The sequence below is a fragment of the Abramis brama genome, assembly GCF_963993115.1.
Source record: "Abramis brama genome assembly, chromosome: 4".
In the NCBI taxonomy this organism is placed as follows: domain Eukaryota; kingdom Metazoa; phylum Chordata; class Actinopteri; order Cypriniformes; family Leuciscidae; genus Abramis; species Abramis brama.
Window position 1 is genome coordinate 4,595,434 of NC_139966.1, and position 72,089 is coordinate 4,667,522.

A 72,089-nucleotide genomic window follows, 5' to 3' on the forward strand; every position below is an offset into this window, starting at 1 on the left:
AAGCCGAATCCCAGACATTTTGGGTGATCTAGAAATCCTGGCCGGACGCACTTTTGTAGGTCCAAAAAGAGGACATGTCTGGGGAAAAGAGGACGTATGGTCACCCTAATATACTGTGCACACATGTGTAGACCACATCTTGTAAAGATAATTTATGTTGCATTATGTGTGTGGGTGAACATGGGTTCTGGAGAACAGGAGCATTGCAGTGCATAACTGTTAAAAATTAAGACCGTTTGGAGTTAAATGTCTAGAAAGGTAGAAAATGTCTAGGTTACGACTGTAACCTCTGTTCCCTGAGAACAGTGACAGAAACTTCAGAAATGGCAGTTACACTGAAAATGCCAAGAAACACTCCCCCTTTGGGTCACATACAGGCTGTCAGTGACATTATTCGGTACAGTCACTGCCCAAACTGTCCAAACAAGGAAAAGCCTACCAAGGCCGCTCAAAGGCTTTTTTACTGACCTAGTATTGTCAACAACCTGTCTGTTTCCTAAACAGAGTCTTCAGAAGTTCACTCTACAAAGCACATAGACTTGTTGCACGTTAATGTTTTTTCCTTTTTTGGAAACTCACAGAGAAAAAAAAATGTTTGGTAACCGCTTGCACACCGGTTTAGTTTTTCCTTTGATTTGTCTGCTATTTAGTTTCTTTGCTCCTCTGGATTTGTGGATGTATCCTGACTGATTCTGTTTACCGACCTTTATCGCCCCGTTTTCGACTACGCTCCCCTGTCTGCCATGTACAGAACCCGTTTTCTTTTCATTAAATGTTCTGATCTGCCTTTGCTTTTTGTTTTATTTTATTATTCTTAAAGTAAATTTGTAAATTCGTTTATTTCGGGGTTTTTTTCACAAATGTATGACTTTTTGAAGTGCAAATTGATTGCCATATGCAGTTTTTAATAAAGTTGAATTAACGTAACCTTCTGTCATGTTTACTCTTCTAAGTGTACACTTTCTAAATTTACTGTTAGGCCCATTAAATAATAGAATAGAATAGAATAGAATAGAATAGAATAGAATAGAATAGAATAGAATAAATCTTTATTGTCCACCGAAGTGGAAATTTTTCTTTGGCTCACCAGACTAAAAAGACAAATACAATAGACATGCAAACAACAGCTCGTACAGGAGAGAATATTTCTAAAAAAATAAATGATACAATTAAAAAATCATGCTGAAAATAAATATACTTAAATACATCGTTAACTCTTTTGTTGTTGTCACTTAATTTGATTAAGAATACTAATGGCATTCGGAATGAAGGATTTTTTAAAAGTACCTTTAGCCAGAGGTACTCTGAATCTCCTCCCAGACTTCAAAAGTTTAAACTCACTAGCGAGGGGGTGAGTACTATCTATTGTGATCTTTCTTGCTTTTTTACTCATTCTGTCAATATATATTTGAGTCAATTGTTTTTGTGGTTTTCCTACTATCTTACTAGCCATTAACACTATCCTGTTAAGCTTACAGTTTAAATGGCCAAACCAAGCAGAAAGATATTAATAAGGATATTGTCACGTTTTCATGGACTTTCTGTTGGTTTTCTTTGTCATTAGTATCATCATCATCATTAGTTCAGTTCTGTCACCTGTGTTTAGTTAATTAGTCAATCTTCATCATCACCGTCACCTGTCGTCACCCATTATCATCTGTGTATTTAAGTTCTCCCTTTTTCAATCTTCAGTTGTCGGTCAATGTTGAGTGTTAGTGTTTGTTTGAGCACACGCTCACTGTTTCGAGTTTTCCTTTATAAATAAACTAAGTATTTTTGTATATCGTGGATAATCGTCTTCTTCATCTTTATCTTCAACCCAGAGACGTTACAGATATAATAAGAAATAATAAGGATAAACAATATTTAAAAAGTATAGGCTATAATTATCTAACATATGACTAATTAAAAATTAACCTCAAACATTTTTGGTGTATAAATGGCACGAGAAATAAAATTTGTGGTATAGATACACACTTTCATGAGATCGTGTTTCATAATCTGCTACTGGGCCGGCCCTCTGTCAAATTTTAAAACCCAGTGTGGCCCTTGAGCCAAAAAGTTTGCCCACCCCTGCTCTAAAGGGACCTTAATAAGGGGAGCGCCTCCAGCTCTAGGGCTCTAGAGGCCTTGTGAGAGTCCTTCGACCTTCGGACCAGACTTAGGGAGTTAAGTATTCAAACAGAGTGATCTTCACTTGTATTCGCTATAACAACCGCCTCGCTATACATTATCCCTTACATAATGTCCACATCTGTTAGCCATTAATATGGACTCCAGTGTTCGGCTGGTGAAATCTCCCTATGATATACATTGCAGGCCTGACTGGACTCCGAGGCACAGAAGGATATCTAGCCGGAAACTGACCATTTAAGAGATGCAGAGATAAGGAAGGAGAAAAGTTTGGACCTGTGATCTTTCTTTGCGATCTTTTGTCCAGGGTGCGTTTTATTGCTTTATTGCAGGGTGAGTTTTGTCGTAGCAGGAAAATCAGTTCTTACAAGGACAACGAAGTATCCAGGAAAGATTCTGCTGGAGGGTAAGCATGAATTTGATCAATGTGCCTAGTTGCCAATGGTTGTTATTGTTTCACAAAGAATCTAGGACACACCTAGATTCACTGGTATAGGTTAAACTGTAGTGTGGCCACATAAGGGGAAGTATATTTATAGTAGATCGACTAATAAGAGTGATTGGTTGATCATTTTGTTTTAAATGCTTTCTCCTGTGTCTGTATTTCTCCCAGGTCACCCAAACAGAAACTGTTTTTAAATATATAGGACCGGCATACAGGCGATGGGGAGCGCGCTCATTCATTCACGATACGGACACGATCGTAGTGGATTACCTGTCTTTTTGCCTGGCTGTTTTTTGGAGTGTGGACTGCCGATCTTTTGTGGAGTATATCCTTTTATTGGAGTGTGGATTACTCATCCGGGGGACTTTAAACAGCTGGAGACACACAGATTCTGCTCACGGATTTACCATATTTGCCGGTGAGGCTGATCTGACTTTGCAAATAGTACACGCTGGACTTAGAGACTTGTACACACGCGCACACACACACACACACACACACACACACACACACACACACACACACACAAACATTTATTCACGAGTATGCAGTTGGTTTACTGGGTTTATACTGTTGTCTTATAAATACACTGTGGGGTTTTTTTTGCACAAAAAAAGACCACCTAGCTACTTCGATACTAGGGGTTCTTCAGGAAATGAGATAAATACCAGATCTCACCACACTGATTAAAGACGAAGACCAAAGGCACTTTTTGTTGGACTCTTAATTTCTAACACTAGTTTTGATTTGGTATTGACTTTGAAGTGCTACAAAATGCAATACAATTTCGTCACTCTCTAGCAGTGGGTGGAATAGACAAGAAATGTGCAGTTTTCGCAGAGGCGGACAGAGTACACAGCTTCATTACTTGAGTAAAAGTACAGATACCCCTTACTAAATTTTACTCAAGTACAAGTAAAAGTACTACAGTCAGATGTCTACTTGAGTACATTTTCTAAATATTGCATTACTACTGCCACAGTGCTTACATTTATGTACAGAAACGCCCTACATGGAGTTATGAAAAATGTTAATGTTAATCATTTATTGCACTTTTCTGTAGCTAGAATCTAGCTTAGTTTATTTCAATGTATGTACCTTGACATGCTACCGCAAGTTGGAGGATGAATTTTTGTAGGCGGTGATGAAGTTCTGTTTTGGTAAACACCGCAAACACTTGAAGCGAAAACTATCATTAACTTGTTCAGAAAATTGAAATAGTCTGGCGAGGTGGGGCCACGGGTTGGCACATTCCCGGGATGGACCTGCTGCGTCTTCATCCACTGTTTCGTCTCTTTATCTAAATCTGACCATGGAGTTGACTTTGGCGGAAAGCTGTAGGTGATTGCTGATAGGCTGTCCCAATCAGTGGCGCCTGCACAATCCAATCACATTTGAGAGGGAAACAACAAATTGAGGGTTTCCGAGATTTTTCTTTTTTCCTTTTTTTTTTTTTTAGAAGAAGTAACGGGTACTCACGGTTATGGATAGAAATGTAGTGGAGTAAAGAGTACAATATTTGCCTCTCAAATGTACTTGAGTAAAGTCATGAGTCCCCCCCAAAAATGATACTCGAGTAAAGTACAGATCCATCAAAGTTGTACTTAAGTACTGTACTCAAGTAAATGTACTTTGTTACTGTCCGGCTCTGAGTTTTCGACCATCTTGTTGATAACGTTTCTTTAGTCATTTGGCAGTCTTGCAGACTGAACCCCTGCAGGAAGTCCACCCTTACATTTTCATATTTGTTCATCACGTCCACTGTGTGTTTAAAGTCATTAAAGAGTGATTGATTACAACGGCAGGTGTTTCAAAATAGCTTTTTACAGAGAACACAGAACCCACAGCATGCAGTTACAGAAAAAAGTATGTTTTAACAAAGTAAATTCATTTTGCAGTTACATAAAAAAGTATAGTAATGACGCTGCCCTACAAAGGCAAAAGACCTTAAGTCGCTAGAGTGTGGAATTGAGAAAAATGACTATAAAGATTTTTAGTTGTTCCGCCAAATTAAGTATAGGTAGGACACTGGAAATCTGGCAAATAGATGTTTTAGTAATAAAAATTATATATAAAAAATCTTGAGCTCAAACTTGACTTTTGACCACTATTTTAAAGTTACTGTACTCTGCCTTTGTATTGTCAGAAAAGTGAGAAGTCATGCCAAGGCAAAAGGCAGTAACTTCCACTTTATCAATATTTGGTTGCTGATCACCATTAACAAAATCATTATAGTAACACCTGTATAAAATCTAGTGATCATTGCATTTATTTTGTATGATTTACAATTATTTATAGCCATCTACTTGCTATTGCTACCCTGTGCTTTGGTTGCGTTCTGATGGCATTATTAATACATTTGACACGACAAAATACTCTATAAAAATACTCAAAAAACTCTGCATAATCCGTCGCGATCGATATCGCACGTTTGTCGATGGAGCGGGTTCAGACCATATACTAAATGGACATCAGAAGTTAGAGGGACTGATGGCAGCTGTACAAAGTACACAGGCTACACCGTAATTTTAATTTTAATGGACATTAAAACAAAGGCAGATAACTGTACAATCTGGTAGGTAGCATTATGTGATAGAACACCGGCACAGTAACTTCATATTGACGCGCGGCTAAACAAAGTCAGAGTACCGTAACTCCATTTCGAGCGTTCCAAAGCAAAGCCAAAGAGCCGTAACTGGTGTTAGGGTGTTCTGCCTTGGTTTTGCATGGGCTTTTGGAAGTTTCTGTTAAAGGGCACCTATTATGCAAAATTCACTTTTACATGGTGTTTGAACATAAATGTGTGTTGGCAGTGTGTGAGCCAAACCACCCTAGAATGATAAAAATCCACCAGGTAGTTTTTTTACTATCTCAATAAATCATAAGCACTGTCTCAGAACACCCTGTTCTAGATTTTCCTCACTGTGACGTAGAAATGAGCTAAGCCCCACCGACGCGGTTTGATTGACATCTGGTTTTGGCATAGACCCCGCCCTCGGTGATCTGCATCCTCCATTGTATCAACGACAGCCGGTAATGTCTCCTAAGAAGTGTGTTGTGGGATGTAAGAATGGAGATACTAGTCTTCACTGACATCAGAGCCACCGAAAACGCAGCGGATGGATTTTATTTATGAAGAAAAGGCACCACTTAAACTTCCTAAATACAAGAATCATTTTCTGACTGACTGTTTAGTGAACGAGGGTCAAAGTTAATCCTCAAGTGTGGATCGTTGCCTACTGTTCGCGATCCAACGTCACCTCCAGAAGAAGTAAGTGTATTTTATGATTTTTGAGCAAATAGTCATTTCAATCGATGTCAGCCAGTTCAACAACAAATGCGTCTAAAGCTATTTATTGTCGTCGTCATAGGATGTCTCAACAAACAACGTCAGACAGTTTTATGTCACGTACATTATTTTTGCAGCATTTACAAATGTAAATAAATTAAGGTCTGCTCTATCTCCATAGACAGTAGGCTATATAAACGTCTATCTCCCTCCCCTTAAGAAATAAATAAATAAATCGTTTGTACTTAGCAAACATTATCACAGTAGTGTGTGTGTATTTTCAAAAAATTGCGCGAACGTTATCACAGTTCGTGTGTGCGTGTGTGTGTGTGTGTGTTGCACATCCATAATGGCAAAGGGGACGCGATTAAAACTTTGTAAGTACATAAATGTATCAAATAACCATTCCGAGACGTTTAGTCCATTCTCATTCATGTTTATTCTGTGCCGGTGTTACGGATCAACTGGGGATCATGTTAACTGGGGAACGCGCGTGCACGCAGATAGTTTTACCTGGATTTCCAGCAGATGTTAGACGGCTACAGATTCGTCGCAGCCATTTTTCACGGATCCATGATTAAAAACGTATGTTTCACCAGTTGTATACACACTGGTATGCATAATAAAGCGATTTGTTTTTGAAGTGTATATTCCTGCGTATTTGACGCAATTTCAAATAAGTTTAACATACTTTAGTGTCAAGCTCAGAAACCACGCCTATGTTAACTTGGGGCATTTCGGTTTCATTGGATGAACAGACTTGTCAGCGCACTTCAGAAGACGTGTAAGAATCTTCTTCCCAACATTAGTGTATTATATTTTCTGTAGTGTGTTGTCATGAGTTCTAATCACAAATAACAACAGATGTAGATTAAAATATAGCTGCAAGCAGCAATACGGGGCCAAGCCCTGCAAGGCAGAGCAAGCAACAGCCGCTGTAGCGCAATGCGGAGCCAGAAGAGCAAAACATCAGAAATTTAATGTACATCAAGCACAGTAAGCACATCAATTACAGCAGCACAGCTAGCATTTAAGCACCAACAGCAGTGCAGAGCCGGAAGGAATTTAAATTATTATTTTATACACAATTTCAAAGTCGCCCCACACTGGTCTCGAACCCACGACCACAATGGTTCGGGATTCATGACGCATGGTTGAACCACTTGCGCCACCCAGAGGACATGTTTTACAAAGCTGCAGAGGAGAGGCTTCAGTGTGTGAATGAGCACACAAAATCATGTTAACGAGATTAGCATGCTAAGCTAACTTAATGCTAATATAGCTTATGATGTGGTACATCCAATGCTGGCAAAATAGATATCCTCAGATTCGACATGACGCAAGGAATCGATAGACACCAATTTTATGATTTTGTGACAAACTGTTCACAAGTTACAGCCTCTGAACCAATTATGGGTTGACCTCATTAAGTTTGCGACATCATAACTTTTTTTTTCCAGTATAGCAAAAAAATCGGGGACAGTACTTTTATGCGGCTCAGTCCGAAGATCATTTGAGTACATGTTTGGACAAAATTAGACCAATTTTGAAGGAGGAGTAGCGAAAAAACTGTTTTACATTCACTCCAATATGGCGGCCAGTCACATTGTTGATAAATAACATATGAGATATCGTTGAAATCGGCATAAGCCAAGGAATATATTGACATAAAGAAATCAAATTTCAAGCAATGTTAGCAAAAGTTATAAGCGTTTTTTCAAAAAACAATGATATCTCTGGAACACTAGGTGGCGCTGTGATCAAATTTCTCAGGTACCTTCGGGCCATGCTAATGATGATCCATACCAAATTTGGTGAAGAAATTTCAAATAGTTTAAAAGATATTGCAAATTATGACATCATTCAAAATGGCGGACACGTGGTACATCCCATCATGGCAAAATCGATATCCACGGATTTGTCATGACCCAAGGAATCGATAGACACCAAGTTTATAATTTTCTGACAAACTGTTCATAAGTTATTGGCCAAAATATGCATTTTCCATATCTCATGACCCGTAGGTGGCGCTGTTCCCAACTTTGGCATGGAACCTCAGATCATGCTTCCGATGAAGTGTACCAATTTTCGTTTCGATTGATCAAAGTTTGGCCGAGCTATAGCTTCTGAACCAATTTTGGGTCGACCTCGTTAAGTTTGCGACGTCATAACTTTTGATCAGAGAAGAATAAAAAAAATCGGGGACAGTACTTTTATGCGGCTCAGTCCGAAGATCATTTGAGTACATGTTTGGACAAAATTAGACCAATTTTGAAGGAGGAGTAGCAAAAAAACTGCATACTGTACTTTTCAAAATGGCCACTACTGTAATGGGCGGAGTCTTAATGTAAGATATTGGTTCTAATCAGCATGATGAGATGAATCAGGTGTACTAAGTTTCATTTTTCTAGATCAAAGGGTTCAAAAGTTATAACCATTTCAATGTTGAATTTTTGAACTGCTGGTGGCGCTATAGAGTTGGACCTAGAGACTCAAAAATTGCTACAATTACTTTTCATTACCATCACTACAAGTGTGCCAAATTTCATCATTTTCCTATGTATGGTTCATAGGGCTGCCATAGACTTCAAGAGGAGGAAGAAGAATAATAATAATAATAATAATAAGAAAACTAACAGATACAATAGGTGCCATAGCCCCTTCGGGGCTTGGCCCCTAATAATAAGAAAACTAACAGATACAATAGGTGCCATAGCCCCTTCGGGGCTTGGCCCCTAATTAAAGTAGCTAGGCTACCTAAAAGAAACATAAATTGCAAAGTCATGTACATTTTTTTCAAGTTGCATTTATTGATCTGCATATAGCCTAATTTTATAATGGATCTATTATTTTTTATATAAAAACACTTATCAGCTTATTTTACTCTGCTGAATATATTAAGATCTCTTTTCTGTACAACCAGCTCTGACACCTGTATCCTTTTCCCTGGACATAAAGCAGCTATGCTTATACACGTAGGGTCATGAAGTTAATTATCTCATGAACTCATGATTTCTAAAATAAAAATAAATAAATCGAGCTTTCCTGTAGCTCAAACAGTAGAACATTGTTACTTGCAACACCAAGTTCATGGGTTCGATTCCCAGGGAAACTAAGAACTGGTAAATGTAAATGTGTACTATGAAACGCAATGTAAGTTGCTTTGGATAGAAGCGTCTGCTAAATGTGTAAATGTACATTATGCTCAGTAGGAGCATGAACTTGAATGTTGTGTATCTAATGTCTTGTATTGGACATGTAGAAAACACTTTGTCTTTAGTGATTAAAGTCCTGTGAAAAACACTGAAAGGCAACCACAAATTGTATTACTGAAATAAGCAAAATATATGATATAGTGATAATGAATTATTACAAATATATACTGATATTCTCTATGGCTAATATACTCATAGGCCTAAATCACCAACCTCTTAATCATTTGTCACCTCACATGCATAGCACGACCGTCTCTAAAACAAGAGGAAATGCTTTATTGTTTACTTTTTTGCTGACCTCTTTAACAAAAGAAATATGACACAATCTTTTTATGTAATATACATTTAAATTATGCCAGTTCTCTTCATTTCTGGTACCATGAATCTCATTAACATATTCTCTTTACTTGTTATCCATCACATCATGTGCTTTCATTATTGTCGTCTGCTAACCGTTAGGAACAGATTAAAAGGTCTATAAATGAAGTGTCATTGTTGTTAGGCCATATACTGCCACAGCAAATGGATGCAATTAAAGTTAGACAAATAAAAAACTTTGCAGGATAACCAATATCCCGACCGCTGCTCAAGAAAGGAGCGTGATTATATAAAGAGGAGATGTGAAAATTTCACAATGAAGGGTGATGGTGTGTTAAATTGTTCTTAAAAAGATAATACAACTGTGACATTTATTTACTAATATAACATGATTACATTAGATGGAGAGCAGCATAGGTATGAAGGCCAAACTGGCCAATGGGTAAGAAAAATGTATACATATACATTACAAAACAAGTGACTGTTCTTCATTAACATGTAACTTTAGTCTATAGTTTGTTCTCCCTTCTTTAGATTGAATGTTCAGGATGTGGAAGGTGTGGTCAGATCTTCCACTGTTGGCAAATACAGCTGTCCTGCATGCACATTTGCCTATTTTTTTTTCCTATTTTTTTTTCTTCCTTTTGTTATTGTTGCTTTCATACCTGTTAGCTAATGAATACATTTGTTGAACATTCCCCTGAATAAATGCTGTGGGTAATTCACTGGATCCATAAACTATGGCTTCTCAATTTTCAACACTCTTTAGGAACATTTATGGAGTGTAGCCTACTGTATGCTTTATGCTTTAACTCATTCCTCAGTAACATTAAAATAAATAATAAATAAATGCTTGACATCCCTTTTAGCAGTACTGCTGCTCAATTTAAATTAAGCCACAAATTAGCATCATAACAATAATCTGCGAATACACACGCACTGCAAAGACACAATGTCTATAGCATAATTTATTTAATCTACTTACAGTTGTCATCAGATATTCAATTTCATTGAAACGAATGTAACAAAATAATGTGGGCGTGGTCTGTGTCGTGAAATTAAAACACATTAAAACGTCTGAAACATTCAGCGGAGCAGCGACAGAGTAAACAACAGTGTCCTAATGTGATACAAACATTTACCAATAACGTTGAACGCTTTTAAATCTGCTCAGTGAAAGATTCGCTGTGACGAATCTGTCACCGTTCAACATCTGCTGGAAATCCAGGTAAAACTATCTGCGTGCACGCGCGCGTCCCCAGTTAACATGATCCCCAGTTGATCCGTAACACCGGAGTCTCCTCATCATCTGGGTCCAGCAGCAGGGCGGGGATATGCAGCTCATTTACATTTAAAGTGGTACACACAAAACAGCTCTTTTTAAAACAGGCCCCAAAAATGACATTTTCAAATGGTTATAATAAATTAACTGTGGGGTATTTTGTGCTGAAACTTCACAAATGCATTCTGGGGACACACCCAAGACCAATATTACATCTTCTAAAAAGGGGCATAATAGGTGCCCTTTAAGACAACTCATTATTTTCTCGAAAAAACAACATCCACATGATAAAGGAATCCACATACTGAAGGATACTCATCCACATGATAAAGGAAGTCTTGAATGTGCCAAAAATATAAATAACTCATTTTTCGACCAAAAACAGTTACGTCTTTTGCCTTTGCACGGTAGTGCAGTAGTAAGGTGAACATATGTATACTGTATGCACTGCAAGTGTAGTATTGTACTGGATATTGAATAGCAGGCCTATTGAATGTCTGTATATTCAGCACTTGTGTACTGTGAAAATACAGTGACCCAACTGCATAAGCTGTAAAAAACTGTAGATGAAAAGCATTTTCCAGTCACTCAGAAGAGTTGTGCAACTGCAGAAAAATGAGTTGTCTTAACAGTAACTTCCAAAAGCCCATGAGAAACAAAGGCAGAACACCGTAACATCAGTTACTGCTCTTTGGCTTCAGACTGAGGACTTTATTCACATCACAGACACTGTCATCTCTGCAAGAGAAGGGAAAAACCCTGAAGCAGATCCAGCCTTGACCACACTATACACACCTCTTCCTCATCCTCCTCTTCTTTCTCTTACACACCTGATCTTCCTCATCCTCCTCTTACACACCTGATCTTCCTCATCCTCCTCTTCTTACACACCTGATCTTCCTCATCCTCCTCTTACACACCTGATCTTCCTCATCCTCCTCCTCTTACACACCTGCTCTTCCTCATCCTCCTCTTCCTCCTCTTACACACCTGCTTTTCCTCATCCTCTTCTTACACACCTGCTCTCCCTCCTCTTACACACCCGCTCTTCCTCATCCTCCTCTTCCTCCTCTTACACACCTGCTCTTCCTCATCCTCCTCTTACACACCTGATCTTCCTCATCCTCCTCTTACACACCTGCTCTTCCTCATCCTCCTCTTCCTCCTCTTACACACCTGCCCTTCCTCATCCTCCTCTTACACACCTGATCTTCCTCATCCTCCTCTTACACACCTGCTCTTCCTCATCCTCCTCTTCCTCCTCTTACACACCTGCCCTTCCTCATCCTCCTCTTACACACCTGCTCTTCATCATCCTCCTCTTCCTCCTCTTACACACCTGCTCTTCCTCATCCTCCTCTTACACACCTGCTCTTCATCATCCTCCTCTTCCTCCTCTTACACACCTGCTCTTCCTCATCCTCCTCTTCCTCCTCTTACACACCTGCCCTTCCTCATCATCCTCTTACACACCTGCTCTTCCTCATCATCCTCTTCCTCCTCTTACACACCTGCTCTTCCTCATCCTCCTCTTACACACCTGCTCTTCCTCATCATCCTCTTCCTCCTCTTACACACCTGCTCTTCCTCATCATCCTCTTCCTTCTCTTACACACCTGCTCTTCCTCATCATCCTCTTCCTCCTCTTACACCTGCTCTTCCTCATCCTCCTCTTACACACCTGCCCTTCCTCATCCTCCTCTTACACACCTGCTCTTCCTCATCCTCCTCTTACACACCTGCTCTTCCTCATCATCCTCTTCCTCCTCTTACACACCTGCTCTTCCTCATCCTCCTCTTACACACCTGCTCTTCCTCATCCTCCTCTTACACGCCTGCTCTTCCTCCTCCTCCTCATCCTCCTCCTCTTACACACCTGCTCTTCCTCATCCTCCTCTTACACACCTGCCCTTCCTCATCCTCCTCTTACACACCTGCTCTTCCTCATCCTCCTCTTACACACCTGCTCTTCCTCATCATCCTCTTCCTCCTCTTACACACCTGCTCTTCCTCATCCTCCTCTTACACACCTGCTCTTCCTCATCATCCTCTTCCTCCTCTTACACACCTGCTCTTCCTCATCCTCCTCTTACACACCTGCTCTTCCTCATCCTCCTCTTACACGCCTGCTCTTCCTCCTCCTCCTCATCCTCCTCCTCTTACACACCTGCTCTTCCTCATCCTCCTCTTACACACCTGCTCTTCCTCATCCTCCTCTTCCTCCTCTTACACACCTGCTCTTCCTCATCCTCCTCTTCCTCCTCTTACACACCTGCTCTTCCTCATCCTCCTCTTACACGCCTGCTCTTCCTCCTCCTCCTCATCCTCCTCTTACACACCTGCTCTTCCTCATCATCCTCTTACACACCTGCTCTTCATCATCCTCCTCTTCCTCCTCTTACACACCTGCTCTTCCTCATCCTCCTCTTCCTCCTCTTACACGCCTGCTCTTCCTCCTCCTCCGCATCCTCCTCCTCTTACACACCTGCTCTTCCTCTTCCTTCTCTTACACACCTGCTCTTCCTCATCCTCCTCTTACACACCTGCTCTTCCTCATCATCCTCTTCCTTCTCTTACACACCTGCTCTTCCTCATCCTCCTCTTACACACCTGCCCTTCCTCATCCTCCTCTTACACACCTGCTCTTCCTCATCATCCTCTTCCTTCTCTTACACACCTGCTCTTCCTCTTCCTCCTCTTACACACCTGCTCTTCCTCATCATCCTCTTCCTTCTCTTACACACCTGCTCTTCCTCATCCTCCTCTTACACACCTGCTCTTCCTCTTCCTTCTCTTACACACCTGCTCTTCCTCATCCTCCTCTTACACACCTGCTCTTCCTCTTCCTTCTCTTACACACCTGCCCTTCCTCATCCTCCTCTTACACACCTGCTCTTCCTCATCATCCTCTTCCTCCTCTTACACACCTGCTCTTCCTCATCCTCCTCTTACACACCTGCTCTTCCTTATCCTCCTCTTCCTCCTCTTACACACCTGCTCTTCCTCACCATCCTCTTCCTCCTCTTACACACCTGCTCTTCCTCATCCTCCTCTTACACACCTGCTCTTCCTTATCCTCCTCTTCCTCCTCTTACACACCTGCTCTTCCTCACCATCCTCTTCCTCCTCTTACACACCTGCTCTTCCTCATCCTCCTCTTACACACCTGCTTTCATCCTCCTCTTCCTCTTACACACCTGCTCTTCCTCATCCTCTTACACACCTGCTCTTCCTCTTCCTCCTCTTACACACACACACACACACACACACACATACACACACACACACACACTTCCTCTTCCTTCTCTCCCTCTTACACACACACTCTTCCTTGTCTTACACCTACACTCTTCTTCCTCTCCCTCTTACACACACTCTTCCTTCTCTCCCTCTTACACACACACTCTTCCTCCTCTCCCTCTTACACACACACTCTTTCTCCTCTCCCTCTTACACACACACACTCTTCCTTCCTTCTCTCCCTCTTACACACACTCTTCCTCCTCTCCCTCTTACACACACACTGTTTCTTCTCTCCCTCTTACACACACACACTCTTCCTTCTCTCCCTCTTACACACACACTCTTCCTTCTCTCCCTCTTACACACACACACTCTTCCTTCTCTCCCTCTTACACACACACTCTTCCTTCTCTCCCTCTTACACACACTCTTCCTTCTCTCCCTCTTACACACACTCTTCCTTCTCTCCCTCTTACACACACACACTCTTCCTTCTCTCCCTCTTATACACACATTCTTCCTCCTTCTCTCCCTCTTACACACACACAGTCTTCTTTCTCTCCCTCTTACACACACACAGTCTTCTTTCTCTCCCTCTTACACACACATTCTTCCTCCTCTCCCTCTTACACACACACTGTTTCTTCTCTCCCTCTTACACACACACACACATTCTTCCTCCTTCTCTCCCTCTTACACACACACACTCTTCCTTCTCTCCCTCTTACACACACACTCTTCCTTCTCTCCCTCTTACACACACACACTCTTCCTTCTCTCCCTCTTACACACACTCTTCCTCCTCTCCCTCTTACACACACACTGTTTCTTCTCTCCCTCTTACACACACACACACATTCTTCCTCCTTCTCTCCCTCTTACACACACACACTCTTCCTTCTCTCCCTCTTACACACACACTCTTCCTTCTCTCCCTCTTACACACACACACTCTTCCTTCTCTCCCTCTTACACACACACTCTTCCTTCTCTCCCTCTTACACACACACACTCTTCCTTCTCTCCCTCTTATACACACATTCTTCCTCCTTCTCTCCCTCTTACACACACACAGTCTTCTTTCTCTCCCTCTTACACACACACAGTCTTCTTTCTCTCCCTCTTACACACACATTCTTCCTCCTTCTCTCCCTCTTACACACACTCTTCCTCCTCTCCCTCTTACACACACACTCTTCCTTCTCTCCCTCTTACACACACACACTCTTCCTTCTCTCCCTCTTATACACACATTCTTCCTCCTTCTCTCCCTCTTACACACACACACAGTCTTCTTTCTCTCCCTCTTACACACACACAGTCTTCTTTCTCTCCCTCTTACACACACATTCTTCCTCCTTCTCTCCCTCTTACACACACTCTTCCTCCTCTCCCTCTTACACACACACTCTTCCTTCTCTCCCTCTTACACACACACACTCTTCCTTCTCTCCCTCTTATACACACATTCTTCCTCCTTCTCTCCCTCTTACACACACACAGTCTTCTTTCTCTCCCTCTTACACACACATTCTTCCTCCTTCTCTCCCTCTTACACACACTCTTCCTCCTCTCCCTCTTACACACACACTCTTCCTTCTCTCCCTCTTACACACACACACTCTTCCTTCTCTCCCTCTTACACACACACACTCTTCCTTCTCTCCCTCTTACACACACACACTCTTCCTTCTCTCCCTCTTATACACACATTCTTCCTCCTTCTCTCCCTCTTACACACACACACAGTCTTCTTTCTCTCCCTCTTACACACACACACTCTTCCTTCTCTCCCTCTTACACACACACACTCTTCCTTCTCTCCCTCTTACACACACACACTCTTCCTTCTCTCCCTCTTACACACACACACTCTTCCTTCTCTCCCTCTTACACACACACACTCTTCCTTCTCTCCCTCTTACACACACACACTCTTCCTTCTCTCCCTCTTATACACACATTCTTCCTCCTTCTCTCCCTCTTACACACACACACAGTCTTCTTTCTCTCCCTCTTACACACACACAGTCTTCTTTCTCTCCCTCTTACACACACATTCTTCCTCCTTCTCTCCCTCTTACACACACTCTTCCTCCTCTCCCTCTTACACACACACTCTTCCTTCTCTCCCTCTTACACACACACACTCTTCCTTCTCTCCCTCTTATACACACATTCTTCCTCCTTCTCTCCCTCTTACACACACACAGTCTTCTTTCTCTCCCTCTTACACACACATTCTTCCTCCTTCTCTCCCTCTTACACACACTCTTCCTCCTCTCCCTCTTACACACACACTCTTCCTTCTCTCCCTCTTACACACACACACTCTTCCTCCTCTCCCTCTTACACACACACACTCTTCCTCCTCTCCCTCTTACACACACACTCTTCCTTCTCTCCCTCTTACACACACACACTCTTCCTTCTCTCCCTCTTATACACATTCTTCCTCCTTCTCTCCCTCTTACACACACACAGTCTTCTTTCTCTCCCTCTTACACACACACAGTCTTCTTTCTCTCCCTCTTACACACACATTCTTCCTCCTTCTCTCCCTCTTACACACACTCTTCCTCCTCTCCCTCTTACACACACACTCTTCCTTCTCTCCCTCTTACACACACACACTCTTCCTTCTCTCCCTCTTATACACACATTCTTCCTCCTTCTCTCCCTCTTACACACACACAGTCTTCTTTCTCTCCCTCTTACACACACACAGTCTTCTTTCTCTCCCTCTTACACACACATTCTTCCTCCTTCTCTCCCTCTTACACACACTCTTCCTCCTCTCCCTCTTACACACACACTCTTCCTTCTCTCCCTCTTACACACACACACTCTTCCTTCTCTCCCTCTTATACACACATTCTTCCTCCTCTCCCTCTTACACACACACAGTCTTCTTTCTCTCCCTCTTACACACACACAGTCTTCTTTCTCTCCCTCTTACACACACATTCTTCCTCCTTCTCTCCCTCTTACACACACTCTTCCTCTTCTCCCTCTTGTATTGTTTCCATCCATAGTTGGTATCAACATTCAGTGCAACATTTTGAGTCAGTTTTGTGACTCTGAACTGACTTGTATTATGTACAGTTGGTTTGATCACATCATTAGAAACAAGTGGGAACAATTTTTGAGTTGTGTAAACGATGACAAATTTGTTTTAGCTATATATATATATATATATATATATATATATATATATGTGAACTAAATTAATGACTTTTATACAACAAAAATGAACCATCACTGAACTTAAGCTGAACTGTGACACTATTTTCGCTAGATCTGCTGTACAGCCGAAATTAACTGTTTGCATCATTGAATCGTTTTCCTGTTTCTCTGTATTTTATAAAGCACTATAGAAATGAAGACTTGACTTGTATTCTGTTGCACACAACTGAGGAGGAACTGATGTCACAAGTTCACCTTTGGTGGACCAATTAGAGGAAAGGAGAGTTTCATGTCCGTCCATATGTGGAAATGAAATATTCAAGCTGATTAACCATTTTCAATCAGACAACAAATCAAAAATCAAATCAAATTTATTTATCTATTTATTGCCTTTTTTCTTGTTTTAGTGTATTTTCATTTCTAATTAAAAACCAGACTAAGAAAACATACACTGTCACACCTAATACACTTTTAATGTCCAAAGCTCATTTTCACAAACTTGTAAAAAAAAAAAAAAAAAAAAAAGGTATTAAAACAGTTCAGCACTGTTTCCTGAGAATGAATATTTCTGAATAACAAACCAGATCAGAGTGATTACGTGTGTTGACATCTGACTGTCATTCTTCTCATTCTCACGCCTCTACCTGAAAACAGTTCCTTGTTCTGTAGAAGTGAAAGAAATTTCAAAGCTGCTGTTCAAAACTACAGTTCAGAAGAGGAAAAAGACAGATCTACAAATGAAATCTGAGGTGAGAGCTTCATCTTTCTTTAGTTGTTTTCATATATGAGTGTCATCTTATGATGTGTCAATGGTCACTTTGGCGTTTTAATGCTGTGCTGAAGTCCTTCTGATGAATTTATTTAAACCTCTTTATGTCATGATTGACAGAAGATCAAGTGTGTCTTTGTGAGTGAATCATAGAAAGGCTGTGCATTCTAATATGGCTGTGAAATCAGTGTTTATTAGTGAGTTTGATTCCTCAAACAGTATTTATTATCATGCGCTTCTCACTCTTTCAGAGAGAAACGCTCTCTCAACAGCTTCATGTGATATCTGAAGTAAACTAACCCTGAAACATCTTCTCTGACACTTTGGTTTTTTGGAAACCTGTCCAGCTGTAAACTGGCCTGTGCATGTGTGTGTGTACTTGTTTATGAGGACACAAATATGTATAATGACATGTATATTACACTGGTATTACAACATAAACGTGGTTTATGAAGACACTTGATAAACAATGTTGTATTACAACTGCATAAAGTTGTTTGTGATGGGTAGGTTTAGGGGTTGTGTGTGTGTGTGTGAGAGAGAGAGAGAGTCTGTGTGAGTGAGTGTGTTTTGAAGACTGGCTGTGAACTTCACTCTTGTGAATGATGAAAAACCGGTTTCATTTGTTTTCCTGAAATGTTCCTGGTTCAACTGGTTCTGTAAGTTCAGTTGACTCTGTAAGAAAGTATTCATGCATTAGTTATGCTCATTTTTTTAATTTTCACTGTGTTCATCATGTTTCCAAACAATGAAAAACTGTAAGACTGTAAGAAGTACTTCAGTATGTGATTATTTAAGTGTCTTTCACAGAAATTATCTTTTTTGGATAAATAAATACTAAATCTATTCATTATAAAGATTATTTATCTGCAAATTTTAAAAATACTTCCACTTTCCAGATGTTTTCATTGGGTATTGGTCTGGAGATTGTGATCTGGTGGTCATGAGCTGTGTGGATTCTAGCATTGTCCTGTGGGAAAAAACAATCCCTTGAGTCGGGGAACATTGTCAGAGCAGAAGGAAGCAATTTTTTCCAAGATAATCTTGTATGTGGCTTGAGTCACGTGTCCTTCACAAAGACAGATCTAAAAAAGCTTATATCACAGCTCGCCAGAGTAATAGTAGTTGACAGCTTATGACAGTCGAATAGATTCCCCATTTAGATTTTTTATTTTAATTTATTTAAATTTTGTACATAGTGTACCAACCTAGAAATACAAAGAAAACCAAACAATGCAACCCAACAACAACCCTAACAAAACAAAACCAAACAAATCAAAACAAAACAGGGGGGTGTCTAACATATACAAAGCATTATCGCAGATTCAATAGATTATTACAGTGAGAACAATAATAATACACTATTCAGACAAAGGCCTGCCATACAGTTTGGAATTGGCGATGAGATTTGGACTCCAAGGAACGTGTCCTCTCCAGTTTATGACATGAAACAGTTCACCCAACCAAGCTTTGAAACATGGAGAGTCTGAAGATCTTGCGATAAAAATCACAGCCAAGAGCGAGTGGGCGCTAACCTAACCCTCTCTCTGCAAGCTCCCGGCATGAAATGGAGAAGTAGCCTAAATAATCTAATTCATGAATATTACACCATTTTAACATTATTAAAAATACATACTGAGCCGAAACAATCGCTGTCATAGAATGAACTTTTCTGTTAACAATGAGTTGACAGTTTGAACGTTATTGTTCATTTATTTTGAAGATCTGAGTTGAATTGTTGCTTGTACAGCTATAAAAGGCACACAAAATAATATTGAAACTCACACAGACGCTTTTAACATTTAATAAAGCACATAAACAGTAGGCTACCTGAGATCATCATACTTTCTGTTGTTGTTTCAGCCGTGATGTGGCTGAAATAGAAACGGTTTCTAAAATAGAATCATCGCGTGTCGCGGCTGGTTAGGACACGGTGTATGTTTGTCAATATTCTCGGCTTAGCCTGCTGCTGATTGCTTCCACGTCAACTGTGAACGCCGCCGATCTCCTGCCTGCTGTTGGAGCCTTTTTGCCGACCATGCAACATCATCGAGACGGCAATATGTGGACATTTAAAACGCTACTCTGGATTATCCTTCTTGTCACTATCGTAGCAGCCATTCCACGGCTGTCTTACTCGGCAGCAGAACTCCAGCGGCTTCAGAGACATTCTCTGCCGACCAAAATACTTCCACCGTGGATCCCGCAGGAACTTCTCCTATAATAACTCTTACTCCATCAGCTCCTTTCGATCCACTGGTCCTCATAAACCCCACAACATCGAGAGAGCTGTTGACCACAGTGTGCTAGCTCCTCTGCTAGTTGACCCTGCACTGTTAATCTAAAGGATTAAAATGTGCTCTCTTCAATGTCCGATCTCTCTCCAATAAAGCCCTTCTAATCTCAGACATCATCTCAGATTCAAAACTCGACTTTCTGTGTCTTACTGAGACTTGGCCAGAGGACAACTTCCACCTCAGCCGTGCATTACCTCCTGAGTTTGTTTAAACCTACTAATCTACACTTTTCTAATGTGTGTACCTCAAAGTCTTGCCAGTCTTAGTCTTAAAGCCATATTCGTTTGAAATCCTGACTGTTCACCTGAACGGCCGTAGCCCTACCCTTATTGTGTCTATTTACCGTCCTCCAAGACCCTCTGCTTTTTTTTATTAGCAAACTTACTACAATTTTATCTGACTTATGCAATGTGCCCCAGTGTCATTTTAATGGGTGACTTTAATATCCATTGTGATAAACACAATGACACCGTTTGTTTACACGACAACAGTGTTTTGTGGGGCCTAAAAATGTGAACTTTTGAAAACAGGTTTCAAAGTGCAAGTTTTTGAAAAACAGATAAACAGATCTCCATGTAAACAACAAAAACGTGAATCTCTGAAGACGATGACGTCATGCACATGCGTATCACGTTGTTAGGTCCCAGTGAGTGCTGGGCCTGTGTTTTTCTTCTGTTTTGTTTTTGGTTACTGGTGTTTAGTGGGAGTGTGGTTTTTCCACCGGAGGCTCATTTGCGGGGCTATAAGTACTGCAATGCTGATGATTGTGGGAGAGAGCTACGATGACTGCATCTAACATTTTTTTATATTTTGTTACTTTTTGTTTGCTTTTTATGTTTTATTTATTATACTTAAAATAAATTTGTATATTCCTTTATTTCTTTTTTTTTTTTTTCACAAATGTATGACTTTTGGAAGTGCAATTTGATTACAATCTGCAGTTTTAATAAAATTGAATTAACATAACCTTCTGTACACTTGCAGGTGTTGATTATAATGAATTTACTCTCAGGCCTATTAAATAATAATAATAATATAATAATAATAATATAATTATCTAACATCTGACTAATTGAAAATGCTAAATGGGGGATATCTAAATCTATAGCATAATAAATTGTCAGAACGTCGTCTAGCAGTTGCTGAATGTCGCGCCACAACGTTGCTACAGCCCTGCCGCGTCTTACAATTCTATGTTGTTACAATGTTGTGAGCACATAGACCGCGATGTTGCCAAAGTACAAATGCAACGTGCCACAGACATTGCCACAACGTAAATGTGTTTGCTGGGTGCTCCTCCAAAAGCCATTCCTGACTCCATATGCCACTACTGCTTTGAAAAAGGACATTGGAAGAAGGAATGTCCTGTCCTCAAAATTAAACAAACTTGTGGTTTGGGATCTAAAAGATCACAAAATATTTTTTCACCAGTATTACTGACTGATTGTGTTCATCCCGCTTTATCCTTCTGAGAAGCTGTTTCAGGCTTTCTCGCAGGATAATGTCTAACTAGTTTAAATCCAATTTATGCTCCGTTTGCGATGGATGGGTTTGTTTCGTTGCAAGGTGGGGATGAGAATGTACCTGTTAAGATTCTGTGTGATACAGGTGCTTTGGAATCTTTTATTTTAGAATCTACCTTACCGTTTTCATCAGTATCGAGCTTGGACAAAGGTTTACTGGTTCAGGGAATAGCACTTACAAGTACCGTAAATCCTCTAATAGTGGCCTGTATTCCATTAGTGGCCGGGTCTCTAACATTGGCCGGTCTCGCTGTTGGCGGAGGTAAATAAAGGCCGGTCTCTAATAGTGGCCGGGGCTATTATTAGAACCAACGTTTTTCTGGGCAGGCCACAACATTATGCTTGTGATAGTAACATGCAAATACCACAGGGGGGCAATGTTTGCTAATGAATCCAAGCCATAGCTATGGTAGCCTGGTCATGTCAATCACTTCGCTCTTGACTCGCACGTGAGAATTCAGTCACCGGTAGGCTAATGTTGTTTACCATGGCAGCTGCGGAGCCAAAGAGGATTTTTGGCGAAAATCTATTTTTTAACCACCTGGGATCGACAATCGCGCTGGCGCGATAGGCTCGCTTTTTTTCTTAAGTGCAAACGAGTTTCAAAATACTCTGTTGACTTTGATCTCTTAATTACGGAGCGCGCGCGTTATTCAAACGCAAATAATCTGAGGCGATCCACGCAAACCTGAACGCCCACAATCAGCTGGATAACACACATCTATCTAAGTAATAATAATCCTGGAAAATTTACCTCAGAAGTGCTTGGAAGTATTATTTCGAGGAGCAACGGATCCAGCTGAGAAATAGGTCAGTTCTATTTGCTTTGTTCTAATCGCAATATTGTCTGTAAGTTACACGCAAAAAAACACGCGTTTCTAGTGTGTGAATGAATGAATGAAATAAATGAATGCACAGATGCGTGCTGTTGTGGAGCTAACGTTACTACTGCTGGAACAAATACTGTTTCAAAATGAATCATTGCTTTTCACAAAAAATATTATTTATATTATATTTATTTGTTGTTAATGTTCTGTATGCATACCATAATGTTATATGGTAACTAACTGTACGTTTTCAATAAATTAACCTAGTATTTTATAGGTTAAAATAGACACAAAATCTCGTTTTTATTCATTCTACTGGTAGTCCGTTTTGCTCAAATACAAATAAAGGCCTGTCTCTAATTATGGCCTCCTTCCAATAAAGGCCTGGGTCGCGATGCGCTTGAGTAAAATAAAGGCCCCGGCCTATATTAGAGGATTTACGGTATGTTCGTTCCATTGCACAAAGTTGATTTGCTTTTTGATCTGATTTTTGGTAATAATCTGTCCAGAGGCATCTCCGTTACTCATTGTCGCTCCACTACCTACTATCAATAGATTTGAAGTATCTGCTGAGGAATTTCCAGATGTGTTTTCATGATGTGCTGGGATGTGTTCTAAGGCCTAGTCCACACGGACATGGGTATTTTAATAACCGGAGTTTTTCCTCCTGCGTTTTAAAAAAAAAATCCTGTCCACGCATGCTCGGTTTAAAAGAAATCTCCGCCTACATGAAAACGCAAAAAACACGCTATCACACGCTGTCAAGAGCATTCCACACCAGCAGGCGGCGATCGTAAAGCCACGTTGGCCAATCAGAAGCCTGAATCAGAAGCAAAAACCCCGGTTTTACTGTCTACACGACAACAATGCAGTGTTTCTGAAAATACTCACCCTGGCAGGGGTTTTCAAAAATGTTCCGTTTCAGTGACCTGATACTGCGTTTCCGTGTGGACGAACGGCCGAACCGCATAAAAAAAGTCACGGTTACAAAAATACCCGTGTCCGTGTGGACAAGGCCTAAAACAATAGCAGTTAAGAATTCTATTCATGGAGAGTTTGATCCAGTAACTATGCTGTTCGTGGCCTTTCTCTCCTTCCAGCTTCCTTTCTTTCTTTCTTTCTTTCTTTCTTTATTATTTGTCTCAAACAATCAACATAGTTATACAACAGATAAAACAATAATTAAAAATAATTAAAACTAAAACTAATTAAAACAAAATAAAACAACCAAGATTTGTTCGAGAAGGAGCAGGCAGAAGCAATTAGCTTATTTAAACCTGCCCCTATTTAACAAAATAATAATATTACAAAGCAAATAAATACGCAGTTAAAGCATACATTTTTCTCAGATCTTACATGACTCCCAACAATACCTTAACCACAATACTTTTACATTACAGATTTAGTCCTGTGTTTCAGTCTATGCTTATCTATATTGGTCCAATAATGATTTCTTTAATCTATTTTTGAACCGAATGATATTATGACTCTGTTTCATGTCATTATCCAGTCCATTCCATAAGGTTACCCCACAAACTGATATACACATGTTTTTAATAGCAGTTCGCACAAGAGGATGTTTGAACATACAATATCCTCTTAGATGATATCCCCCATCTCTTTCATTAAACATTGCACTTATGTTAAATTATTTTTATTTTTATTACTTAAATTATTTTCTTTGACTTTAAACATAAATTGAGCAGTTTTAAATGTAACAATGTCCATAAATTTTAACAAATGTGAATTAAAAAACAGAAGATTACTGTGCTCGTAATACCCAGTATGATTTATTATCCTGATTGCTCTTTTTTGTAGTGTGCAAATATTTTGTAAATTGCTTTTATAGGTATTTCCCCAAACTTCCACACAGTATAACATATATGGCAAAATAAGTGTGCAGTACATGATATGTAATGTATTTTTGTTCAATATGTATCTGGTTTTACTTAATATACCAATACTCCTGGCCATCTTCATGCACAAATTTTTGATGTGGGGCTTCCAGCACAGATTATGGTCAAGTACAACACCCAAAAATTTACATTCATAAACTCTTTCAATTATTTGGTTATCAGTTATCAGTCTGACATCTGTATTTATATTACGATTCCCAAATACCATAAATTTAGTTTTGTTCAAGTTGAGAGATAACTTATTTGAATCAAACCAAAGTTTTAATTCATTCATTTCGATTGTTGCCATTTCCATCATCTGTTGCAGATTGTCCCCGCAACAAAAAACATTTGTATCATCAGCAAAAACAGTAAATTTAAGTACATTTGATACTTTGAAAATATAATTTAGATAAAGAATAAACAGTTTGGGGCCTAAAACTGACCCCTGTGGGACACCAGAGGCTTACTGACCGATGATTACCCATTTGTACAAACTAACTCCTATTTTCCATATAATTTTTTATCCAATTATAGCCCACACCTCTGATGCCATACCATTCCATTTTTTTTAACATAATTTCATTATGTTTCTTTTTCATTGTTTTTTTTTTTTAATATATTTCATTATGTTTCAAAAGCTTCTTTTTCTCGTGCAGAGTTGATGGCTGCACAGATAAATAGTTAATTTGATGCTGTCCTGTTCCTGGATGAGGTGCAGAATGCAGGGTTTTCAGAGCAAGATTGGATGATCTTCCATGACTTGATGTCCCAGAACGAAAACAGCGGGGGTGAGTCGGTGGTATAGATTGTAGTTCCCACTAAATTGCGAGATGAAGTACTCAATGTAGCGCATGGGCCCATTGCAGGGTATTTGGGTGTTAAGAAAACTTATGACATAGTTTTGACAATGTTGTCATCTGTACGCAGAAAACTCAAAGGAAAAACTTCTCCATTTTAACCATACACTGCAAAAAAAAAAATTAAAAATAAAATGCTTTTCTTACTTAGTGTTTTTGTCATGTTTCCAGTCCAAATATTAAAAAAAAATACTTGCATCAAGAAGCATTTACTAGGTGCTTTTATACATTTATAAAGTGTTGTACTCCAAAAATCTAAATGAAGTGAGTTTTTGCTTAAAACAAGGATAATTATCTGCCAATGGGGTAAGAAAAATAATCTTAATTCAAATGAAAACAAAACAATTTTTCCTACCCCATTGGCAGATAATTATGCTTGTTTTATGAAAAAACTCACATTATTTATATTTTTATATTTTATTTCAGAAAACAAGATATAATATCTTATTTTATTTTCCTTGTCAAGTAAATGCTTGATAATATAAAATATCTTGATAATATAATATAAAATATCTAAGAATTTTTAGATATTTGGACTGTAATCCACACCAAGATACCTAAGAAAAGCATTTTTTTGTAGTGTATCGTTGTTGTGTAAACGTACCCTAAATTGAGTTGCTGCCATATGAGTGATTAGATATTTGCATTAAGGAGCAGTTGAACATGTGTACCTAATAAAGTGGCCAGTCAGTGTATATTGTATAAAGCACTACATAAATAAATGTGACTTGACATGACTAATCTTCATAACAAATCAACAGAGAACATGACCAAAATCAAACACTTAAATTAATATATAATTCATTTATAAATCTTTGTAGTTTGCCTGTATTTATAAGTTTTCTTATTTAGTTTTTGTAAAACTAAGTTAGGTGTGGAATTACTGTGCTATACATAAGAATGAAATCTAACTAAAATGTTCTTTTTTTCCAGCAGCTGCGGCCCATTTTCCTCCTCTCAGGAGAAGAAACAGCGCAAACAGAATGCCTCCTCTGAGTAAGTGTAGTCTTTATAGATACACATGCACCGTTTTCCATTTAGATGCCAACTTCTGGAGAACCTGTAGACCAAATGCACACTCACACACGCACACACACACACAATAACGTTTCATTTGTTAACTTTAGTTTACATGAACGAACACTGAAAAATACATCTTTTAAAAAGTATTTAAAAAGCATTTACATGAAAGTGAAATGTGAAGGCCAAGAATGATAACCCATATTTAGAAATTGTCCTCTGCATTTAACCTATCCAAGTTAGTGGACACACATTAGGAGTAGTTCATGTTAATTTCGATATTTACTAATTTACAAAAGTATCTGTTAATATTAATTAAAGGGATAGTTCCCCCAAAAATGAAAATTAGCCTTTGTCACGGCTCTGAGGGGTTAATAAAGGCCTTCTGAAGCAAAGCGATGCGTTCGTGTAAGAAAATATCCATATTTAAAACGCTATAATCTAAAATAACTAGCTTCCAGCAGACGGTCTACGCAAGTCGACTTGCGCCAAAAGGGTAACACTTTTGACGATGTATGACGTAGATGTAGGAGTAGCGTAAGCTTTGACGCCTCTCGCAGTTCAAACAGGGCTGGCTCAAGCTCCACTTCTATTATATAGAAATCCTCTGACATTTCTCTTCAAAATTTTTAATTTGCAAGTTGCAACCAGTGTTTTGTTTTGCTCTTTCCTCTGAGCTTCCACATTCATCATTACGCTGTGCGTCGGGTCAAGGGGTTACTCTTCCACCGTAAACCAATGCGTACGGCCAATTGCTAGAAGCCAGTGATTATAGTTTATAAAGTTATAAATATGGATATTTTTCTTATACGCACACATCGCTTCACTTCAGAAGGACTTTATTAACCCTCCTGAGCCGTGTATGTGTTTATCATATACACCTGGATGGCTCGAGGGTGAGTAAATCAGGGGCTAATTTTCATTTTTGGGTGAACTATCCCTTTAATGCACCTGAGTTGACATGAACTAACACTGATCAGAATATTTGAGGCACTTCTTGAGAAGGTCGCTTCAAGTTCCAGACTAAATGGTGCCTCATTTTTACAGTTAGATGATACATTGTGACGCACTGTAACGTCATGTGTGTTGTGTGTTTCAGTGAGTGGTCTGAGGATTGTTCTTCTGGGTAGGAGTGTATCAGAAAACAGCCGAGTGGGAAACTTCATCTTAGGAAGAGCAGCGTTTGACAGTGAATCTCCTCCAGCTGATGTAGAGCCGTACAGTGAGAGAGTCAGAGGAAGACACATGACGGTCATCAACACTCCTCTCCTGCTCAGCTCCGATCTCTCACTACGTCACATCACACAGGGAGTGAAGGAGTGTGTGTCTCTGTCTGCGCCGGGACCTCATGTGATCGTTCTGGTCCTCAAACCCGATGAGTGTTCGAGAGAAGAGAAAGTGTGTGTGGAGATGGTGCTCAACTGTTTCTCTGACAGTGTGTTTGAACACACTCTGGTGCTCACGACACAAGAGCCTGACGGGGCAGAGCCGACCGAAGTCAATGACGTCATAAAGGAAATCATCAATAAGTGTTTTAACAGACACTACAGACTGGGGACAAACAGCACTGCTGCCGACCTCATAGCGACATTGCAGGAAACTGTTCAAGGCAGTGATGGACGTTACTTGATTTGTAACAAATATGAAGATTTATATTTCTCTGCAGAAGCCACAGAAAGAGGTGAGTCAACAAAATATTTGAGTAAATGTTATCTTTATTTGTAAAAAAAAACACTTAATGCTGCAATCACATGTTGCATCAACATTTCAGCATATTGGTGTGCATGTAGACACTCCTGTTGGCTGTATTCAACTTGATTAATAAGTTGAGACAAACTTTTTGTTGGCTTTTATGAAAGCCTGAAGTACTACTTCATATTTTGAAATCTGAAGGTTTAATGTTGTCTCTCAGACAAACAGACAGATAAAATTAACTTTGTAAGATGGTATACGGTGTTGTTAGAATGTTGTGGATGGACGGATCGAAATCCTCAGTGTTAAATCACCACGGCTCAGTGTTCATAATCGATTGATGATTGAGCATTAGTGATGAACACCTGCTGTTAACAAGCAGAATCACTGAAGGAAGGAACAGAAAAAGAGAAGAGGCGAGCAGAAACACAAGAACTACAGTAGGCTGTGATATTAAGAATCTGAGGATGTGATGAGGCAGATGCCCTTCTGGTGATGTAGAGCACTTCTTTACCTGCTTAAGCAGCAAACACAGGGTTCGTACAAGGTGCTTGAAGTACTTGAATTTGACTTTTTGAAATTTAAGCCCTGGAAAACATACATATTTTTGAATAGGTACTTGAAAAGTGCTTGAATTATTAAAAATAGGAATGCACCAATACCGAGCTCATGTACCTGTTACCTGATTTATGAATAACAAGCGATTCCCTACATTATTACAGGACGTTTGCAGGTCAAAAAGTTTCATGAACGCAAACATCCGAAGCGCGCAAACACTGAATTGAATTATCTTTCACATCTTGCGCTTGTATGGACGAATTCACACAAAATTATGTAAAAAAGTCTGTCTTAGTGAGTATTCCAGTAAACAAAGTCGGTTATATCTAAAGTGACCGTAGTCATGTTCAGATGGGGCCGTGTGTTCGGTCTTAAAGGGACAGCAGTCTAATAAACCTGCTGCTGTGTTTCAGTGTTAATCAAACAAAGGACAAATAAATGACTTACTGCTCTTGACTAAATTGGCTATCCTTTTCAACTTTACAAAAATATCCATCTATATTTAATTTATACAGGAATGAATATGCTTTTTTCACATTTGATTACTTTATTCATATTTCTGTACCTGTTAGATCTAACCGAAAAACTCTAAACACTGTTTATTTCTAGGGCTGGGCAAAAAAAATGTAATCGATTTTCGATTAATCGTTTTTTAAAAATGTGGTCGATTCAAAATCGATTCTCAAACGCCAAGAATCGATTTATTTTCATCTTTATTTATCTATTACCCAAGTATTAGTTTTCCTCCACTGTTCATAGGCTTGCAAACTCCATTTTATAGCTAATGCTGTGAGATTTTATGTTAGTTTTATCTAAATCATAAAATAACCTCAACTAGTGCTGCACATTTAATCATATCGCAATCGCGATGTCAAGCCTATACGCAATTAGGCTATCTGATGCAAAATGCTGCAATTTGATATGAAATAAACAAATTTGGGCTTTTAACGCAATAATGCAGCATCTGTTAATTTTTTGTCATCCTTTGGCTAGTGTTACATGTATTCATGTAACACTAGCTCTTATTCATTCAAATGCTTTTAAACCATTCATGCGCGACAAGACAAAAAAGTGCTCGCTGCCTGTGAATGTCGTGACTGTGACAGAAAAACTTGCAATGATATCGTGCGTGCACACATGACAGCCCAGAATAGAGTTATCTTTTGCGCTTGAACGAACAATAGCACACACAATAACGCCAAAATGTCTTTTTGTTGAGTATCTTCATAACATAAGAGCAGTCTTATGATGAACGTGAAGAGTTGTGACTCGTGAGAGAATGAGGCGCGTGTGAGATCCGCGTCTCTGTCAACAGCGGCTGGTCTTAAAGGGGTCATATAATGCCATTTTTGTACAAGCTAATATTATTATTTAGGGTCTAAATTAAAAGTTTGTAATATACTTTAATTAAAAATTCTCATTAGTATTGTAAGAAAACACTCATTTTATCTGGTCAAAAAACAGCTGTTTTCAGCACGCCGTTTCAGTGCATGTGTCTTTAAATGATAATAAGCTTTGCTCACCCCGCCCTCTGTTCTGTGCGTACACTGTTTGTAACACAATAACTATGGGATGATTATAGTCTCAATATGATTGACACGTGCAAGCACACTTATCAATGAACTTCATACATGTTGCAGAAATGTTTTATCCATGCCTTTCAACTTGCGTGTGCAAAATTCAAAATTGAATGAATGTGAAGCAATTTGTACAAATAGAGACATTTTTGTGAATACAAATGTTTTCCTTTGTATTAGTGTATCATAATTTGCGCATGCAACACAGAAGATGTGCATGTGTGGATCAGGTGATGCGCGTGCATTCATTGACGTCTTTTCTGAGTCGATCTCATTTGATTCATTTGGATTTTGAGACTTTCTTTTCGCGTTTTTTAAGCATTTCACAACCCACACACAAACAACTACAAATGAATAGGCCTGGTGCTAATTATTAATGTGTACACAACTACCCATCTATTTGACAAATTCACAAATGTGCGTCACTACATTTAAACTAATACAATACAACTTGTGTGTGCAAAATCCAAAATCACATGAATGTGCAGCATTTTGTACAAATAGAGACATAGTTGTTAATACAAAACCTCGATTTTAAATTAATGTAGGCCAGAATTTGTGCGTGCAACAAGTAAGATGTGCATTTGTGGATCAGGTGACACGCGTGCATTCATTGACTCGTTTCTGAGTCGATCCTATTTGATTCATTTGGATTTTGAGACTTTCATTCCGCGGTTTCGCCTTGCACGATCCACACACAGATGTCTGAGAAAACCTGCTACCACTAGATGGCAGTATTCTGCTGAAACAGACAACGGCAGCGTAATCAAGCGTTCTTCCTCATTTAAGACGCTTAATGTGAGTGATATTGAAGCACCACATTTAGTACACAATATTGGCCTACCTTATTAATAAAGCATATTTATAGAGGCAAACAGATTGCATCAGATTATGAACAACACTCATAGAAAAACATTATAAAACGCTTAACGTGTAATAGCGCGTTGCATGTTCAATAAGGTGTATTGGCAACTGAGTTTAAATATCACCGTCATTACTGCATTGACGTTAAGCTTTTTCTTTATAATATGCGCTATGGGAGGAAAACTATATAGCCTACAGACAAGAGCCTATGAACGCGACGCGCGGCGTTTCACGTTAATGGCATTTCCCTTCCTGAGCCTGTTAAAAAGAAAAAGCTTAACATGGCATAAGCTTGGCATTTTTTCCTGTTAAAAAACGTGAAATTTCGCATTTGCGTTCATATTATAGGCTTAATTTTTATCTGACTACACATTGTATACATAGCCTAGTATACAAGCTTTGGAATTTGAAAATGTCTGTTTTTAAATGTTAAAGACGATTTTCGCAGTACATTTGTTTTCCCTTGACCCATAAGCCACTGTTATAGGCTATATGAGTTTTAACAATATGCAACCATTGTATATCGACATGAAATGTTAATTGAAAATCAACTGGCCCTACGTGTGTGTAGCTGCATATTTCTACATGAGAATGATTTGACGCGCTAACCACAGCTCATGATGCACAAGGGAACGTCTGCCAATTCCACTAACTGCGTTAAAACGTATAATTTGTTTTAATTAAAATTACTTTTAATATTTAAAAACAGACATTTTCAAATTCCAAAGCTCGTAGAAGGTTCCTGTAAGACTGACTTACAGGTAAATTTGCATTTACTATAATTTGAATGAATGACTGGACGTTTATATGTTTTTGACTGTGAGTGGAATTTGCAGATGGTCCCTTTAGAAAATGCGGCGAATATCAAAACCTAAAACTTGCTTCACCGAGCTCTCGGACCGGTTGCTCTCCCATACACACGCAAAGTTAAACGCAACTGCAGAATTTCATGTTAAGCTTTTTCTTTTTAACAGGCTCAGGAAGGGAAATGCCATTAACGTGAAACGCCGCGCGTCGCGTTCATAGGCTCTTGTCTGTAGGCTATATAGTTTTCCTCCCATAGCGCATATTATAAAGAAAAAGCTTAACGTCAATGCAGTAATGACGGTGATATTTAAACTCAGTTGCCAATACACCTTATTGAACATGCAACGTGCTATTACACGTTAAGCGTTTTATAATGTTTTTCTATGAGTGTTGTTCATAATCTGATGCAATCTGTTTGCCTCTATAAATATGCTTTATTAATAAGGTAGGCCAATATTGTGTACTAAATGTGGTGCTTCAATATCACTCACATTAAGCGTCTTAAATGAGGAAGAACGCTTGATTACGCTGCCGTTGTCTGTTTTAGCAGAATACTGCCATCTAGTGGTAGCAGGTTTACTCAGACAGCTGTGTGTGGATCGTGCAAGGCGAAACCGCGGAATGAAAGTCTCAAAATCCAAATGAATCAAATAGGATCGACTCAGAAACGAGTCAATGAATGCACGCGTGTCACCTGATCCACAAATGCACATCTTACTTGTTGCACGCACAAATTCTGTCCTACATTAATTTAAAATCGAGGTTTTGTATTAACAACTATGTCTCTATTTGTACAAAATGCTGCACATTCATGTGATTTTGGATTTTGCACACACAAGTTGTATTGTATTAGTTTAAATGTAGTGACGCACATTTGTGAATTTGTCAAATAGATGGGTAGTTGTGCACACATTATTAATTAGCACCAGGCCTATTCATTTGTAGTTGTTTGTGTGTGGGTTGTGAAATGCTTAAAAACCGTGAAAAGAAAGTCTCAAAATCCAAATGAATCAAATGAGATCGACTCAGAAAAGACGTCAATGAATGCACGCGTGTCACCTGATCCACACATGCACATCTTCTGTGTTGCATGCGCAAATTATGATACACTAATACAAAGGAAAACATTTGTATTCACAAAAATGTCTCTATTTGTACAAATTGCTTCACATTCATTCAATTTTGAATTTTGCACACGCAAGTTGAAAGGCATGGATAAAACATTTCTGCAACATGTATGAAGTTCATTGATAAGTGTGCTTGCACGTGTCAATCATATTGAGACTATAATCATCCCATAAATAACACAATAACCATAACGCGTTGTTCATCATAAACGGGATTATGAATTATATTGAGAACGTAGTACATAGAAAACATGCGTAATGTACCCTGAGTGTAAACCTTAGACGCATTCATCTTGAAGCGTGCAAGCGATTTGCAAAGATTAATATATTAATAAAGGTTAATATAACGTTACACTTACTTCTTCTGGAGGTTCAGCAGAAACACGTAAGTACCAATTTTTTTTTTCAAAACCAGCTTTACTGACCCTCGTTTGTAAAGCTGTCTGGTGTGAAATGTTTCGCGCAAACATGAAAGCATGGGCGTTGATCGTGGGGAATCCCCGTGAGGGAATCCCCGCATCAATGCTTTGGCATATTCCCTTAAAAAACAAAACTCAGCCACTGTGTCTTCAGCAGTTCGGATTTAGGAACATCAAAATGACTGCTGTGTTCCTTATTACACCCAAGAACAGAACACCACAATCGCTTAGACGACGCCATTCTGCTCCAGCATATCAATGCACTATGATGACAGACAGCTTGCTCACGAGGGCGCGAGGGCGAGTCTGTGTTTGAAACTGCTGTCAATCACCCATCATGGGAGGGGCGTCGATTGTGTGACGTCACAAATTCGAACGGCTTGATTTCAAGCGTGCCGCACAAGCCCTGAAAAGTGAAGCCAAAACGTCTCGATCGCCCCCCGGTGACTGGTCCTAGTATAGGTCATAAGCCCCGCCTCCCCGTGTTATTCAATGGGACGTGAGACCAACTAAACAATTAAATTACACTTCAAATATCTTTTTTCCAAAGGTGGTTTCTTTCATTTGCTGTCGTTTTTATCATGCTGATGTAAGTTCAAGTGTCTGTTTCAAAAATAAGTTTTTATTTAGTTACGTGATGCGGTGGTGTAACGTCATGATTGACAGCTGTGATTGACAGGTTCTCGAGCGAAGTAGTCACAGAAGCACCAACGGACATTTTTTTCGGGATCTTCGGAGGACTGAGGAGATTGTATTTACTTTATTTTAACAAGCCTCTTGTCGTACTGCCAAGGCCGCATTAATGCACGGGCTTACCTGGGCTGAAGCCCAGGGGCCTCCCAAGTTCAGGGGCCTCCCATGTTCAGGTTCATGATGAGCTGAAAAGGTCATATTGTTTTAACTTGTCAGATTTTGTCGCTAGTCGCTTGTGGGCGTTGGTAGTGCTGTCGCTCTAATGTTATTGTTATGGTGCGTTCACACCAAACGCGAATTGAGCGTATGGCGCGAGTGATTTCAATGTTAAGTCAATGCAAAGACGCGTTTATGCGCGTCTAGAGGTCCCGCGGCGCGAATGAGCCGTTTAGACTGCTCGTCTGGCCACATCTATACAAAACACCATTACAAGTGATATTATACAACTATATCATTTTAATTTGACTAGGAATTAGGCTCAAAAGAAACAGTATGCTGTTGGGAGTGTTTTTATATTACCACACAGCAGTGTTCAGTGGATTAAATAATTTAATTATTATTATAATTTAATAGATTAACGATCGATCAATCTACAAATTAAACTCACTCATACTGTCATAAATTACTAAAACGTCATCCGAATTTGACAAATAATCAATTTTCTTGTCCCTAATAGTCAACATAATGCAGGGGAAACTGTAAAATGAACTGCAGCAGTGCTAAACTTGCATCATAAAACTACAACAACACTCGAACTATAAATGTATGAATTAAACTCACTGAGACTGTCGAAAGTTTCTTTTCCATGCATCATTTTATTATATCCATGTTTGTGGTTAGTTACAGTCAAATCATATAAAACAGTGAAATCGCCCTTGAACTCTTCTGTCTTGCCTGCACTGCACTCGAGACGGTGACGGGAGCTGAGCTTCACTGAAAGGCTTCTTTCCTATTGGTTGTCGCTCGCGAAAATCGCTTCTCATTTGCATAAAGTTGAAATTTAGTTGCAGTGTGTGGTTGTTAAATAAAGTTTCTTGTGTTTATGTGCTCAGTGATTTGTTAATAACAATATTAAAATTAAAAACAATATAAAAAAAACTCACTGTTGTAGGTCTCGAAAGAAACTAATGCATTTTGTGATGTAGATTAACTAGATAGGCTATTACACTTTTTTAAAATGAGACTCTATAAATCGAGGGGATGGGGGGCCTACAAAACCTCTCAGCCCCGGGGCCTAACATTAGGTTAAGGCGGCTCTGCGTACTGCAATCAATTTTTAAAAAAGTGTGCAGAATCCACTCTCCTTAAGTGCATTCTGCGAGAGTGAGGGCGGAGCGTTGATTTCGTGGCTTTACTTCCTGCTCACTACTGCGCAGGTCTGGTCCCGAGATCGCTACTGCGCAGACTCAAGTTCCAATATGTCAGCGCCATATCGGGACTCTGGCGGCTTCAGTTCTCATCAATGGAAGAGAGTGAAGGGGCGTCGTCCATCTTTTTTTACAGTCTATGCTTGATTTGAGATGGGGTAAAACCAAGCGGAAACATTCTGATCGGAAAAATTAAGCCTACCCGGAAGTGCGAAAAACTGCAATACATCGAAAATCCGCTAGGGCGAGGTCCCAAAAGGGAGCAAATGTCCATAGCCCCCATGTTAAAATGTCCATTTTCACAGCATAAATTCATGTTTTTACAGGTTGGTCCCATGGACTTTTATTGTATTTTTCGATAGGTTCCGAGTGCCTGACAACCATGAGGGCTGTGAATTTTTTTCTAACTCGTTAGTTTAGATCGTATTTAGATATAAAGTGTATGACAATAAGGGCGTGGTTAACTCTGATTGACAGCTTGATTGACAGCTGACAAGGCAGCGCCACGGAGAATGACAACATAAGAAGCGCCATTTTTTAATACAGTTGACATATAATACTACTGTTTCTGTATCATGAAATGTAGTTTTAAGAGTTTTTCAGGCGAGAATGTAGTTGTTTAAAGCTCAAATCTGTGGTTTATTTATAAAGATGTATGCAAATTTTATCCAGGTTGTGACATCCAGGCGATCAGCGGACGCTCAACGCTCATGTTCTCCGCCTGGTACAGCCTTTCCTCGGCTTGTCATTCGGACGTTATCTATATCTAACGGGCGATTTTTGGTCTCGTGAATCTATAATTTGTTCCCTGGCCAATCGTTTTGGCTGAGGGGAAGTTTCATAACTTTATAAGTATTTAACTTTACCGTTGTATGGTTAGACTAGAGCGCTGACTTTGTATGTTTGACTGAATTGTTTGCTTGATTTGTATAGCTTCTTGTAACTTTACCTTTTACTTTTATAATGGCTAATATTGATAAAAGTGAAATTTAACAAAAAGAGACTGGGTTGAGTTTTGTCATTTTAAATTTTAATACAACGAATATGATCTGTAATGTTGTTTACTGCAACATCTGTTGTTTAGTACAAATGCACATATTGCCTGGACCATATTAAAATGTTTAATATTTTTTATATTATATTTAATATGAAAATAGGCAGGTTTGTGTTTTATATTTTGTTTTGTTATAAATAGGCAAACGTTATATGCAGTGAATATAATCGTTGCCTGAACCACATTTGTGTGGCTATAATGTTTAAGATTTCTTTAAATGAAAACGAAAAGAGTTAGTTAGTGTGGTGTTTTATAACATATTTCGTTGCCTAAAATTTACTCAGAGATAACCGGAGTAGCAGAGCGAGCTGAGTGACGCGCGCTTCGTCAGAAGGTGGGCGGGGTTAGGATTTCCCAAGATTTTCCAAGATGGCGCCGCCCATACCCCCCATAAACGGCTTCAAACCCGTTCTTCAGAAAGTCTATGGGTGACGTCACAGACGCTTTGTCCATATTTTTTACAGTCTATGGGTAAAACATATAAGGAGATTTAAAAAAAACGACTGGATGGATTTTTATCATTTTATGATGGTTGTGTACAGGCACTGCCAACACACATTTCAGTACAATCAACTTGTAAAAGTGCATGTACCATTATATGACCCCTTTAAAGGGACAGTACACAATAGCCACTAATTATCTCTGTCGTTAAAGTTAATCAAAGAACAAAGGGAACAGACAAAAACACTCACTGCTCTTGACTAAAGAACTTTTGTAACTTTGATTAGTCTATATATAATTTATAATTAATGCTGCTCAGACTGTTTGATAACTTTATTCAATTTCTGTATATGGCCTAGCTGTTAGACAGAAAGGGCACAATTTTCAGCATCAATTTTTCATCTTGCATCAAAATCCTGTCTATTCATTGTATGCATTTGAAATGTAGAGTTGGGTTCTGTTTTAATTGTACCCAGTTGTACCTAAAATAAAAAGTTTAATATACAGGTTTGTAGCTCTAAATTTATTTTTTATTAATTAAACACTTGAAAACTTATGTTCACTTTTCTTTTCTTTTCCCTTTTTAAAGGGGTCATATAATGGTACATGCACTTTTACAAGTTGATTGTACTGAAATGTGTGTACACTGTTTGCAGTGCCTGTACACAACCATAATAAAATGATAAAAATCCATCCAGTCTTTTTTTTTTTTAAATCTCCTTATATGTTTCCTCCCATCTCAAATCAAGCTGTTCGATTTTGTGACGTCACAAAATCGACGCTCCTCCCACGATGGCTGATTGACAGCAGCATTTCAACACAGACCCTCCCTCGTGAGCGAGCTGTCAATCATAGCAGGCGCCGTCGCGCCGACCAGCGCGTTCAGTGTTGATAGCTGGAGTGCTGAGTAGAATGGCGTCGGTCTAAGTGATTGTGGTGTTCTTGGCTGTAATAACGAACACTGCATCATGTTGATGCTCCTAAATCCATACAGCTGAAGACACAGTGGCTGAGTTTGTTTTTGAAGGGAATTCCCCGCGATCAACGTCAATGCTTTCATGTTTGCGCGAATCATTTCACCAGACTGCTTTAAAAAATAGGATCAGTAAAAAGCTGGTTATTTGCTAAGAAACTGCTCCTGAAAAGAGGATCAGTACCAACTATTCGTGTTCTGCTGCACCTCCAGAAGAAGAAGTGAGTGTAACGTTTTATTAACCTTTATATTAATCTTTATTTTGATCTTTGCAAATCGCTTGCTGCACGCTTCACGATGAATGTGGCTATTTTTACACTCAGGGTACATTACGGCATGTTTTCTATGTACGACGTTCTCAATATAATTCATAATCCCACGTTTATAATGAACGACACGTTATTGTGTTATAAACGGTGTACGCACAGAGCAGAAGGGCGGGGTGAGCAAACCTCATTATCATTTAAAGACACATGCACTGAAACGGCGTGCTGAAAACAGAGCTGTTTTTGACCAGGTAAAATTAGTGTTTTCTTACAATACTAATGAGAATTTTAATTAAAGTATATTACAAACTTTTAATTTAGACCCTAAAAAATCATATTAGCTTGTACAAAACTGACATTATATGACCCCTTTAATAAATATAGGATTTGTATTAAATATTCATTGAGTCGAATCGAAATCTAATTTAGAATCAAAATTGGATTAAATAATTGATATTTCACTGGTATCTAAACATCTGAACCGCTGACCCGATCCTCAGCACTGAGCCCTGCTGGAGCTGCTCTAAATATGTGCTGTGCAATTAAATGAAGATAAAATGTGATAAAGCAATAGAATTGTCACGGGTGTGTGCAGGCAGAAGAAGATGAGGAAGGCAGAGGGCTTTAATGCAAGAGTTTAATTCCAAAATATAATCCAAAAAGATATAAACAGGCAGATAACTAACTCTACATACAGCTAACAGCTGAGGAGGACAGAGGAAAATAAATACACAGACAGATGAACTGAAAACAGGTGATACAAAGTAAGGTAATTAACAAGACACAGGTGATACAAATGAACTAATGAGGGTAACCAGGGAAACAGATGAGCTAATCAGAAAAACAGAAACACAACACTGACAGTAATGTGACAAGAATGAACAGTGACAGTAACAGAAGCTCAGACAATGCATTTTAGCAGTCTTAATTAAGCATGAGAATAACTGAAAAGAAATATATATTTGATGAACATATTAAGCCAACTAATATGATTTATATTAATAAGTATAATCTAACTTTCATTCTTCAGGTCAATCATATATTCATAGGAAAAAAATCTGTTTCAATATCATTTCAGTGGTTAAGGTGATTTCCCATTCCTGACAGCGCTGGTCAGTGGATTGATCTCTATGACGTGAAACATTAGATATCATATATATGTAATTTGAGTAAAAAAATTAATTAAATAAAGACATTGTTTGATAAGTGCTGATTGAAGTCCTTGAAATCCCAAAAAGTAGTGCTTAAAGTCCTGCAATTTCATTTGACAGAATCTGTACGAACCCTGTGAACAGTATCTGGGCAGTGTGTCCCTTCAGCCACGGCCATCTCCATAAAACTCAGGAGTTCCTGTAGGATTCCCTTGGGACGTTTGTAGTTGTATTGTAATAGGATTATCAAGGTCTGCAAGGAGCCAGAAAATCACCTACTAGCTTCATTATTATTTATCATTATCTGTTTATTTTCTCTTCAAGATTTAGATTATCTCGAAATTCAAAAATGTCACATTTTTTGGAAAACAGCTAAATATCCAAACTGTGTAACATATATATTATATATATATATATATATAATGTGTCATGACAGCATGTGTAAAGATTAGGCTGTTCAAACAAGACATCAGATTTAGTCTAGATACAGAACAGCTGTAAACAGTAATTATACTGTATTGATGACCGGATGTTCACACTATTGTATTGTTTTTCTTTAAGCAGCTCGTGTGGAAACAGATCAGGAGAAGATAAATAGACTGTGCCAGTCTGCTGTTAATGACACACTGAAAACATCAAGAGAAAACACAAGCAGCAGCACCATGGGAAAAGACCACAGCGATGGAAAGGGTTTAAGGGTTGCACATGATATCAAGAACAACTGGAGCAGAAAAATAGCCGATGGAAGTAATGAAAACCTGCCCATGTTTAAACTCCATCTGGATGAAACGTGGCAGAACCGTGATGGATTCTGCAGAAGAATAACGTTTGGGAGAAACATCCCTAAAGAGAACAAGACCATCATGATGATCGGAGCCACAGGTGGAGGAAAATCCACTCTGATTAACAGCATGATCAACTACATCCTGGGAGTGCAATGGAAAGATGACTTCCGGTTTGTGCTGATAGATGAAGGGAAGCAGAAATCCCAGGCTGAAAGTCAGACTTCAGAGATCACGGCGTATCAAATCAATCACATGGATGGTTTCCGGGTCCCATATTCTCTGACCATTGTGGACACACCAGGCTTCGGTGACACCAGAGGAATTTCACAAGACCAGGAAATCACAAAGCAGTTTCAGGAGTTCCTTTCTCATCCAGGAGGGATCGACCGCATTGATGCCGTGTGTTTTGTAGTTCAGGCTTCACTTGCTCGTCTGAGGCACACACAGAAATACGTCTTTGACTCCATTCTTTCCATATTTGGGAAGGATATTGCTGAAAACATCCTTATGATGGTCACCTTTGCAGATGGGAAAAAACCTCCTGTTATCGAGGCCATCAGAGTCTCTGGGGTTCCCTGTTCTACCAATGCGTCTGGAGAGCCACTTCACTTCAAGTTCAACAACTCTGCTCTGTTTGCCACCAATAACACTTCTGCAGACGATGAGGAGTCCGACTGTGACAACTTTGATCAGATGTTCTGGAAGCTGGGATTTTCTAGCATGAGAAAGTTCTTCACATCCCTTATAAAGATGCAAACCAAGAGCTTGTCTCTGACACGGGAAGTCCTGAAAGAGCGACAGCAGCTTGAAGTGCTTGTGGAAGGCCTTCAGACCCAAATCAATGCTGGTCTGAGGAAACTGGATGAACTCAAGAAGACAAGAGCAGCTCTGCAGCAACACAAGGCGGAAATGGATGCTAACAAGGATTATGAATATGAAGTAGAAGTAACTGTCCCAAAACGGATCGAAAACACATCTGGCTACTTCTTAATGAACTGCCAGAAGTGTCACTGCACATGTCATTACCCATGCGAAATTGCAAATGACAGTGACAAAGATAAGTGCTGTGTCATGAAAGCTGGAGTGTGTACGGTGTGTCCAGGAAAGTGTGTCTGGAATGTGCACTTTAATCAGAAATACACATGGGAATATGTCACAGAAAAGAGAAAGGAAACCTATCAGGATTTAAAAAGGCGATATGAGGCTGCACATGGACAGGTCATGTCAAAGGAAAAGATCTTTGAAGAGCTTGAAAAGGAGTTTGAGGTTGTCCAGGATATTGTGGCTGAACTGATTGAAAGTTCTCAAATGTCTTTGGAGCGTCTGGAGGAAATCGCCCTCAAGCCCAATCCTCTTTCTGTCTCTGACTACATTGATCTGATGATCGAGTCTGAGAAACAAGAAGCCAAGCCTGGATTTCGAGATCGCGTTCAGTCTTTAATGGACGTCAGGAAGAGGGCAGAGATCATCAGTAAGGTGTCCACTGGAGGAGCGCTTTTCAGAGGACTGGGAAACATACACAACAAGAAAAAAAGCTTCCTATGATCCAAGATGCCCTGTTCAGTAAAGCAAAGAATTATATGATGATGAAGTGAAACTTTAACCCTTTATCTACAATTACTACGACTATAAACTAAAACATTTGGCTCGGTGTTAAGATGCTCTGCATGCATTTTTATTATACTTGAAATACTTTGAAAATACAGTAGTTTAAAGGGTCTTCATCTTCTAAACATGATGTTCAGTATATGTAAACCTGTGTTATTTTGCTGAACAGCCTGTGAGAAAATCATACATCTAAAATTGACTCATGTTATATTGAAGCTGAATATGAATATGTCGTGTATCACAAATGATCAGAAAGTATCAAACTGCTGTTTTGGGATGATGTAATTTTACTTTCATTGATTCTATTCGCCTGTTGCTCTGGTGTATGTTATCCTCAGTCAGTCGTTCTGTGAAACGAGGAGCAAAGGCAGGAGACGGAGACGGAGACGCAGGAGTGGATTTAATGATGAAAACACGGGAACATGGAGAACTGAGAACTGAGGGACTGCACCCAAACACACACAACATCATTATAGACAACAGACGGACAAACTGAAACCTTTTTTTATTTTAAAATTATTCATCTTTATTGTACATTTATATGATTTCATTAAAATACACACTTGTTTTCTTGTTTACTTTTAATCCACTGTTTTCTATACTGTCAATGTATTTTTCCCTGTTGATAAACTTGCTTATTTAAACTATACATTGCTTTATTATCTTTCGTTTGATAAATTAAAAACCTCACCTTTATTTTTCTGCCAATCTCTCGAGTACAGTGATAGTCTGTCCATCCTCTTCATCCCTCTTCCTCTGTTGCTCCTCATCCTCATCCACTGCTTTCTCTCATTAATAAATAAAGGACAGGATAATATCTCACCAGACACTGTTTTAAACCAGGATAATTTATATGATCAAGTCAGTAAAACACTGTTTTAATAAGAGCTGAGCTGAGCTGATGGACGGCATCACTGTTTCAGCAGAGCTGCTTTATAGCCTGAACTCATTTAATAATTAATGATCTTTACAACATAGCGGAGGGAATGTTTACACGACAACGATGTACTAAAACTGGAAAAGTTCTTCCTTTGGACAGACGATGAAGCTGTCACAACTATCCCTGTTCACACGCATCAGTGAAAACGACTAAAAACGCTGTATTCTGCTGCCAGGCCAGTAGGTGGCGATGTCACATTGCAAAGAAACAAAATAAACACTTTAATGCACTCACAAGTGTCATCACCTTCCACTGAAACAAATGTCACAACAGAACCTGTGTGAAAAACATTGCAAAGGCCTGTCGTGTTTGGAAACGCCTCTGTGATTGTGATGGTTAAATAACTGTGGTCAGGCCAGCCTGCGCTCTTGAAAACACACTGATTCTAGCGCCTGTGTTGTGTTACAGTGCGCGCTAATACTGTTCATTCACACAGATACTGACAATAATGAGTAAACGAGTAAACTAAAATATGCATGAATAAATATAAAACAATATATAGGCTGATAAGCTGAAATTGACTATATAAAAATGACTGTATTCAAAGATTAAAAATGGGCCTGATAACATGAAGTTGACTTTAAATGATGGCTAATAATAATTAAAATCAAAATTTTGAATTGCATAAGAACATGACCAAGAAAACAGTGTATGATTTCTTTTTAAAACAGTAATTACTTTCAGAAGCATGTCTCCCATTATTCTGCAGGACTGAGACATTGGAGTAATAGTATAACTCTCTCCTTCTGCCCACTCCTTAATATCAGTGACCCAGCCCTCAATATCAGTGACCCAGCCCTCAATATCAGTGACCCAGCCCTCAATATCAGTGACCCAGCCCTCAATATCAGTGACCCAGCCCTCAGCTTCAGCCTGTGTCACTGCCAGCTGGACTCTCATGCTTTCCAGGTCCTGAAGTCGGCTCTCCAGGCGCTTTGTGGCCTTCAAATAAAAGGAAACGAAAGAAGAAAAATGTTATACATACAAAAATATGCAACAGAAGGTATTTACAATATAAGAAAATAACAATACTCATCTCTACCTTCTGATATCGGCAGGCAAGTGAAGTTATTGAACTTTTGCTGATTCCAGCGCATGGCCATCAGTGTAAGCACGTCTGTACGTTCTGCAAAAAAGAAAAAAATACCCTAATCTGTGTTGTACCGCATGTCCCTCACTGGCTACACTTTTCTTATAACACTTTCAGTCTCAGAAGTGCAGTGTGTGGTTACCTTACCTGCTCTGGACATGTGCTTCGTGGTCACAGCAATCCTAGAGAGGAAGGTGTTACACTGCTCAACCTCCTCCCCAAGTGTCAATCCGGCCCCTTGCTGGTGAGCTCAACTCCATTTAACCTATTAAAGGAAATACTTAAAAGCTGCCAACATACATTTGCAGGTGTTCAGGGACAGTCAATGACATGCTAATGTTTTCTTACCTCGCATTTAAAATCATGGGCTTTGGCATGAAACACTGAGAGGAATGGTTTCATGCTGAGAAGGTGCTGGAGCTCCGGGAAGCTGTTTGCCACTTTGTTGAGGTAGGGCCAGCACTTGCAGGTTACATCCATGGCAAAAAGGCGTATTGGCTTATTTGCCAGCTTGTTCTGCAGGTGGAGGGGATAAGCATAGGTTTCTCCCCTGAACATGTTGAGAGCGCCGAGAAAAACTCCATGTCGACCGACTGTAAGCTCAAGTCCCTCTGATCTCAAGATCTCTGAGACGTTTCCCTGCAGCTGACCCCTCCACAGACACCTCTTCCAGACCTACAACATGGAGAAAGGTTGATATAAATAGTCAGGACTCATTTTATCTAGCCATTTCAACAATCTCATTTGGATTATTCTGTTCTCTTTTACAACGTGTACAATGTTCAGCTTCAAGCAAATACTTTTTTGTTGCTGTACTATTAATGAATTAAACTGAAAAGAAACAGTCAGTTTGTGAAATAAATTCAACAACAGCTGCATTTTTCATTGCTTGGGCATTCAGACAACTTTCCTGTGTTCTCTTGTGTACATGGTTCATTGACAAGTATTTGATCTGTGCTTATGAAATCAGTCGAAGAGTGACTGCAACTTACCATTTCTGATCTTACACCTTTACTCACTCTTTCTGCTTCAGTATTTTCCTCCATAACTGGATGGCACACCAATCGATCATGCTGACTGTGTTTGTCAATCATATTTGCCTGGATCCCCGTTACCTCAAATGGACGATTATATGCTTTTTTTTTTGAGCATGGCATCCGTACACACAAAAACAGAAAGAGAAATTAAATGACACATTACTACATCACAAATCACAAACCGTACAAAAAATAATAAAAATATAAAAATAAAATACATACAAATATTGATTGGTGTTGAAATAAATATATAAATAAAAGATGAAATAATTATACAAGCATTGTGTTTATTTGATTGTAAAAAATTTTGAGTTCAAAACTCCATAACTTAATAACTGGCAACTATTTAGACAGGACACATCAGTTTATCATATCCAAACAGAACTAAATTAATTTTCCACACATCTAGCAAAGACAATATCATTAATCTACATAGTAATTATACTTTTAAATAAACTATTTTAGAAAACATAATGGGAGTGCAGTAAAAACCATAATCAGCAATGCATCATGCTCTGAATCCCCAGACATAACCGTATATCTGAAACACTTCTACCAGCAACTACAGATGATGGCACAACCCTATTTTACCTGGCTATACTGACATCTAGTGGTAAAACTATGATGTTTTATTTTATATCTATATACGACTTAAAATTTAGATTTTAAATACATGTTCCTAATTTTCATTTCTTGACTAAACACACTATGCCGCATCCTGCCCCAATATGGTCTTTCAAACAAACATGCCAATTAAATGATAAGAAGAAATATATAGTCAATATATCTATGTTATACATTATATGAGTTTAAATCTCCACATTAAAAATTAAGATAATAAAGAAAAAAAAAACCTGTGTTTATAGATAAGAGGAATGTTCTACAGGGACACACATTCAGTTTTACTCATTTCTTTATCCTGTAAGAAATGTCTTACATTTACATTCAATTACCTGCTATTATATCTTTACAGTTACTATTCTCATAAAATACTGTTGACTTTTAAACCTAAATTTAACTGGTTTAACTGGTGCCGGCTCGGTGATATTTGAAGTTTAATGCACACACATTAATGCAAAATGGAAAAACTTGGGGGAATTTGTAACATTTACATTAAAGATCTGTGAAAAATGAAAATTTTGCACTGAGGAAATCAATATCACACATTAAACGCCACACGCAAAATGTCTGACACGGCAAGCCATGTAAAACTATAGGTTGTGACGTGCGTCACTGACATTATCGCGGGACATGTCCACCATAGTATGTTGTGGCACCCTCAGTAGTGATTGACAGATGAATCGAGCAGCTATACTGACATAATTGTGACAAAATACCACAAAATGAGGCTATTTATTTAGGATTTTGTAAGTATCAATTAAACGCATTAAAAGCAGTAATATTTTTTTCCATGTTACTTGTGTAACGTCTGTATTTGATTGGCACTGAATGTTTTGTAATACCAGTGCTTCTCTGTTGTTTATCTCACAAAGTTACAAACTGCACATTCTCTAGGAAAGACACTAAATAAATCTATCATGGGTAACTACGAATATCACATTAACAATCACGTCCGTTACTGTAAACCTTTATTTTTGCATGATGCAGCATTGACGCGCGCCAGTAGGTGTCAGTATAAGTAGCCTTTATTGAAACACTGTCCAGCGCAGGGCTTTAATATTTCTAAAATAATTGTATCGAATTATGTATGATAATGTTTTACTATGATGTTTTACTATGATGTTTGATCTAATCTAATCTAAAAAAAAAATCATATGACGACAGCATAAGGCAAATTGTTTTGCAAGTGGCACATGACACAATCCATTGGCACATCACATATTTTAATGACATGCCACAATGCATCCATCACTTTTACGTGGCCTAAGAAATAACATGATAGATTTCTTTCGTGTCTTTCCTAGAATGGGGAGTTTGTGACTTGTGACATAAACAACATAAAGAAGCCACTGGTATTATAAAACATTCAGTGGCATGCCAATCAAAATACAGACGTGACACAAGTCACATGTTTGGGAAAAAATATTACTGACTTTAATGCGTTTAATTGATGCTTAAAATATCACAAAATTGGGCTATTTATTTAGGATTTTTTTATCACAATAATCTCAGTATAGCTGTTCGATTAATCTGTCATGCACGACTGGAGGTGTCACAGCATACAGTGATAATGTCAGTGCATCACTATCCACTGGCACATGCCAATGAAGACCGGATGTGCCAATAAGTTTCTGTGCGTCACATGCCATGTCACTCAATGTTAATACCAACTCTCACATTCACCACTTTCCCAAATGTTTTCTAATACTGTACACTATTGCCTATATTATCATTATATATTATGAAAAAAGTAACATCTTACCTCAGATCAGGTTACACCGTCTTCTGCAACATAAGAGTAAAAAACAAAAAAGTGATTATAAAACATAAAAGCAATTAAATTTAAGAACAATATCATATATACATACTCATGCACGCTGCACCATGCAAAAAAAAAAAGACTATAGCGCACATTGTTTTATATCACGCAAATTAATAAATTCTAGCGATTTTAAACTATAAATGTACATGCAACTTTAGTCAGTACGTGCTCAGACAAAACGCGCACAAATTTTTTTTTTTGCAAACTGTCTGAGTAAACAGTCTATGGAAAATCCCAAGATCTATACCATTCCAAACAGTTCAAGCTGTTCTAAAGCGTCCTAATTACCCTGCTTCATTGGGAACAGCTGTTTTAATCAACTCAACAGGTGGAAAACAGAAGCTCTCTGCTGTTGGTTTGTGGATAGTCATGGCTAAGACAAAGGAGCTCACTGAGGACCTGCGGCTGCGCACAAGTCAGGAAAGGGCTATACGACAATATCTAAATGTTTTGAAGTTCCAGTGGCTACAGTGCAAAGAATTATTAAAAAATTCAAGACGTCCCACACTGTGAAAAATCTCAGAGGACGTGGTCGGAAGCCAAAAGTGACACCTGTGCTGGCCAGGAGGATAGTGAGAGAGGTACAAAATAATCCAAGGATCACCACCAAGGCCATCCTGATTAGGGCTGTCAATGAATATTCTAAATTCGAATATATATTCTAATAGTTTTAAAAAACAGAATTTCGAAGGTGAAAATGAATATTCGAATGTGGAAAAACACGCCCGCGGTAACAGAGGCGCGGGCTGTCTGCTTTACGAGTGGGCGCGCTGCCTGAGGGGTCAGGGACAGGTCACAGGAGTCGCACTGTCTGGCACAGCGTCACTGCTGAAAGTTGACTTACATGGAAGATGGCAGAAAGTGCAGAGCCCAACTCGACCGCAGCAGAGAAAGTGATTCAAACCCCCCAAAATCTAAAAAGCCATGTCTGGAAGTACTTTGGATTTTGGTCGGTAGAAGGTAAAATTGTGGAGCCGTGAGATAAAGTAGTATGCAAGCTATCTAGGATACAGTTAGCAATACTGACTGAATAGATATTGCATGAATAAGGTAGGTTAGATACAGCAGTTTCATGCACTGCAGGCTTCCACTGGTTTGATTATTTTCCCTTTCATGTCAAGGAAAAGTTCCATGTTCCCACAGCACAGCTCGCTCGGAGCGTTCAGTGTCATTTCTATATACTGTAAACTTCAATTAATGTTAATAATATTTGTTTCAATCACTGAATGAAGCCTGCTATATTTGGGACAAGAGTCGCTACCTTAAATTGCTTGCACAAAACTCTTGATCAGCACTCAACATTTGCTTATTGTTGTTGTTCATTTAAACCGTTATGCACAGTGAGCGTGAGGGCGGGAGAGAGAAAGAGTGCCTGCAAGTGCGAGTGAGCGAGAGTGAGGTCTGCGGTCTTGGCCATTAGTTGATTTACTTGTTTTTGTGTAGGTAATACGTTGTCAAATATGTTTAAACTTAAATAAACTACCTATACAAGTAGTTATGTCTCTTTGTAGTAATTTGTCCTGTTATTGACGTCATTGACAAAATGCACAACCAGATGTTCGAATATATGTGTTTTTTTTAGAGGGAATATTCGAACATCATTTTTGAGCAATTATGACAGCCCTAATCCTGATGAATCTGGGCTCTGCTGGTGGCAACACCTCAAGGCAGACAGTTCACCGGACACTGCACACCGCTGGGTTCAACGGACGCAGACCAAGGAGGACTCCGCTTCTACAGATAAGGCACACAAAAGCCCGCTTGGCCTTTGCAAATGCTCATCTGGACAAAGAAGAAGACTTCTGGTCTTTTGTTTTATGGTCAGATGAAACAAAAATGTAATTGTTTGGCGTAAAAAAGGAGAAGTCTTCAACCCTAAGAACACCATCCGCTCTGTCAAACATGGTGGTGGAAACCTAATGTTCTGGGGTTGTTTTTCAGCCGGTGGACCAGGGAACATAATCACAGTAAATGGCATCATGAAAAAGGAGCAATACATCAAAATTCTCAACAACAACATCAGGCAGTCTGCAGAGAAACTTGGCCTTGGGGACCAGTGGACATTTCAGCACGACAACGACCCAAAACACACTGCAAAAGTGGTGAAGAAATGGTTAGCAGACAAAAACATTAACATTTAACAGTGGCCCAGCCAGAGTCCTGACTTAAATCCCATTGAGAATCTGTGGAGGGAGCTAAAGATCAGGGTGATGGCAAGGAGACCCTCCAACCTGAAAGAGTTGGAGCTCATCGCTAAAGATAAATGGGCAAAAATACCAGTGAAGACATGCAAAAAGCTGGTCAGCAATTGTAGCAAGCGTTTGATTGCTGTAATAGCCAATAAAGGCTTTTCTATTGATTATAGGGACGGGTATGAATCATTTTGGACATGCCATTTTTTGTGAGTAATCATTTTTTCCACAATGATGCCTCTTGTATATCGTCTTATCTTCTGTGAGACGCCTGTGTCATTTCTAATCAAGAAAAAATTTGCTGGTTGAATAAAAGTAACTTTAAGTCAGAGTTTGCCAGGGGTATGAATAATTTCGGGCTTGACTGTTAGTGCTGTGTCAACGGCATATTTTTGGGTTGACACTTCTTTATTTATTTTTATTTTTTGCACTGTTCCCGGAGGTACAGCTCGCCACACACATGTGGGAGACCGAAACATTGCAGAATGGATTAAATTGGCCAATTAGTCATTAATTAATTATCATTGGCCGTGAATAAAATGAAGAGTTTGGTTCCAAAACGCGATCAACGCCATTTTTCAAAAATTGAGTTCCTGCAAAAATCAGTATTGTATAGGGTCAGTATTGAAAAGTAAATTTTTAATCTTACTTGAAATTAGGGCTGGGCGATATATCGCATGATATTGTTTTGCGCATCTCGTCAGTAAAGCCGGTTCCTTGATTAGTAGTAAATCGCCATCACCTGCTTTCATACGGAGCGGCATTTACTACACAGAGCCGTAGTTCACTGACAAGCGGAGCCATATCGCATTAATTATCACAGGCGATACGTCTGCGATAATTAATGCGATATGTCAGTGAACCTGTCAGCTTGTCAGTGAACTACGGCTCTGTGTAGTAAATGCCGCTTCATCTGAAAGCAGGTGATGGCGATTTACTACTAATCAAGGAACCGGCTTTACTGACGAGATGCGCAAAACAATGTCATGCGATATATCGCCCAGCCCTACTTGAAATGCTATAACCGCTGTGTTATTCTGTCATGTTTTCTCCCTTTCTTTCCAAACCGCTACAAACGCCAGTCTCCCTTCTGCAGAATTGGATAAATCCGTTCAACCAATCACAGCGAACCATTCCACGCATTGTAAACAGTAACGGCGGCGCTTTGAATACACCCGGCATCCTAGTTTTCTTTTTTACTTTGTACTTTTTGATCAACAAACAAACAAAAAAATGTATACATTTGACAGCATTGATGAACCTGTGGCGGTTTCTGGTTTCTGTTTTTTTTATAGAAACATAAACCATCAAAATCTAATCATTTACGTGAGGAGATTAAAGGGGGGGTGAAACACTCAGTTTCAGTCAATCTCATGTTAATCTTGAGTACCTATAGAGTAGTATTGCATCCTTCATATCTCCAAAAAGTCTTTAGTTTTATTATATTTATAAAAGAAAGATAGGCTGTTCCGAGTCTTTCCGGAAAAAAACGAGCGAGCCGTGTGGGCGGTGCTTACGCGCCGATAGCTAACAACACAGACATTTGAATCAGTTTTACTCACGCACGACCGTTAACCTTTATCGTTGGGACTAGGGATCGACCGATATGGATTTTTTAGTGCCGATGCCGATACCGATTTTTTTTCATCAGCCTTAGCCGATGACCGATACGGGTTGCCGATTTTCTTGGGCCGATATTTGGAGCCGATACTGCTTTTGCTCACTCAGTTTACATCATAAAAATGACACGTATATAATATATAATGATAACAACTGTTAGAAGTCTCAATTAAGAAAGGAACATTTATTGAACTTAAAAAACAATATTTGACAAATATTAAAAACATGTGAGGTAGTACAGAAAAAAGTTCAGTGCTGAAAATACTGAAAATAAATATTTAAGCATAATAAATAAAATAATTTGACTGGAAAATGTTATTCTGTGTAGTTGTCTGATATATGTAATCGTGATCTCCATTTTAAACAAAACAAAAACGATTTTAAACCAAATAGATTCTAAGTTTATTATGAATTAGGGATCGCGTCTAAAACGTGTGGAAAGCACGGCCGCGCCGCTTCTGTTGTTGCTATGCAACCCATGAACTGCTCTCTCCATGATGACGAGGAAGTAAGGATTAATTTATTTCTAGCCCTTTACGACTACATATATTTATGGAGATGAGAAATAAAAACCCGCCCTGTCCAGCTATGATCCGCTGTTCGGCCGAGCTTTCGATCTTGTCATGGAAAGGTCAGTTGTTTTTTTGTCACATGACCTGCGTGCGCTTGCGGCATTCTGAAAAGTTTAGATGTTTTCATCTCACCACGGCAAAGGCGCGCTGCATCGCGTGCGTGTCGCAACCGCGTCGCTTCTTTTATGAACACACGTCCAAACGTCAGCCAGGTGGTCGCTGAATAAAACTCCCACAAATATCACGGAATCACCGAACAACGTCGGCATTATTTAATCCTATGACCAGTGTTTGTAACAGCTGCCATATGCATATGGATAGCCTCAAACTTAGCTATTTGCAGCTCCCTAAATACAATGACAAGCAGTTTTATAGATGAGGCATTCGCGTTTTCCATTTGGACCCACAAACTTGCTTAGCTATAGTTGCACGCACATATAGAGCAACGTGTTTCCACTTTCAAAGTGTATTTCAGCTAAGTCAAACAGTTAAAAAGATGCTTTGAAATTTTAAAACTAACCGTTGTCTTGAAGAGGCTTCCAGCACTCTGCTAGTGTGGGAGGGGCAGTGCATGGGCTGCACGTGAACTGCAGCTCTCCAGCAACACAGAGCTGCCTGTGGACGCCTGTCTGTAATTAATGCCGGGAAAAAAAACTATCGGCGAACGCAGCAGCCGCATATCGGCCGATGCCGATACACGTCAAACCCGCAAATATCGGCCCGATTTATCGGCCGACCGATATATCGGTCGATCACTAGTTGGGACTGCTCCGTCCTTAAGCATTAGATGATCTGCAAATCCGGCGTCGAACTGGGCCTTGTTTATAAAACAATCATCGTCGAAATGCAGGGAACAAACAAAGTCCAGTGACTGCAGCGAGCACAGTGCTTTGATGCTTTCGCTCTCTCGCTCTGGTCTACGGGTGCGCGCGCCCTTCCGGGAGAAGTGCCCTTAGGACCCGTATAAGGAAATTACGCCCCAGTTGACGTCATACATGCCCATACTCGAAAAAAAAACATTCCGAAACTTGTGACAAACCGGAAGGAGTATTTTTGGCACTGAAATACTCCATCAAACGTACAACTTAATTTTTGAAACTTTGTCCATGTTTAGCATGGGAATCCAACTCTTTAACAGTGTAAAAAACTCAGTATGCATGAAATAGCATTTCACCCCCCCTTTAAGAAGATGAGGCACGCGGGAGGAGGAAAAATGCCGACTGTTGCTTATTCTCACACGACAGCATCAAACTTCTGTCACGCTGACACGTTAACCCCAGGGGATCTTTTAGAAAACTTTCAATTCTTGTACTCAAAGTCAATGAAAACCAAGCAGGACCAAGCAGGACAATTTTACAACTGATCGCCGTCAAAAAAGTTCAGGAGGTATTTCTTAGTGATGGATTATTGAATGTATGTTTAGTCCAGTACGTGCCTGTTTATAAGATTAGTATTGACCGAGTTCAGAGGCTGTCATATGTGGATCAACTTACTTTGTTGTGTATTTTCAACAGTTTCAATATGAAAAATACATTTTATATTGATTCATTGGATTAATTGCGTTTTGGAAAAAAAAGTGTCATGAATTTATTCAATTTTTGGGAAAAAATAATCAGTTTTTATAATAAATCTTTGAAAAAAAAAAATATATATATAAAACAAAAAACTTATCTATAGAACAATATTGTTGACTTCACTTATACAAATACAAAAAAAAAAAAAAAAAAAGATTCTTAATATTCTACTAACTAAAAAAACTCACCTATATCTTACATATCAACACAGTAAAAATATTATCACCCTATTTCCCATTTTAAGTGACCAACTCGTTTAACATTAATCAGTCAGCCTGATCAGTGACTTTTTTTTTTTTTTTCACAATATTTTTATTTGACTTTTAGAGTAACATACATAACATACAACAGAACCCCGCTCTCAAACACAAAATACAATTTTACCATATATAACATATCCAATATGCCCTTTGACAAGTAAACAGAGACTAGCCATCTCCCAACGGGCGGAACCCAGACTGTGAAACTATTCATGAGTGTCATCCTCCTCTTGATCTTCGGTTAAGTCTGTGCTTTCTGCAAAGCATGAAAGGTCTCCAAATACTTTCAAACAAGTCCTTTTTTCCTTTTAGCAAGTATGTGATGCGTTCCAATGGAAGAGTAGCCAACATCTGCTTAACCCACTGTCCAATACTTGGTCTACTTGTGCTTTTCCAGTGCAATGCAATCAACATTTTAGCTTGTAATAAACATATATCAATGAACAGCATCTCATTTTTTGTATATCCTGTGTGCTTGGGGTACAAGCCTAAAATGATTAAAGAAGGTTCCAGAGGAAGATCTTCTGATCAGTGAATTTTACTCTTCACTTGCAGTGCACAGGCTCATCTAACACATCATCACCTTCAGCAAACCAGCTCTCCATTTCAGTCACTTCACCTTCGCCAAGCAGATCTTCCTCTTCAGCCTCAGGCTTTACAGCGTTCTCCACCTTCCTCAGTGCAAACACTGTTGTCCAGCAACTGCACAATCCCAAGGACTGAATTGGGCACTTTAAAATCTCCTGACAAGCAGACTCTGGCTGTTACATTGGCCTGAAAACTGCCAGTCCTCTGCAGCATCACACACTTTTCACAGCGGTGAAATCTCTGTTTTCCATCAAACTCTGCCTGCCATCAGAGCACTCTGACCTCCGTGCCAGTGACATGACCGGTCAATGTTCTGCCTTCACCTTCATCAACTGCAGATGAAGCGTCCAAACTCACTCCAGCAGAAGCTGCCACCTTCATCTCAGAGCTTCCAGGTGCGGTCAGGAATAGATCACCACCAAACTCCCTGTGGACACATTCCTGATATCGTACGACTGACCTCTGATCAGTGCTCCCTGCTGCCTCTCCCACAACTCCATCTTTACGTGACCCGTGTGAACGGCTGTATGACAAGTACATCTCAACAAACACACCATTCAGATCCACCATTGTAGGTGCAGAACTGACATGAATCACCTTCGCTTTGACTGCAGGAACCTGAAACTAGCAGAACATATTTTTATTAACTGAACAAAATCGTAAGGGACTAGCCTAGTCTAGCCATTTATAAAGTAACATACTACAGATATTGAATAGTCATCAATTATATATATAAAAAAAAAAAAACGTTTCAATTTATAAATAAAAAAATGCTACAAAAGCTACTAGGTCAAGACCAGTGCGTGATTTTTTTCTTTGTCTTTCGTTGTTTGATTACAATGACTGACAGCACCAAATCAGTGTACTTGCACTTTAACACCGACTGCACACATCAAATAATATGACTGACGTGCATCTAACGTTCTACTTATTGTATAATTTCATTTAAACATAACAAACTTTAAACACTCGAGCACAGACAGAAAGCTTTCACTGCGCACTTTTCGATTATTTGTGCACGCTTCAAGTATGTGTGGGTGCACGCACGCTTTAAGCACACGTATGGCACACACCATACAAAAAAAAAAAAAAAACGCATTCAAATCTCACATTACATTCTATATTCCTCTGATAAACCCTGACATTTATATAAACATCTTAAACTTACTAAATGCTTTCAAACTTTAAGCTTAACCACCTAGAAGAAGCTGTTTATAGCCTACTTTTACATAAATCAATACAATACTGCTTAAACCAATCACACCACGTATACAGACGCTCAATATACCCTACTTAACCAAATGACTACTAAATTAATAGCAAAACAAATCAGTAACTTCTTACGTTCTGCTTTGGGGCCATTAACTGCACCTCAGCAATCGTCTTATATTTCACCGGTGGGTTTTTAATGGGAAAGCCAAGGTTGGGCACCACAGAAATGTCGGCAGAGCCACCGCACTGGATGTCAGATTCTCCGCCATCTCTACCTGGGAAAACAACCAAATTAATACACATATTAATAAACAGTAACATTAAATAAAAGCGTAAATATTTACATAATAACTAAATAGATACTCACTGACGCAGTGTTTGATTTTTTGTAATTTCACTGGGCTTTTATTCTTATTTGCCTGCAAAAAAGATGTCCGTTTCTCTGCCGCGAATACAACGACATTATGAAAGTCATCGCGGCTGGTTTGAAAAACTGCATTAAAAAGTTGTTACCAGTCCGAGATGCTTTTTTCACAGGACTGACATTGTGCACATATCCACAAATAACGTCTTTACTTCCTCAACCTTAACTTTTTTGACCGTAGAACCCATTTTGCACGTGCTACAGCTTTACCTTTGCCACTTCTTCTTCTTCTACATTTCTTTAGCAATAGCTAATTTTACACTTGCATTAGTGCCACCTACTGGGCTCTTCTTCTTCTTTCTTTTACTGGCGGGTGGCAACCGACGGTGTATTAAGGTGCATATCCGCCACCTACTGTGCTGGAGTGTGGGCCAGAAATGTAAGCATCACAATAGATAAAAAAATAAAAATAAAAAAAAACTCACTTTACCTTCTTTCTACCTTTATAACAACTTCACCAATCAATTAAATCCTTTTTATTAAACCTTTTCTTTCAAAAAGTTAAACAAAGCTCCCATTATCTGCTCTCCAATTTAAAAAAGATTTTTAAGGTTCAACACATTTTCCCCAAATTTCAGTAATTCCTCTTTTAATTTTATCCTTTGATTTTCATATTTAACACATTCACTAATCACATGTTCAGCTGATTCCTCTCCCCTTCCACAATCACACAAACCTGAAGAGTGTTTTTTCAATAAATACATAGTTGTATTTAATTTAGTATGTCCTAATCTCAACCTCGAAATAATGCTACTTTCTCTAGTACTTCGATCTATAGATTTCCTTTTCCCTACTTCTTGCACAATATTGTATAAATGTCGCCCTTTCTTCCCTTCATCCCATTGTTTCTGCCATGTCTTCATAATATTTTCCTTTATTTTTACTTTAACTTCAGCTTTACTTATTGCCACTTTTGTAATTCTGTCGAGTTTCAAAGCTTGCTTAGCCAACATATCTGCTGTCTCATTTCCCTCAATCCCCCTATGAACCGGAATCCACAAAAATCTGACCGCTGCATTAATATGTTGCAGTCTATATACAGTCTCATAAATTTCGTACACAATATCAAGTCTACTATTAGATGATAACGACTGAAGAGACATTGATGATGATAAACTATCAGAGCAAATTAGAACCTTGGTAATTTTTTTTTCCTCTACCCACTGTAATACCCTTAAAATAGCTAACATTTCCACAGTAAATACTGTCAAATGATCAGAGGTTCTTTCCTTAACATTTATCTTTAATTCTGGAATAGTGAATGTAAAACCAGTAACACCACTCTTATGATCTTTTGATCCATCCGTAAATGCAGCTATAAATGAATTATATATAGACCTTATTCTGTCCTCCACTTTTTCTACCCAGTTTCCTTTCCCATTAAGTCTTTTTTAATTTCTCCTTGAATACAGAAGTCTATAATTAGTGGCGAAAACAACCAAGGCGGCGTACTTGAAAAAGCAACATTAGGACTGAACTTATTCTCCTGCAATTTCATTTCAATTGCTACTTTACTAGATGCCCAAGCAAAGCATTCTATCTTAGCCTTCCCACTTTCCCAACAAGGGATAAGACACTTAACTGTAGGATGCCATCTTTCATTATGACCTTTTAGATTAGTCCAATAGTTCATCATCAGTTGCTCAAATCTTAAACTTAATGGAAGCTCGCCCACCTCAACTTGCAATGCACAAGCCGGTGAGGACCTTATGGCTCCACAACAAATCCGTAGTGCTTGATTTTGTATAATTTCCAGTCTCTTTAATGCTGTTTTCGATGCAGATCTAAACACTATACGTCCATATTCCATCACTGGTCTTATTAAAGCCACATACACCCCTCTTAAGGCTCCTTTACTAGAACCCCACTCTATCCCAGTTAAGCACCTCATTATATTTAAAATCTTCTTACACTTTTCCTCTACTTTCCTTACCTGCTCTGTCCAAGTTAGTTTAGAGTCAAATGTTACCCCTAAAAACCGAAGGTAATTGACCTGCTCAATTTGATTCCCATACAATAACACCTTAGCCTCTTTATCCCTCTTTTGAGTAAAAACCATCATCTTTGTCTTTTCCACTGAGAATTTAAAACCCCATGAATAAGACCATTCTTCAATTAAACCTACTGCTTCCTGTATCTTCTCTTGAACTAAAAATAAGCTCTTACCATTTTTCCAAAGGGCAGCGTCATCAGCAAATAATGACTTCCCAATATCATACCTTATTTTACTAAAAACATCATTGATCATAATAGAGAAAAGTAATGGGCTTATCACACTACCCTGCGGCGTCCCATTATCTACTTTGAATTTATTAGACACTGAAGCACCAATTTTAACCTGAATAAACCTTTCAGATAAAAAAAACTTTTGACCCAATTAAAAGCTCTTCCCTTAATACCCATTTTATCTAATTTAATCAATAGCCCCTCTTTCCATACCATATCATAAGCTTTTTCCACATCCAAGAAAACTGCCATAACCGATTCCTTATTTATCATAGCTTTTCTAATTTCTGTTTCCAAGCAAACCACAGGGTCCATTGTTTCCCGTCCTTTCCTAAACCCACTTTGATAAGGGGATAAAAGATATTTACTTTCTATATAAAATGTCATTCTTTCTACAATCATCCGTTCCATAATTTTCCCAACATGCGACGTAAGGGCAATGGGCCTGTAGTTTGCTGGATTTGTTGAATCCTTACCTGGTTTTGCTATAGGTATAATAATAGCCTCTTTCCAACTTATTGGTAATCTCCCTTCTTCCCAGCTCTTATTATATATACCTAAAAGTTTCATTTGCATTAAAATTCCAAACTGTTTCAACATACTATAACTAATCTGGGGTGCGTTTCCCGAAAGCATCGTTGGCCAACTATGGTCGCAAGTTCCGTCGTTACCAATAGAGTTCAATGGACATTGCGATGAACTTGCGACCATAGTTGGCCAACGATGCTTTCGGGAAACGCACCCCTGATCTTTTCCTGGAGCAGTTACCTTAGCTTTATCTGTTGCCCGTTTCATTTCGCTTAATGTAAAAGGGGAATCCATAGCATCCTCTGTACTTTCCTTTCTTATTAGTGCCTCTGGGTATGCATCTCTAGTCACTTCTCTTCCTCTTTTTCCAGCCTCTGACAGATTATTAGAACTATGAATTTCAACCAAGGCCTTAGCTATGATATCAGCTTTTTCCCTATTTGTTACTGCAATGGTTTCTCCTACTTTTAAAACTGGAAACTGCCAGTCCTTTCTAATTCCCCTCATTTTCCTTATCATTCCCCACACATTTCCTAATGGAGTCGTTCTACCTATTTTATTACAATATTCTCTCCAACTGTCTCTTTTTGCCTTCTTTACTACTTTCCTAACTTGAGCTTGGGCCTTTTTGTATTCTATTAATTTTTGGAAGCTAAGATTATTCTTCAGCATTTGAAATGCCTTATTTCTTACTTTAATGCTTTTCCCACACTCTTCCGTCCACCATGGAACTGGTTTCCTATTCATTTTTCCTTTGCTTTTTGGAATACATAAGTTAGCCACTCTAATCACTACTTCTTTAAATTTTTTCATCAATTTCATCTATATCCTGGCTTAAATCAATTTCACTACTCGCCTCCTCACATAAATATTCAAATTTACCCCACATAGCCTTATTTAATATCCATTCATCCTCTCTTCCTTCTTCCCTCTCATCCTTTCTCACACATAACTTACATAAAACAGGAAAATGATCACTACCCATAGTAGAGTCCTCCCATAACTCCCACTCACAAATACCTGCCACCTCTTTTGACACTAGTGTTAAATCAAGTGCTGAACTTTTACCTGTGTGAACATCTATTCTTGTGCTTCTCCCATCATTAATGCATACCAGATCAAGCTCATCCAACAACTGTTCTATTATTATACCATTTAAATCAGTTTCCCCCCTCCCCATAATGAACTATGGGCATTAAAATCTCCACATAAAACAATGCGGCCACTTGCTAGTTCAACGATCTGATTTAATTTATCACCATCTAATCTTCTACATGGATTATAATAATTTACCACAGAAAACTTCTCTTGCTTAGTCCATATTTTAACAATAATATACTCTTCCTTCCTTTTGATATAACTTGATATGGAATATTCTTCTTGATAAATGTAGCACACCCACCCCCTACAATCTTCCCTAACATTCCTTACACCAACATAATTATATATACTAAAATCTAATTTCCGTGATGACCATGTTTCTTGTATACAGATTACATCAGGTGTAGTTGGTAACTGATAAAATACTTAAATTCCTGCCCATTTGCCACCAAGCTTCTTGCATTCCGTTGAAGAATAAGAACCATAATATCAGGCAAAAATGAAGCTTCCTGACTGGCCTGAGCACTTAGCTCATTCCTCACCTCTTCCCAGGACAAGTCATTCAGGCTAAGACGGTTCACTGCTGCCTTTACTATTATTTGTATCCTTTCCGTTTTTGACTTTGCCTCAGTTGTAGCATTGATGACCCCTGCTATAAAGATGACTAATTTTCTTAAATCAACCAGAACTTTACCCCCTTTTATCTGTTCATGCTGATCATTATTCAGATTCTCACTTGCCTCATTTACTACTCTTTCCTCCCTGTGATTCACCAGTCCAACGGCCTCTGCATATGATATTTTATTTTTCACTCTGACCTGCTGAATCTCAACCTGCCTTTTCATTACTTCACATCCCCCATATGCCACACTGTGATTTCCTCCACAGTTACAGCATTTCAGTTGCACATCCCTTCTACATTTCTCATAATCATGGTCCTCACCACATCTAGCACACCTTCTTTTCCCTTTGCAATTCATGGCTGTGTGAACTGTGCAGAATACAAAGAAATATATGACATTATAATAAAAGTATCAAAATGCAAACTTCTGTCAAAAACAGCACTAGAAAACCTTTGTAAACAAATTACACCCTTCTGTAAAATGTTCTATAGTCAAAAAAAAAGTAAACAGCTGTAGCAGCTGTAAAATTAGAAACCCTTCAGATTGTCAAATATTGCACTGAGGAAAAAAAAGATTATATGTAAACATTAACAAATGATTCTACTATAAACAAAGTCTATGATTTAAAGACTAAAAGGTAAAATACGCTTTATAATATAAAAGTCACTAGAACAGAGAAAACAGGCTTTCAGCAGCTTGAACATTTTTTGCCATTAACTGGGTTTCTTTTGATCTACATCCGTTTCAAGTTGTGTGATAAAAACACCAGCCTGTCCACAGCATCTGGCTTGAGAGCTGCACGGTGACATGTTACAATATTTCCTCCGGTGCTGAAAGCCCTCTCAGAAGGGCTGCTTGAGGCAGGGATGCATAGGCACTTTTTTGCTAGTTTCCCAAGTCTGGGGAAATTTACTTCTTGTGTTTTCCACCAGTCAAGTGGGTTTACGTCACTGTCCACCTCTGGCATCATTAAGTAGCTCTGGATCTCCTATAGCAATGTGCAGAGACTCTCCTCTGAATTCCTGTGGTTTCTTGAAATAACTGCCAAAAGACTTTTTTGCTGGCTCAGTGGCGTCACCTGCTTCAGGTTCCACTGTTGTAGCCTGAGCAGAAGCAGTTGATGGGCCTGGGGTAGGGCTGTCTTCCTCTGTCACCATAGCTATGAGTTCTGCAGTCACTGCTGTCTCAATGGTTTTGATCCTGCCATCGTTGTTATAGCGGTTTTTGAACCGTGGGTCAAGTGTGGATGCCAAACTTAACAATTCTTCCTCACAGTCTTCGGAGTACTTGGTGTTCAGGTACTCCAAAATGGTTTGTTTGATTTTTTTGGTTAGCTCTGTGTCATCAGACTTCATCGCCAGAACTTCAGTGCTGAACAAGGACAACACAGGTTTTAAGTAAGAAACTGTTACAAGCTGCTCACCTGACAGAGCGTCTGTAAATTCTAGCAGAGGACCAAGTGCTTTGCTTACTGCCTCCAGCACCTCAACGTCTTGGCATGCCTTTGCTTTTTGTCTTGAGTTAAAACATGACGAATGGCCTTTTCTTGCTCAAGAAACCTCTCAATCATGCGCTGTCTTGACCCCCATCTTGTTGGTGACTCCGTGATCAGTTTGTGTTGAAGCTTCAGCTGCTCTTGTGCATCAGTTTTTTCTTTTTCCAGCTGCTGGAAAAAGCAACTTCCATTTTCTTGCTAACTCCAATTGCTCTGTCTATTCTAGGGTCCCGCATGCTCCTCTCTGGAAAACATTTAAAATAAAACATAAGATACACTGTAACGACACTGACAGTCTGTCCGGTCAGATGTTCTGAAGTAGCGAATCCTGATTGTTCTTCTCATGCTGACTGAATATGAACACATACATGTCCAAATGCAGGAAGCCCTAATTGACTGGCTTGTTGCCACAATGGCTCCCAGTGTCTGCAAGCAGGCCGCTGGTTAATGTTTTACGACGACTTGATGAAATCAACGAACAGGCCCCTGTTGTTATCGAACTATCTCCGTACTGCACCAGAACAACTCCATACTGTGTCTATCGTTTGTTCTTTGTGAACTGAAGGCAAATTACAAACTGGCTCCATTTAGTTGTCTAGGACTATCTGCTTCCCTCAGCAAAATTCTACGACGCCTCAGGCTGATAAGTGTTTGCATACAATACTACCTTTGTCTCTGAGACTGCCATTTTCAAATTAAACCCCCAACCCCTCACGTGGTACGCGTACCACGGGATGCAACAGACACACACACACACAATCATGCACAAACACACGCAGAAACCCACTACAGAAAAGGACTTTTTACCCATAAAGTCACTCTTAAATGTACTAAATATATCCCTTTTTGTGTTAAGAGGTGTTTGTAAACCATAGGAAAGCATATATGTCCTATTGTAACATTAATCGAACTGCAAATGCCTATACTAATGCATAATAATGTATCTTTGCATTGCTACAACATCTATATTCTATTTTTGATATCTCTGTAATCCTCTCCATCTAACGGAGTGGAATTCCGATAGCAGAATGCAGTAATGTGCATTGTTTTATACATTTCTTATGTCTTGAGCAAATCTTCTCAAGTTAAATCTCCTCATGACTCATTCCAGTGGGCGTCGTCCACTGGACAGAGGAACTTTTCCCTTTCGAAATGCTCTAAGATGATTCGTCCCCCACGAAAAAGGGGATGTGGGACACTGCTCACGGGACACTGATAAAAGTCCAAACCTTCAGTTTCCTCTCGCTCTTCCCTCTCTCCTCCCTCCTTTGGAGATGTTGGAAACCCAAGTCCGGACCGGCTTCGGCCGGCTTCTCTTCTCTTTTATTTCTTAGTATGTTTTCTATAGTCTAGTTTCGTTTTCCTATTCGCCTTTGTTCATTCACCAGCTGAATGAACTTAGCCTAAAATAATTCCCGGCAACTTCACCTCAAAGAAAGAGACTCTTTGAATTCCCCGCGAACTCGCTCTCCCCAACGCACGCACGCTTCTCTTAAGGACACACGCAGGCTTTCCTCAACCAACACAAGAGAACCATTTTGCAAGATAAGTTTACTGAACTTTTAATGTGATCTGATTTCCTTGTTGGCTCTCAAGGTCCACTTTGTTTGTGATTTTGCTATAACCTAAAGAGATCATTGCAGAGGATCTCTTTTTCCTCCCTTCTCTCACACTCTCATTCTCTCCCTCTCCCTCCCTCTCTCGTTTTTATCTGTTATTCGCCATCTTAATTCGTGTTTGTCTAGTTTTGTCCTTATGTTTCTGTATATACATATATTCTGTGTATTGTGTAGTTTGATGTATTAGTTCAATGATTAAAAACCATTATATATTTGAGACTGATTCTGTCTATATTTCCCACATTACGAGTCCCGAGATGTTGATCCAGCTACAGGCTTTACAATTTGATTACGGTTTTAGAAACCTAAATTTATAAGGACAGGAGAATAGTTTTCATGGCCAGAAAACTAATCTTACTGGAACTATAAGAAGTGATAACTTTTATGAGAAGTTGATAAGTTAATCTTACGGCGTTTGCTGGACAAACAGATTGTTTGATTACTAAATAAATTCCATTAAAGCTATCTCACAAACGCGATCTGAAATAAGACTATTGATATACTGTTTTAATGACAAACCATAACCCGTTGTGGTAGCCATTCATATATCTATCTATTTTCAGCTTCGATAATTTAATGTAACTGTAATATGCAATATTTTAATCATATTCATGATTAATTATTAAAATTCCCTATAGATCATTTGAGCTAATGCGTTTATGCTACAACACTTAAAACATTTTGAGTCCATTGAACATTCAAAGTGTGAAGGTATGAACAACATTTTATATTAGTTTATATTACTACTTTATAAATATTAAATAAATTATTATTATATAATATAATATATATTGTTATTATATAATATTATATTTTAATTTATAATTGGTTTTATAAATTAATAAATAATGAAAATGAATACATTTACAGTTCTAAAACAGCTTTGCTTATTATTTTATTCTTATTTGTATTTTTAATCATTCCAAAAAATACAATTCTGCTTTACGTAAATTTAATTTCATAAAAGCACGAAAATTGCTTACCAATGGCAATATGAAGCCTGTGGCCAAAACAAGGAAGCCGCTGCCAGTTGTTAATTCGTAGTGCACTGACAACGTTTTTTGTCTTTTGCCATTTGCCGCTTTTTCTGTTGTAAGGAACTTTCTTGGTAAATGAATCAGCCAAAGTTTGTTGCGTGTGTTTTTTTTTATTTTACCCTGTCAGCTGCAGGCACGTCGTGTTTGGCTGCCTCGCGAAGCTTTTCATAATCCTCATATTCGGTGCGGTGGGTAGTTCGAAGATGATGAAAGAGATTGATCGTCGAGCTGCTTTTGACTGTAACCGATTTTCTGCACATTTTGACATCTGACCTTTCAAAACCAAACCACCTCCATGCTAGTGATGACGACCCACGTCTAGGGATTAAATCTAGCGTGGATTGTGAGTTTTCTGGTGTTTGAATATCTTCTCTCTCAGTTTCGTTGCTCATTTTAACTTCTGTCAAGCACCGCACACTCTGAATGCATGCGTCACGTGTGTGCACCCTTGCGCGCCGTCAATACGTGAACAATTGATGCAGCGTTTTGATTGGTTTCTGAAAATGAATGACATAATCGATAATATGATTTTGCATATCGTTTAAACAACAATTACGATATTATCGCAAACGATATATATCGCACACCCCTAGTCTTTTCACATGTGCTTTTGCATTCATATATTTAGACAATATAAAATTACTTGCATGAAAATCACTATTATAAAATAATCATATTTTGTCAGAATTTATTACTTCATTTGAGCTCTCAGTTTGAACATTTCCACCTCTTAATGATTAAAATAAAACCTGAAAATTGTGTTATACAGTGGATATTTGCAATAATCATTTTTTTTCCCTATCTTTTATTTTAAATATCTTTATCTACAACAAAATGCATGTGCATGTGTGTGTTCAAGCATGCTTAGAGGTTATGAAGTATTAGTGTTCAAGCTTTTCATTTACATTTTAATCACCAGAAGAAGACCACTCATTGGTTCATTCTGCTCACTAAAATATTATTTTCCATTTGTTTTTATTTGAAATATTGTTTAAACTTTATAAAATCATTAAAATAACATTTAAAATATAGTAGAATTATGATACAGCTTCTGTCAAAATGATTGATGGCCCTCTAATTGATTGATGGGCTGACCTTTGACCTTGCCCCTCCCCTTGCCCTAGTGTTGACCTACCCTAGCGGTGACCTTACCCTCTCGCTGACTCTAGCTGTGTCCCAATGTTGAAGGCTGCATCCTTTGAAGGCCGTATTTGAAGGCCGGATGGCCGTATTTGAAGGCCGATTGCGTCACAGCTGCGCGACGAAGACTGTCCCAATTCAAACACGCACGCTTCGAAGGCCGCGTTTGAAGGCAGATTGCGTCACAGCAGTGCTAAGAAGGCTGTCCCAATTCAAACTTTGCACGCTTCGAAGGCCGATTGCGTCACCGCGGCGCGACGAAGGCTGCTCCAGTTTGGTATGTCATTCAAATGCGCCGCCAAATGCGCACTTCATTTCTCTGACAAACGAAGGATACAAAAATGGACACTTCGTGGCCTACCCTTCCCCAGAATTCATAGCGCGCCGGTGACGACCAGTATATAAACAGTGACGACGCAACTTCACGCAAGTTTATTCCAAAAAATGTCGGGTGTCAGTAGTGTCGTGGCTGAGGAATTCACTTATAAATGTAAGTATTGTGTTTTAATTTATTAAAATAGCTAGCGAAACAAGTGTTAAAAGCATGAATATGGACCAAGCACTGAACCCCCTGTGTGAAAACAATCAACTGAGTTAAATTAAGCAAATACTAAATTTAATATCAAAATGCTTTTCTTGCTTAGTTGTTTGGTTTTGTTCTAATATATATATAATCTTGTTATATATGAAAAATAATCTTGTTAACAAGAAAAATAATCTTAGAAAAAATAAACAAGAAAAATAATCTTGTTTTCAGTTTGATTTAAAGGGATAGTTCGCCCAAAAATGATATTTAAGCCATGATTTACTCACCCTCAAGCCGTTCGAGATGCATATGTCAATCTTTTTTCAGACGAACACATTTTCAGTTATTTTAGAAAATGTCTTAGATCTTTCAGTGGTTATAATGTGAAGCAATGGGGTCCAGCTGCTTCAAGACCGAAAATGTGCATGCATCCTTCACAAAAGTAATCCATCCGGCTCCAGGGGGATAAACGAAGGCCTTCTGAGGGTAATCCGTGCGGTTTTGTTGTAAAAATATACATATTTAAAACTTTATAAACGAAAATAACTGGCTTCCGGTGGCGGTCGGCGCGCGTTCATGGAGATGGATGCTGGCGTATGACGTAGGACGTAGCGTAGGAAGCGTCGTGACGTAGAACGAACGTGACAGTGCAGCCAGAGAGCAGAGCAAAACAAAACTCTACGTTCGTTCTACGTCACGATGCTTCCATCTCCATGAACGCGCGTCGACCGTTGCCAGAAGCCAGTTATTCTCGTTTATAAAGTTTTAAATATGTATATTTTTACGACAAAACCGCACGGATTACCCTCAGAAGGCCTTCGTTTATCCCCCTGGAGCTGGATGGATTACTTTTGTGAAGGATGCATGCACATTTTCGGTCTTGAAGCAGCTGGACCCCATTGCTTCACATTATAACCACTGAAAGATCTAAGACATTTTCTAAAATAACTGAAAATGTGTTCGTCTGAGAAAAGATTGACATATGCATCTCGAACGGCTTGAGGGTGAGTAAATCATGGCTTAAATATCATTTTTGGGCGAACTATCCCTTTAAGATTATTTTGCTTAACCCATTAGCAGATTATTTTATTGCTTAAAACAATACTCACCTAATTTTCCCCCAAAACAAGAAATGTTTTACTTGTCTAGTAGGCTAAATGCTTCTTGATTTTAAGAATTTTCAGATGTTTTAACTAGAAAGAAGACAAAATATTACGTAAGAAAATATTTTTTGCAGTGAATTTCAAGGAGGATATATTCAAGTAAATAAAACAGGAGCACAAATCCATCTGAAATGTGGTAGATAAAAATCCCTGAAAAACATATCTTGCGTGTCTGCAATACATTGTTTAATTTACCTGAAATAGCTAGCGAAACAAGTGTTAAAACCCAGGGGTGTTTCTTAAAAAACCTGAACTTAAACTAAAAAACTGCAGCTTCATTTATCAGGTGGTCTGAGGCAAAACCTGTTGTAATTCTTTTTGTTTCAGGGACCAAGGAGCAGACGGCTGACTTTATTCATTTAAGGGCCGAACATGATTTTTTATTTACAGGGGCCAAAAACTCGGCCACTGTGGCTTGGAGGTAAAAGTCAAAGTCATTAAAGGCATTAACCATTTGTAATATTTCCACTAGCTGCCTCTTGTATGCAAAAATTAGCCCTCACCCTATACAAAGCCCACAGCAATGAGACAACTAGTTAAGGCAATGATCTTTCTCTTATGTAGTTTTTTTGTATATAAACGTTTTAAGCAAACTTGAGGATCCAGGAATATAATCTAGGAGTATTTTGTATGCATGTACTGCTGTGTGATTTATTTATTTTTTCTAATGTTAAGATTGCAACCCTGTCTTAATATTTTTCATAATTCTTTCCTTTTTTCTCCTTTTTTAGGAAAATTCTGGAGAAAATGGACCTGCTGGGGAAGGTCACTCCCTTGCAGGCCAAAAAAAAATGGGACAACTTAAAAAAAAAAATACAAGGTAAGCAAGTTAATTGACACATCTTTGCTGAAATGTATTGTGGTGTTCTTGTTGTTAACAACAGGTATGGTGTATTTGCTCTGCCTTAGGATTGCAAGTGTCCTGGGACAGGTGAGGGGGTGAGCGGAAAATCCACTGCTGAAACTTGGCCGTGGTTTGTCCTCATGGATGAGGTTTTGGGACAGAGGCCTTCCAACAACCCCCCTGTCCTAATTGCCTCCCTCCCTGAGGACAAACCAGGGCCAAGTTCAGCCCGGGCAGTCCCAGCAGCCTCGACAGCCTCAGCCGCCCTGTCAACCTCAGCCGCCCTGTCAACCTCAGCCGCCCCGACAACCTCAGCCGCCCCGACAGCCTCAGCCGCCCCGACAGCCTCAGCCGCCCCGACAGCCTCAGCCGCCCCCAGCAACCTCAGCCGCCCCGACAGCCTCAGCCGCCCCGTCAACCTCAGCCGCCCCGACAGCCTCAGCCGCCCCGACAGCCTCAGCCGCCCCGACAGCCTCAGCCGCCCCGACAGCCTCAGCCGCCCCCAGCAACCTCAGCCGCGCCGTCAACCTCAGCCGCCCCGTCAACCTCAGCCTCCCCGACAGCCTCAGCCGCCCCGTCAACCTCAGCCGCCCCGTCAACCTCAGCCTCCCCGACAGCCTCAGCCGCCCCGTCAACCTCAGCCTCCCCGACAGCCTCAGCCGCCCCGTCAACCTCAGCCTCCCCGACAGCCTCAGCCGCCCCGTCAGCCTCAGCCTCCCCGACAGCCTCAGCCGCCCCGGCAACCTCAGCCGCCCCGACAGCCTCAGCCGCCCCGTCAACCTCAGCCGCCCCGTCAACCTCAGCCTCCCCGACAGCCTCAGCCGCCCCGTCAACCTCAGCCGCCCCGACAGCCTCAGCCTCCCCGACAGCCTCAGCCGCCCCGACAGCCTCAGCCGCCCCAGCAACCTCAGCCGCCCCGACAGCCTCAGGCTCCCCTTCAACCTCAGCCTCCCCGACAGCCTCAGCCGCCCCAGCAACCTCAGCCGCCCCGACAACCTCAGCAGCCAGAAAAAGGGGCCATGACGAGCTCCTTGAGCTAATGAGGGAGGACATGAGGTTTCAGAGGGAAACAGAGGAGAGGAGAGCACAAGAGAGCAGGGAGAGAATGGACAGACTGTTTGCTCTCCTGGAGAGAATGGTTGAAAAAAAATAATATTTACATTTGTTTGAATCAGTTTTGGTATTTATGTTTTTTGTCACTTATTTTTACATGAAAAAGTAATTTCTGTACACTGTTTGTGTTAAGTTAAAACCTATATGGAATTTAAGTTATTTGTAAATGAGGCAAGGCAATTTTTGTACATTGTTTATTTTTATAATACGTTTTACATATGGAATTGAAAAAAAAAAACATTTGGAAATAAAATAATTGTTCTTGACTTGTATACATGTTTTTTTAGCATGTAAAATGAAAATGATTAAGTACTTTACAAATATTTACAACAACAGGAAAACAATTCAAATTAATGGTACATAAAAACAGATTGAAAAAAAAAATGGACACTTTCAGCTGAACAGGGAGACTCTGATGGTGCTGCTGGACTGGGATGAGCTCCACAATAGAGACCCTGGTAAGGCCTCCTGTTGGTGGGACATCATCTGGGATGGTCTCCAGAGTGTTTGAGTGCATATTTCCACTGTCCACTGCATTGTATTTCAACAGGTTTGCAGGGCTGACTCAATCAATGGCTGCCATCTCACTGAGATATTTTCAGAAAGAGGGATAAAAAAAATTCGACATACATAAAATATTAAATATTTTAATCTTAAAATAAAATATTTCGACATACAACAACATTAAAAATTTTTCCTTATGCATTGTAACTTTACAATTCTCTTACTTGCCTGTTACAAATAGTCGTGATCAATTGGCACCTCCTCCAGGGCAGACACCTCTGCAGACAGCTGGTCACGCCAGGGAGCACCACTGACCGTCTCCAAACCGTGCTCCCCCTCATCCTCCTCATGCTCATCCTCCTCATGCTCATCCTCCAGGACCATGATGTCACCGACCCCAAGGCAGATGTTATGGAGGATGGCACAGGCTGTTATGACCTGAAATGGAATTAATTAATTAAATTTATATTTTTTAACAGATCGCGTTTATTATTTTGCAGTATTTTTAATTCACTTACATGAGGTACAAAGGTGTGGTGCACCTCCAGCGCTTTCAGGAAGATGGATCTGAACCTGGTCTTCATCATCCCAAAAGCTCGCTCTATAATGGAGCGTGCCCTGGAATGATGAAGATTAAAGCGCTGGGCTCCCACACCTCGTACTGGCCTCTTGTAGGGAGTGATGAGGGGGAGTGGGTGTTGGAGACATGGGTACCCTCCGTCTGCGAGGATGAAGTGCCCTGGAGGAGGGTACACTGACCTCCTGAACAGTGGGCTGTGGCGGAGCACCCGTGCGTCATGCACTGACCCGGGCCAGCCCGCGTAGGTGTCAATAAAGCGGCCCTGATGGTCACCAACAGCCTGGAGGATGATGGACGGGAACAGTTTCCTGTTCCTGTAGCATTGACCATCAGGACCGCTTGGAGGCTTGATGCGGACATGGCAGCCGTCGATTGCTCCTGCAGCTTTCAAGAAAGCTCTGTGTCTTGCCAGCCCTGCAAACCCACGGCAAACTGCCTCCAGGTCTTCTGGGGTGTTTGGGAGGTGAATGACTTGGTGGCGGATGGCCACCACCTCCTCAGCGACCCGGTGGACAATGCGGTGGACAGTGGAACGAGGCATATCAAATGCTCTGGAGACGACCCTGTATGATGTACCACACGCCAGCCAGAAAAGAAATATCAGGGTCTCTATTGTGGAACCCCATCCGTGTCGCCGGTCACTTCTCAACAGGTCCAGTAGCACTCTCAGGGCCTCCCTGCTCAGCCGAAAATCAGGTCGAGTGTCTTCCATCTCATTAAAAAACCTGTCCAGCACTGGAACGACCAGGTTTATTCTGCAGTACAGGGGTCTGTTCTTAATTAGGGAAAGAAGGAAAAGAGAAATGGTGTACCACATTGGGGAAAAACTTATATCATATTTAAAACCTTACTTAAGTAAATGTGTAATTTTGCATACTCTAATGCATCAAGAGTAAAAGTAAAAGAGTAAAAGTAAATAAGTAAAATGCAACATAGCAGTAATATTGATGCAAAACCATATATATACACACACACACACACACACATACATATATATATATATATATATATATATATATATATATATATATATATATATATATATATATGCTTTTGCATCAATATTACTGCTATGTTGCATTTTACTTCTGAATAGGTTGAATGTTGTTACATTAAGTACTTTATAGCCTACTGTTGGGTAGTCTAATTTACAAAATTACATCATATTGTAAACGACCATGTTTTTTTGTAGTATTGCTGTCCTGTGAGGGGAAAAAAGTACTTCAGTACTAACAAATGTAGTTCCTTACAGTCCACCATCACATTTACAAATTGTTGCTAACTAACTTATGGAGGTCTTGTTGCCTAGCAACTGTGACAGCTGCAAATGACTAGTTGCAGTAATGTGTTTCCTACATTTTTTTTGTATTGTTTTTTTTTTTTATGTTTAAACTGTGTAAAATAAAACAGGGTTCAAAATATGTTCACCATGGTCAAGAGAATAAACTATATAAAATTGAATCTTGGTAAGATTCAAGTCAACATTCAAACCGTTTTGTGTATTTTGTATTTTCATATGTATCATCAGATTATTCAAGTAAGTTGAACCAATAATTAGCTACATTTAAAAGTGTAATCCGTCAATTAAGGACGCAGCAAACCAGTTAAATTTACCTGCCCATGGTCTTGGCAAAGCCTTAGATACATCACCCGGCGGCGCCGGGGATGAATCCCTAACACCATCTCCTCCAGTAACATATAAAAAATAAAAATAAAAATGAGCAATTCTGGCTCCATATTTAATTGTTTGAATTTGGAATTTTTGAAATTTCACAAATGTCATGTAGGACGGCACCTCTCCTCTCGCACCGTTTAAAATGCGGCAATTGGGGACACCTGGTGGCTCAATTAGATATCCAATGAAGGCTACATTCGTAGCCTCCTTCGAAGGCCATGTAGGCTGCATCCTTCGAAGTCTGCATCCTTCGAAGGATGCAGCCTTCAAATTGGGACA

The 72,089-nt window shown here is 39.3% G+C and overlaps 1 protein-coding gene across 3 annotated transcripts; it reads left to right on the forward strand.

Moving 5' to 3' along the window:
• The first annotated feature begins 17,771 nt into the window (after window positions 1-17,771).
• Window positions 17,772-41,951, forward strand: LOC311081055 (uncharacterized protein). Of its 3 annotated transcripts, none has more exons than XM_084111452.1 (5): window positions 17,772-17,860; window positions 25,082-25,213; window positions 26,216-26,278; window positions 27,402-27,983; window positions 39,853-41,951. In XM_084111452.1, exons 2-5 carry the CDS (start codon window positions 25,171-25,173, stop codon window positions 41,619-41,621), a joined length of 2,457 nt encoding a protein of 818 aa, XP_083967578.1. In that variant the 5' UTR covers window positions 17,772-17,860; window positions 25,082-25,170; the 3' UTR covers window positions 41,622-41,951. The 3 variants fall into 3 exon arrangements, with proteins under 3 accessions (XP_083967578.1, XP_083967579.1, XP_083967580.1); XM_084111453.1 differs by having other exon boundaries at window positions 26,219-26,278; XM_084111454.1 differs by having other exon boundaries at window positions 17,777-17,860; window positions 39,856-41,951.
• Window positions 41,952-72,089: the final 30,138 nt, after the last annotated feature.

What these genes read in the sequence shown, in the direction of transcription:
- LOC311081055 (XM_084111452.1), top strand. Translation starts at nt 25,171, where the DNA reads ATGATCTTCCATGACTTGATGTCCCAGAACGAAAACAGCGGGG. An exon ending in CCAGAACGAAAACAGCGGGG is followed by an intron (nt 25,214 to 26,215) that starts GTGAGTCGGTGG and finishes CTTTTTTTCCAG; the next exon opens with CAGCTGCGGCCCATTTTCCT. An exon ending in AAACAGAATGCCTCCTCTGA is followed by an intron (nt 26,279 to 27,401) that starts GTAAGTGTAGTC and finishes TGTGTGTTTCAG; the next exon opens with TGAGTGGTCTGAGGATTGTT.